The following is a 71,568-nucleotide window of genomic DNA, read 5'->3' on the forward strand; positions in this document are numbered from 1 at the left end:
AGTAGGATGTAGAGTGGGTCATGGGGGCTCTGTGTGCCACGTTTGGTCTTGATCAGTCATTTGGATGAGTATCACAGCAGTCTCGGGAAGTGAGAGGAGGTACTTCAAGTCCCATCATCCGTGGTCCACCCTCCTCCAAACTGCACCAGGATGTAAAGTGCGCAATGGGGGCGCTGTGTGCCAAGTTTGGTCTTTATCGGTCTTTATTGGGGGCCACAGGGTCGGAAAGAACTACAAATCCCATCATCCATTGTTCCCCAAACCTCACCAGGACATAAAGGGGGTCATGGCGGTAATTCATTTAAGATTTCTCCTGATCCACTTCTATTTATCACAGGATGCTGTCACTGCACATGTGTAATGATATAAGTCTGTATCAGGTTACGTGCCAATTTACAACTTTAGAAATAACTGTCTTAATTTTACAAGTGCTGAAGTGGTGTGAGATTTGATAACAGACCCAGTGAAAAACAGCAGTCATCAAATTCCATTACTTGAAAGGCCGCACACCAAAGACGTTGGATGAGATAAAAGGGGTTTGCGATGAGGATTCCCCATCATATGATATAGTCAAGAATTGGCATCGTCAATTCAAATGTGATCGAACTTCGGTGGAAACAGCTCCAATTCCAGGGTGACCCCACTCTACTACTGATGAACACACCATCCAGCAAGTGGAGGTTGCCGTTTTGGAAAATCACTCTGTAACCATTAGCCATCTAGCCCAAAATGTCAAGATTAGTTGGGGTCTGTGGGAAAAGTAATCCCAGACCATCTTCACATGCATAAGGTATCTGCTCGCTGGGTACCTCGACTGCTCACCTTTCCAGAAACAGGAAAGAGTTGAATGCTCCCAGGCTCAATGATGTGCCATGGAAAACAGGAGGACTTTTTCAACAGACTGATCACACAGGATGAAAGCTGGGTCTATCACTATGATCCTGAGAGTAAAGTCCAGTTGATGCAATGGAAGCATCATGACTCACCATCTCCAAAGAAGGCACATGCCCAACTCTCGGCAGGCAAGGTCATCCTCACAGTATTTTGGGACTAGCACGGATTAGTATGGATGGCTTTTTTAGGAAAGGGGACCATGATCACTGGGGCAGACTAGGCTTCACTGCTGTGGAAATTGCGGGAAGCCATCAAAACCAAGAGACAATGTGGCATGCTCCCAAAAGGTGTCTGCCTTCTGCAAGACAGTGCACCAGTTAACTCACCTGTTGCCCAAATGGAAGCATGTTCCTGTGGCTTTGAAATTTGACTGCATCCCCCTTATTCACCCGACCTCGAACCATTGGACTTCCACCTCTTTCCAATAATGAAGTTATTTTTAAAGGGCAAGCATTTTTCAGATGATGAGACTCTGGTTTCTGAGGTCACAACGTGGCTTTTGGAGCAACCTGTCGACTTCTACAAGCAAGGTGTTGACAGTTGCTTTAAAAGATGGGAGCACTGTGTGTCCCTAGGTGGCACCAATGGAGAGAAGGACTCATAACTGTACCAAGTTTCATTGTTTCAAGTTTCCCAGTCCACAGCAAGTGGGTCAGGGGAAATCTTTAATGAACACCCCTTGTAACTTTACGAATAGCAACATTTTTAGACTTCATTACACACAGATTTATAGGTGACAGTAGGTGTGTTAGTTGTGCAAGAAAACCCTAAATACACACCATGGTAACAGCTTCATTAGCCCCCAAAGTTGCAAAATTCATCATGCTAGCTTTCAAGGCCTACTGGCTTTGTATCAAAAGCTAACACCTTTTGATGGGGTTGAGAAAGATTTAATAGTCACAACGGATGATTTGGATTTTATTGCCCCTTGATTTGCAATATAAAAATGTTAGTATTTTGAGAAATGGAAGAAAATCCCTACTGCATGCACAATTCTTCCCACGTGCGTACCAACTCCATTTATTTATTAACAGAACTCACAACAAATTCTCCTTTCTCCAGCTATCTTTAAACCATAGCCAAGTGCGATAAGATAAATCTCCTTTGGCCAATAGGTTCCCAAACTGCACAGTGAATCAGAACTGGAAACAATACAGAAGTAAAGTACATGTCATTGTATTCCAACTCACATCAACCCCAGCCAGCATGGTCAATGCTCAAGGATGATGGGAGTTGTAGTCATGCAACAATTGGAGGACTGCACTTTTACCAAACCTGAGGTAAAGTCTTGCATATGTTTGCAAAAAACATATACCCAAACTTATGCTTTCATTATTTAAATGAACACTTCTGTGTAGCAGCTGGACTATTTGTGTCTCGGCTCATGTTTTCCCTCCCCGTCACCTTTCTACCCCCATTTCAGGCACTACGAGTTCTTCTCGTCATGCAGATGCCACTGTCAATTTTTCTAGGAAGTCCATTCTTTTGTTTTCCAGCGCTTCCAAAAAACCCTGGACTCTCTCTTCCCGGTTGGCCCTTAATTCCTGCAAGAGTGTCCTCCGTCTCTGAGCGTCTGCACAGGATGCAGACCCTTCCTCCTTCAGCTTCTCCAAGATGCAGGCCTTGTCGGTCTCCATCTGCTGCCACTTCCTCTCCTCCAGGTATAAATCCCTGGCTTTCTGAAAAGTGGAAAAAATAATAATGATACACTAGTTTTTAGAATTACCTTAAAGTATAAAATCTGTTCTCAACCACAGATTTTAATGGGCCAAACTCTATTTTTTTGGCTAGATTCCACAAGAATTATGTTTCTAAATCTCATGAATTGCCTATGAAAAAGGGTGGTGAATACCCATGATTATGTACAGATGAATTTGAAACAATGTCTAATTGATTTCCAGTGAGAATTCCTTCCAAGTATACCTCAAAGGTAAATTATCATAATATCACAATCAAAAAGGTAAAGAGTCAGTATGTCATTATGTTTTTCAATTCTGTTTATTCCAAATTCAGACCTGTAAAATTATGCCATTCTTCCACATTTGCAGGTAATATAGATATACTAAATCAGGCATGAGCAAACTTTGGCTTGTCCAGGTGTTTTGGACTTCAACTCCCACAATTCCTAACAGTCTACCACTGCTAGGAATTGTGGGAGTTGAAGTCCAAAACACCTGGACGGCCAAAATTTAGGCCATGCCTGTACTAAATGATGTAATCATCCACCAAACATAGGAAGCCCTTTATTTATTTATTTACAGCATTTATATTCTGCCCTTCTCACCCCAAAGGGGACTCAGGGTGGATCACAGAACACATACATGGCAAACTTTCAATGCTGTTAGACATACAGGACAGGCTGATAGAGGCATTTTTCCAACCTCGGCATACTGGAGGCTATGTTTGACTCTGGTCACGGGGGGTGCTGTCGCTCTATCATCTATGATGACGAGACTTTTTTTGATCACAGACTTTCCTCCTGTTCTTTGATCACTGGTTTTTTTATGGTGCCGTAAAATACCTCCCAGCTTAAGTGGTGCCTAATTTTTCTACTCACAGCTACAGCTGTTTTCAAACTGGTTAGGTGGACAGTAAGCTGGGCTAAAGGTCGGATGCTCACCCTGACCCGGGCTCAACCTCCCAACCTTTTGGTTGGGAAAGATCTATTGCTGCTGGTGATTAACCAGCTGCGCTAAAGTCCAGCCCTTTACTCTAACAGCTATGCAACAGTAGGATGGGTTGTTTCAGTGAATGGAGACCTACAAACAATTGGATGGCCATCTCAAAGGATTGCTTTAGCTGTGCCCCGTAAATCAGTAAATTGGACTAGATGGCCCTTATGCTTCCTTACAATCTTATGATGTAACATGTGTGTCTAAAATATTCTTGATTTTATATATACGTATTAATTATTCCTGTATTTTCCTCTTATTCCCTCCTGGATTTTATTAATTAAAGTGCAGAATTTAAAATAACTTAGCAATAAAAGTACATGAATATTCTTGCATTGCAATATTTTTTTTGCACAAATTTGCAGTGAAGCTAGGATGTCCAAGGGATTGAGCAGCAAGCTTCTGGGGGAAAAAACTCATTTGAAATTTTTTAGTAGATTTTAGTAAATTTTTAGTTTAGTAGTGGAAAAACCCAGTCAAATCTTGACACATAAACCTTTCCAGTGAAATTGTACAGCTGCCAAGATTGGACATAGGCAATACGGGTTTCCTAAATCTTCCACCAGGCAGATTTCTGTAGATAATTTAAAGTTTGCCCATCTGCCCCACCCTCTAACTTGCTATCCTACCTGCAAAGCACTGTAATTCATCTGGAACTGAAGGATAGCTTCCCATAAATTCCAGAAAGAGTATTCTGGCCACAACACAGGCTGGAACACCAGGCAAGAATGGGATGTCTGAGGAAAGAAAGACAAGGATGTAATTAGATGGTCCATGAAAGAAGAAAAGGGGATGAATTATTATTATTATTATTATTATTATTATTATTATTATTATTATCTGTATTTATATCCTACCTTTCTCCCCAAGGAGACTCAAGGCAGCTGGAATACCTGGAACAATTTTCCAACTATTTTGCCTTGGTTCAAAACTAGAGCTTCCGTTCATGCTGTGCTAGGTCCATCAATATCTTGGGTTGTGCATTATAACATTGTCTACTAGAGGACCCAAATTATTAATGTATTTCTTGAAATGGGGCCTAGCAAAGTAGATCCTGCTGGTCAACATAAGTAAAGGTAAAGGTTTCTCCTGACATTAAGTCTAGTCGTGTCGGACTCGGGGTGGTGTGGCTCATCTCCATTTCTAAGCCGAAGAGCCAGGGTTTTCTGTAGACGCCTCCAAGGTCATGTGGCCAGCATGACTGCAGAAGTGGTACCTATTGATCTACTCACATTTGCATGTTTTCAAACTGCTAGGTTGGCAGAAACTGAGGCCAACAGCGGGAACTCACCCCACTCCCCGGATTTGAACTGCCGATCTTTCGGTCAGCAAGTTCAGCAGCTCAGCGGTCTAACCCACTGTGCCACTGGGGGCTCCTTAGTGGTACAGTACAATATAGTAATATATATTACTAATACTGTGCTATGCTAATAACACAATACGTTCTCTGACCACAAGAAGCACTGCCTGAATATCAAGCAAAAAGTGGGTGCTAGAAACAATATCATACAAAAGCTGACTGGCACAACCTGGGGATCACAACCAGACACAGTGAAGACATCTACCCTTGCGCTATGCTACTCTGCTGCTGAATATGCATGCCTAGCGTGGAACACATCTCACCACGCTAAAACAGTGGATATGGCTCTTAATGAGACATGCCGCATTATCACGGGGTGTCTGCACCCTAGACCACTGGAGAATGGAGCCCCTGGTGGTGCAGTGGGTTAAACCCCTGTGCCGGCAGGACCGAAGACCGACAGGTCGCAGGTTCGAATCCGGGGAGAGGTGGATGAGCTCCCTCTATCAGCTCCAGCTCCTCATGCGGGGACGTGAGAGAAGCTTCCCACAAGGATGACAAAAACATCAAATCATCCAGGCGTCCCTTGGGCAACGTCCTTACAGACAGCCAATTCTCTCACACCAGAAGCAACTTGCAGTTTCCAAGTCACTCCTGACACAACAATAACAACAAAAAAAAAACCACTGGAGAAATTACACTGTCCAGCCGGTATTGGACCACCTGACATCCGCCGGGAAGTAGCAGCCAATAGTGAAAGGACCAAGGCAGTGACATCTCCAGATCATCCCTTGTTTGGGTATCAGCCAGCACATCAACAACTTAAATCATAAAATAGTTTTCTAAGATCTACAGAGACATTCACTGGAACACCCCAGCAAGCAAGAGTCCAAAAGTGGCAGGCTCAAACCTAGAACCTCAATCAATGGCTGATACCAAATGAGAGACTCCCCCCTGGGCACACTGAAAACTGGGCGACTTGGAAGGTGCTGAACAGACTGCGCTCTGGCACCACGAGATGCAGAGCCAACCTTAAGAAATGGGGCTACAAAGTGGAATCCACAACATGCGAGTGTGGAGAAGAGCAAACCACAGACCACCTGCTGCAATGCAACCTGAGCCCTGCTACATGCACAATGGAGGACCTTCTTGCGGCGACACCAGAGACACTCCAAGTGGCCAGATACTGGTCAAAGGACATTTAATCAACTACCAGCTTGCAAACTTTGTGTTTTGTCTGTCTGTTTTGTTAAAAATGTAATACAACTGTCTGGTTGCTCCTGACACGATAAATAAATAATACAATATATTGTATGTATATATAATATTGATCATAATATTATAATGTAATGCAATATAATACTAATAATAACACAATACAATATAATAATTATCTATTTATATTACATGCAATATTACTAATAATATTGCATTATGGTGGTATAGTACAATACAGTAAAATATAATACCTTTCAGTTAGCAAGTTCAGCAGCTCAGCGGTTTAACCAGCTGCACCACCAGTGGGTCCTTGGTCAACATAGGAGACAATGTAATTAAGGTTTACCTGCCAGAGCATGAAATCACTAAGCCGGACTTCTCCGGAGGTTCTGATCAGGATGTCTGGGTGAGGCGATTTGGAGCTGTACAGGCATTTGTCGATTAGCGATTCTGACACATCACTAAGAGAAAGAGACACAAGAACTCAAGTTACAATTGGCATTCTCATGTATAACCAACATGCCCATTGCTAAGAAAAGCAGGTCATAAAAGCAGTTCTGCTCACTCAGGTATCTCATATCACAAGTAGCAACAAACCAGATGCCTCCTAAGAGTCAATGCAAAGTTAAAAAGCATCACCACAACTTGCAGCAGTGAGTTCCACAAGTTAGCTAAGGACTATGGCACACAAGATTTTGGAAAAATATATTTGGGGGCTGTAACTTATAGAAGTCTTATGTTAGTTAAAAGTAACTTATCCAAGATTCCACCGAAATCAAGCCCAAAGTAATTGAATAGGGAGGCAGATATATGCTTCAGGTTAAACAACAAGGTGCCTCTGAGTGCATGAATTTGTGGTCAAGATAAGAACGTAGTTCATAGCTCCTTTCATAACCACAAAACTCCTGGTTTTAACTGAAGGGTAAGATACCAATTTTTCTGAACAATTGTGTTCTTCTATATTAACGTATCCAGGAACTGCTTTCTACCTCTCATTCCAAGTTGAAGTAGCAATTTGGAATCATCTGATTCCCTCATGCTGTTTGGGAATAATGGTTTCAGTGTACATGGAAGGTGTCAGAAAAGTAATGCAACTGGTGAGCACTGATGGGTATTTGGTTGTGGTTTTTTGTAGTTTTGCAAAACCAATAACCAGTAGAAGTTAGACTAACAACTGGAGAGCTGAAGAAAGGCCAGGTTTGTTTATTTATTTAACTTCTATACCGCTATTCTCAGCCCGGAGGCGACTCACAGCGGTTCAAATTCTCCTTCCCATGTTTCATATTTCTTTTGCTGGTATTTTCAAGAGCTGTGTATATTGATTTTCCTAAGGTGTCTGCTTGGATATTTTGGTAAGCAAAACTAGTTTGTGATCTAATGGTAGATATCTGGATCACTTCGAAGTAGGATGTTATGAAGTTAGAAATTATTACTGTTTGGCACTTTTGATTATTTATTTATTTAAAAACTTTATATTCCACCCTTCTCACCCCAAAGGGGAGTCAGGGCGGAGCCCAACATATACTGGATATGGCAAGCATTCGATGCTGGAACATAAAATAAACTATAAATATACATAAATACTAAAATCAATTATCTCCACTTTAAAATCAATTGTTTAAAACCATCTCGGATCAGCAGGGTAAAGTTTCCTATTGTTGCCTTACTGCACTGTCCCAAAGGCTTGGTTCTACAGCCAAGTTTTTACCATCTTTCTGAAGGACAGGAGGGAAGGGACTGATCTAATCTTGTCAGGGAGGAAGTTCCATAGCCAGGGGGGAATCACTGAGAAGGCCCTCTCTCCTGTCCCCACTAGTCGCGCCTGTGACAATGGCAGGACTGAGAGCAGGGCCTCCCCGGAAGAATTTAATCTCCGCTGTGGTTCATAGAGGGAGATGCGTTTGGACAGGTAAACTGGGTTGGGGCCATTTAGGGCTTTATAGGCCAAAGCCAGCACTTTGAATTATCCTCAGTAGCTAAGTGGCAAATAGTGGAGCTGACATAACATTGGAATTGTGTGCTCCCTTTATGCCGCCCCAGTTATTAACCTGGCTGCCTCTCGTTGGACTATTTGAAGCTTCCAAACATTCTTCAAATGCAACCACATGTAGAGTGCATTGCAGTAGTCTATCTTAGATGTATCAAGAGTGGACCATCGTGGCCAAGTCTGATTTCAGAAGGTACAAGTGCAACGGGCGCACAAGTTTTAATTGTGTGTAAGCCCTCCCTAGCCACTGCCGCAGCCTGAGGTTCCAGGCTCAGTGATGAGTTTAGGACAGTGGTTCTCAACCTGGGGTCCCCAAATGTTTTTGGCCTTCAACTCCCAGAAATTCTAACAGCTGGTAAACTGGCTGGGATTTCTGGAAGTTGTAGGCCAAAAACATCTGGGGACCCCAGGTTGAGAACCACTGGTCTAGGAGGACTCCCAATCTGTGAACCTGCACCTTCATGGAGAGGGTAACCCCATCCAGTACAGGCTATAACGCTATACTCTGTTTGGCCTTGCGACTGACTAGGAGGACCTGTCTTGTCTGGATTCAGCTTCAATTTGTTCGCCCTTGTCCAGACCGTCACCGTGACCAGGCACTGGTTCACTGCTTAAATAACGCACTCACTCATATATATATGAAATGAAGATGGCCTGGGCTAACAAGAACTGCCCAAGCCTTGGGATGAAAAATCATGAGCTCATTTCAGTTGTTGTACCCAAAACCCATTTCCATGCTGAGAGGCATCATTTCTGCAATTCTACATGTCCATGTTTTGCACTTGACTCCAGTTAATGGAGCTCTGGGTTTTGGTGAGACACAAATGTATATCTTACAAGAATGAAGCATGCCCTGCTATGCTTCGGAAGTTTAAACACACATACTTTTTAAATCTTTGGAAAATTATCTACCAAAGGAAGGGCACTGATTCCTTGCTGGCACAAGGACCAGTCTATCAAGAGCATGAGCACAGTGGCATTTGGGAGGGTTGACAAGGACTAGCCAGTCAACATTGTGTGAATCTGGTGACTGCCACAAGAACAAGTTTCATCCCCGAGAAGGAGGTAGGAATGAAAAAAGCACATAGTCCTAAGCCTCAAATGTGTAAAACTGGTCTCGCATCTGAAATCATATGGGCTATTATTTATTTATTCACTGCATTTATATATCATTCCTCTCTGCCCGCAGACAACTAGGGACGGTTTACAGTTGGTACCAAGACCATAAAATACAATTTCAATATAATAAAACAATTGAATAATAAAACCATAACAGAATCAATAAAATCAATAAAAACATGTATCATGCATATATACAGATTTACCTGGGTTGAAGCAGCCCTTCCTCGACACCCCAAGCCAGCTCTTTAACCGCATTGCTGATTTCTTCTCTCGATGTATACGCAAAGGCAATATTCAAGAAACACCTTTTAAGAAAAATACAAGAGAGCATGGGTTGTGTGGACAAAAGACCAGCTTTTTAAAGGTTTTTAGTGAACCTCTGGGAGCTCATCAAACCGAAGTTCATGTTTTATGGTTGAAATAATTCGTTTTTATTGTTAGATACAACTTAAGAGAGTAACTACTTGTGCAATTTTAGATTTTATTTAATAATTGGTTGTTTGATGTTTGTTGCTTTGGAATCGGGTGGGTTGCAAATGAATTTATGTTTACACTTTTGGTGATGCACTGAATGTTTGTCTCTATGTTTTTTTGTTTTGTTTTGTTTTTTTGAATTCGCCCTGAATTCCCTTGGGGAGATAGGGCAGAATATACATAAATAATAATAATAATATCAGAGAATAAAGACAACTGAGCTGTCATTTTGAATTTTATTTGCGAGAATCAGAGGACAAGGCAGGAAAGTGTTTTTGTGCAAATGAGAAGAAGTTCAAAGAAGCACAAGAGGACTCACGTATTGTACTGTTTTGTTGCCAGCACAACCTTGGCAATCAGCTCCTGGATATCTCGTGGCAGCAGAGGTAGGTCTCCAAGGATTCGGACACACACCCCATGCTTTTCTAAGTTTTCTCTACAAAGCGTGAAAAGATAAGTGAAGTCAAACAAAGACAAGTCACACCTTTTCAATGCCAATAAATGCCTGAGATTCCTAAGGGCAGTTTAGTTGACCTTTGGTCATCTAGAGAGGTTTCCAAAAGAAGTTGTTTGCACCTTGAAAACAGGAGTGAAGAATCAAGTATCAGAGGCTAACAACTTGTATTTGGCATGAGCTTTTATAGACTAGGTGCATTTCTCTAGATGCATTGGGCTGCAGTTCATCTATATAAATAAAAATGTAATGTTCGCTTGTAGGATTAACATAACTCAAAAACCATTGGACGAATTGCTGCCAAATTTGAACACAAGACACCTACTAACCCAAGGAGTGACCATCACTCAAAAAATTATGATTTTTTCATTTGGGAGTTGGAGTTGCTGGGATTTATAGCTTACCTACAATCAAAGAGTATTCCACCAATGATAGAATTGAACCAAACATGGCACAAAGGACTCCCATGACCAACAGAAAACTCTAGAAGGGTTTGGTGGGCATTGACCTTGAGTTTGGGAGTTGTAGTTCATCTACATCCAGAGAGCACTGTGGCCTCAAACAATGATGGATTTGAAACAAACTTGGCACGAATCTTCTATATGCCCAAATATGAACACAGATGGAGTTTGGGGGAAATGGACCTTGATATTTTGGAGTTGTAGTTACTGGGATTTATAGTTCATCTACAATCAAAGAGCATTTGGAACCCCACCAACGAGAGAATTTGGGCAAACTTCCCACACAGAACCCCCATGACCAACAGAAAATACTTAAGGCCATCCAATCCAACTCCCTTCACAAGAGCAAGAAAATGTAATCAAAGCCCTCCTGACAAAGCCATCCAGCCATAGATATATATAGATATGATTCACACACAGAGAGATATAGTATCATAGATTTGAAAGGGATCCCTAAAGAAGGACAATGATATGTTGGATGTTCCAGAGTAGGCAAATCAGACAATCTCCACATCAACACTGACAAAGAAACCACAAGAAATACTGTTTATCCACAAGTATAAAGACATTTTATATATGAGAAACCAACACTTTCTCATTAATTTATTTTCCAGATCACTAGGGTGGGCCACAGCAACGCGTGGCAGGGGACGGCTAGTAACACAATATGCCAATTGTTGGTTTAGATGTGTCATAAAGATCTCTATTTTTTTTTGCTGCAACAGATAAATTCAGCTACCATCTTGAACAGGCCTGTAGCCAGGATTTTGATTTGGGGGGGGGGGGGGCTGAGGATCTACCCTAGCAAACCTTTGTATCGTTATCCCAATACCCTCATGCATATGGGATATATTGAGCATGGTGATCATGATATGAATAAACATATCTGTTTAAATAATGTATCAGTAAGGCCTTCTTGCGGACCACCCTGAGAATTTGGGGGGGGGGGGCTGAAGCCCCTCAAGCCCTCCCCTCCTCCCGGCTACATGCCTGATCTTGAAGATAGTAAAATAGGAGATATTTGGAATGGTTGAACATAATACATCACAATGATTTCCTTAGAAAATGAGCCAGGAGAAAGGAAACAAGGTGGCAACAGATTTGGCGTCTTCTTGCCAAAATATTTAAACTCCATATACCTTATAAATATATGTAAGATACACATAATGTGGGAGCCACAACTTAAGGTTAGTCTGAGTTGAAAATGCATTACTGAATTGATTGCATGTGAATGCAGTTAGGCTACTTGGGCTATACCTCTATACATACTGATCTGAGAATAAGCCCCACTGAGTTCAATGATTGTGATCTCGAGGTAGACAAAATGCTCCAAAAACATCTCTTTGGGGTGTAGAAGGCGTTCCAACATGTTTGGAGGCCTCTTGGACTTCTTTCTTGGTCCTTTTTAAACCTTTAAATGTCTCAAAATGTCTACTAGGGGACCCAGAATGTCTACCAGGTGACCCCCAAACATGCTCTCAAGATTAACAAAGGATATTTGGGTGCAAAAATTTGTGGGGTTTGTGGGAGCAGGTGAAATTCTCCATTCAAGCAAATATTATAGCCCTGTGCAAATTTCATCCAAAGATGGAAATGACAGAAATTTTCATCATGGTTTCCTAATTGTAATGCATACAGAAAAGGTCACATTCCTTAGAAAGGTATCCATAAAGGTTTACAGTTGCAAGCAGTAGAGAAGGGTCTTACTGTTCTTCTAGAAGACGAGTGAACTTTTCTCTTGCCAATTGCATCAGGCCATCCACTTCTTCTCGGGGTCGCTTGAAATTTTCAATACTAAAGGCATAAACTGTGACTTCACGAACGCCCAGACTCAGGCACCACTGCAATGTCTGTAAGACAGGGCAAAAGAGGGCACTTAACACCAGTTGAACCATGAATTAGTTAATGGAAAAGGGTGAGACCTGGCTCTAGTACAAAGTTGTGCAACTAGGAGATTGCTAAAGGCCTTTGTGGTTGTTGTTTGCCTTTAAATTGTTTCCAGCTGTTGTTTATGCTGATAATAACATAGTCTGTGCACATGAAGAAAACCTACAAGCCACTCTAAACACCTTTGCAGAAGCATATTAGAAGCTCGGCCTCTCACTGAACATGAAGAAAACCAACATGCTCTTCCAGCCGTCACCAGAAAATGCCTCTCCAATGCCAAAAATACAGCTTAATGATATAACATTAGAAAATGTTGACCATTTCTGTTCCCTTGGCAGCCCCCTCTCCACAAAAGTCAACATTGCCATTGAAATACAACATTGCCTGAGCTTTGCGAGTGCAGCATTTTTCTGAATGTAGAGGAGAGTGTTTGAGGATCGGAACATCCGTAAGGAGACCAAGGTGCTTGTTTTTAAAGCTATTGTCCTCTTCTATACACCTGCAAACGTGGACTGTCTACAGACACCACACTCAACTCCTGGGATGATTCCATCAGGACTGCCTCAGAAAAATCCTGCAAATCTCTTGGGAAGTCAGACGGACAATTGTCAGTGTGCTGGAAGAAGCAAAGACCACCAGCACTGAAGTGATGCCCCTATGCCATCAACTCTGCTGGACTGGCCATGTTGTCCGAATGCCTGATCACCATCTCTCAAAGCAGTTACTATACTCCCAACTCAAGATCGGAAAACTTAATGCTGGTGGACAAGAAAAGAGTTTTTAAAATGGGCTTAAACCTAACCTTAAAAATTGTGATATAGACACTGAGAACTGGGAAGCCCTGGCCCTTCAGCATCCTAACTGGAGGTCATCTGTGACCAGAAGTGCTGCGGAACTGGAAGACGCACAAATGGAGGGTGAAAAGGAGAAACTACCAAGAGGAAGAAGGCACATCAAGCCAACCCTGACCGGAACCACCTTCTACCTGAAAACTGATGCCCTCACTGTGGAAGAACATGCAAGTTAACAATAGGTCTCCACAGCCACCTACTTAGGTGATCCCTCGTTGTTCAAGTATGATGGCCTTCCAAGTGTAATGTCTTGGCAGTGGATCCACTGCCAAGACATTACACTTGGAAGGCCATCATACTTGAACAACGAGGGATCACCTAAGTAAGTAAGTAAATTGTTTACAACTTCTGGCAACTCTAAGCTGAACCTATCATGGGGTTTTTGGGACTATGTTGTTCACCAAAGGTAGAAAGAATTTCAGCCCTACGGATGTGAGAGCTGGACCTTAGAGAAGGCTGAGCGAAGGAAGATAGATGCTTTTGAACTGTGGTGTTGGAGGAAAGTTCTGAGAGTGCCTTGGACTGCGAGAAGATCCAACCAGTCCATCCTCCAGGAAATAAAGCCCGACTGCTCATTGGAGGGAAGGATACTAGAGACAAAGTTGAAGTACTTTGGCCACATCATGAGGAGACAACAAAGCCTAGAGAAGACAATTATGCTGGGGAAAGTAGAAGGTAAAAGGAAGAGGGGTCCGACCAAGGGCAAGATGGATGGATGGCATCCTTGAAGTGACTGGACTGACCTTGAAGGAGCTGGGGGTGGTGACGGCCAACAGGGAGCTCTGGCGTGGGCTGGTTCATGAGGTCACGAAGAGTCGGAGACGACTGAACGAATGAACAACAACACAGAATTTGCTTTTCATGTGGAGGAAGTCTTCTCAATCCTCACAATCTGTAGTATAGGCCCAAGAAATCATCCTTAACAAAATACTGAAGTTATTAACTTGTGTATATGAATTTGTGTCCCGGCATTGAATGTTTGCTGTATATGCTGTGCTCCGCCTTGAGTTCCCTTTTAAATAAATAACTGGTAAGTGGTGTCATTGCTAATGACATTGCCACCTCCAAAACCATCCCTCCTCAAGGGATGATATTGAGCAATTCCAACATGAACACATCCCAAACAAGTTTGTGTTCTGCAACCTTGTGGGAGAAAGCAAACAACTTCCTTTCACACGGCATCCAATTTAAGGATCAGTAAAGAAATATTAACAAGACATTTCTGTTCATAGGTATTGAAACATTTCCTAATCCAAACTGATCTACACTTCAAATAAAGAATCTACAGTTAAGAATCATAGCGTTTACGTGGGAAAAATGACTTGATGATCTGTTTAATCTAAACGTTATCTGTGCTTCAGAGGGCTAGAGGTCTTACAGAAATGCTCTTCCTCAACATTTTCTTCTCAAAGCAACATAATGGGTTGGTCCAATCCTTTTTAGAATTCATGGATTTTGCAAGGAGATTCCACGGGTGGAGCTACACACATCAGAGAATTAATTCAGGATGTGCAAGGGGAGCCAATACAATAATTGCATATACTTTAACATAATATGCAAATGAGCTATTAACTCCTACATAAAACAAAGGTTAGGAATATTCAACTGCTCATTAGGTCAATAGTAGTGAAAGGCTTATTTCTTACTGAGATTGTCTGAACTCTCCTCCCTTTCTTCACAGCACCTAGCTAGAAGAAGTGTCTTCATAGCTGTGGTCTCCACTTGGAATTCCCTTCCTGATTATTTTCATAGAATCACTGAGTTGGAAGAGCCCTCGTGGGCCATCCAGTCCAACCCCGCAGGAAAATCACATTCAAAGCACTCCCAACAGATGGCCATCCAGCCTCTGCTTAAAAGCCTCCAAAGAAGGAGCCTCCACCACACTCCAGGGCAGACAGTTCCAATGCTGAACAGCTCTCACAGTCAGGAAGTTCTTCCTCATGTTCAAGTGGAATCTCCTTTCCTGTAGTGTGAGGCCATTGTTCCTCGTCTTAGTCTCCAGGGTAGCAGAAAGGAAACTTGCTCCCTACTCCTATGACTTCCCCTCACATCTTGATACATGGCCCTCATCATGTCTCCTCTCAGCCTTCTCTTCCGCAGGCTAAACATGTCCAGCTTTTTAAGTCGCTCCTCATAGGGCTTGTTCTCCAGACCCTTGATCCTTTAAGCCCTCCTCTGGACACATTCCAACTTAGAGTCAACATCTTCCTTCAACTGCGGTGGCCAGAATTGGAAACAGTGTGATTCCAGGTAACGTGGTCTGACCAAGGAAAAATAGAATAGAGGGGGAGCATGACTTTCCTGGATCTAGACACTAGACTCCTATTTATGCAGGCCAAAATCCCATTGGCTTTTTAAGCCGTCACATGACATTGTTGGCTCATGTTCCCCTTCCTGTCCACGAGGACTCCAAGATCTTTTCCACATGACCTGCTGTCAAGCCAGGCATCTTCCCCATTCTGTATCTTTGCATTTCATTTTTTTCTGCCTAAGTGGAGTATCTTGCATTTGTCCCTGTCGAACTTCATTTTGTTAGTTTTGGCCAATTATCTCTCTAATCTGTGAAGATCGTTTTGAGCACCAACTGCTGCTCTGGCCAGAGTGAAGAGGGGGGGGGGGGCGGGGGCAGAAGACAGTTCCATCTTGCCTCCTGTGCTTTACTAACATAATATAATATATTGTATATGCATAGAATATTTATAATAATATAATGTAATACAATATAATACTACTAATAATAACAATACTATAATTATATATTTTATATTACATGTAATATTACTAATAATATTACAATATAATGGTATAGTACAATATAGTAATATATAATACTGATATTATACTATGCTAATAATATAATATATTGTATGTATCTATATATCTTGTAAGCCATTCTGAGTCCTCTCTGAGGTGAGAAGGGCGGCATATAAATGTTGTAAATAAATAAATAAATAGATTCTGCTCCTGTCTTCTGGAATATTAGCTATCCATCCCTATTTGGTGTCCTCTGCAAACCTTATCATGCCTTCTAACCCTTCATCTAAGTCATTAATGAAGATCATGAACAGGACCAGGCCCAGGACGGAACACTCCTGATGGCACTCCACTCGTCACTTTTTTCCAGGGTGAAGAGGAAGCATTGGGGAGAAGTACCCTCTGGGTTCATTTCATCAACCAATTACAGAACCATCAAACCGTAGTTTTGCCTAGCCCATATTAGACTAGTTTGTCAGAAGGTCATGGGGGACCTTGTCGAGGGTTTGAGGGATGCTATCTCCTCAATGGGATTTCATTAAGATTTCATAACTTGTTCAGGTGACATGTGGATGATGTGGAGCTTTTAATACCTATTCTAAACTGCGGCACCTCTTCCATTCTATTCGTTTTTATAGGGGCTTGTTTAGCGGGTTAATTGCTTTGAATGTCTCTACAGTTTTGAACAAACTTGATCGTTTACTAGTCTGCGAGCCTTCATACAATATTGCATGGTTGGGAATCTCCTTGTCCCTCCCTCCAATATTGTTTAGCTACAACTACATATCAGCTCTAGGACCAGAACCAATACTGGTAAAGCCTGATGGGAGTTCCAGTCTAGCAACTCCTGGAGGGTCATTTGTCTCCCACTCCTAACACACTATATCAGTCTCTCTGTCTTATATCAAACCAGTTGTGTTTATCCCAAACCTCTGAATTCAAGCACAAGTATCCAAGAGAAAATCCCCTGGGTGTTTACCTGATGAAAAAGGAAAACATGTAACAGAAGGAAAGATGAATCTTTTTTGTTCTGTTAGCAGCGCCATGCTGGCATTGGAGAGGGATCTAAGTCGGATTTGGACACAGACATCCCATTTTGCCTCTCTCCATGCCTTGTATCATGGGCTTGTGGGGCAAATAAAATCTCCATGGCCAGTGATCATCTTCTAAGAGGGTTGGGGTGTGTCTGCAGGTTGCCACTCCTGCCTGAATGAGTGATGAAGGTTGACCTACCTCCGCTGATTATGAGACACTGTAACCTGGTTGTCTGGTTATGCCTCCCACTCTCAACTCTCAGGCAATAGGTCACAGCAACCTAAAAAACCTGTGTCTAACTTGTCTCCTTTTGCTGTTTACATATAGCATCTTACAGTTCGAAGGGTTCAAAAAGGTCATCTAGTTTAGCCCTTGCCAAGCAGGAATACGCATCTAAAGCACTCCCTAAAGGTGCCTGCCCAACTCAGTTTAAAGGCCTCCAAAGATAGAGAGTCTGCCACCTTTCAAGGCAATTTATTCCACTGCCATATTACCTTTATTGTATTTTGTCACCTTTGGTTTCATGTGTCCGCCATTTTTTATTTAACGACAGGCATATAAAGGAGGCCCCAATGGTGCAAGCAGGTTAAACCACTGAGCTGCTAAACTTGCTGACCGAAAGGGGAGCGGGGTGAGCTCCTGTTGTTAGCTTTAGTAAAAGGTAAAAGTTGTCCCCTGACATTAAGTCCAGTCATGTCTGACTCTGGGGTGTGATGCTCACCTCCATTTCTAAGCCGAAGAGCCGGCGTTGTCCATAGACACCTCCAAGGTCATGTGGCTGGCATGACTGCATGGAGCGCTGTTATCTTCCCGCCAGAGCGGTACCTATTTATCTACTCACATTTGCATGTTTTCGAACTGCTAGGTTGGCAGAAGCTAGGGCTGGCAGTGGAAGCTTATGCCGCTCCCCGGAGTCGAACCTCAGAAAAAGAACACAGGATGACTCACCTGTGCAAGTTTTGCAAATCCCTGTGAATGCCCTTCCAGTTTCTTCACCTTATGTTTCTGGGCATAACGGCGATTGCCATCCATGATGAATGCAATGTGTTTAGGCATTGGCCCTGCCTGAATGTGGAAAGCAAATAGAGGAGAGGTAGAATGAAAAGCAATTTGATTTTACATTGAACATCTAACAACCCTTTGCCGTCTGGAGCCCATGACATATTGGACTGCAACACCCCTCATTCCTAATAATCATGCCTGAGGATGATAGGAGTTGCAGTCCAACAGACCCATAGTGCTGGCCTGGAAATGAGAGAGAAGGCAGACATAAAGGGTCAAGGATTACAACAGAACTAAGAAATACCGGTTGTAGAAACACCGGGACTCATATGTGTTTCCAAAATGAACAATTAAAAACCTCCCACGTCCTCCCTTTGAATATTAGTTGTACAACCTGGAGAACATTCAGAAAACTGGAGCCACTGTGTAAAGAAAGCCACTATGGAACACTTAACAATTTAGTAGAAGAAAATGATAGACTTGGAACAAGGTCAACTCCCATGACTGCAAATGGGAAAAAGTGCCTCTGATGTGCAGTTCAGAGTGGCCACTCCCAGGCTCTGAACATAGTGCTGAGGGAGTATTTTCCTTCTTTTTTGGTCCCTGCGGGGGCCGCAATACAAGGGTTATTCGGAAAGTAAGAAGATTTTTTTAATACAAAAAATGAATATATTTTAATAATATATTATTATTATTATTAAAATATATTTTAATAATAATAATTTAATAATTACATGGATTATAGCATAGGGATTACATTGTTTTTCCACATAAGTACCATTCCATTAAATACATTGTGTCATCTGTGCAACAAGTTTTTTTTATGCCTGTGTCATAGAAGTTTCCTGTCGCCTTTTTCAGCCAGTTCATCTTTTCTATTTTCACCTCGTCATTGTCAAAAAAGTGTTTTCCACCCAGGTGTTCATTCAATTTAGTGAACAGATGAGAGTCACTGGGTGCGGGACTGGGGCTATGAGAGGGGTGACTTCAAACATCCCAACCAAATGAAGTCAACAACTCTTGTGTTGCATGCATGGTGTGCGGACACGCATTGTCATGAAGGAGACAGACTCCTGCCATCAGCATCCCACCACATTTGTTTTGGATGGCTCTGCAAAGTTTCTTCATGGTTTCACAATATATTCCGTACCCATTTTGTCACATGCTGTCTTGACATGACGCCCTCTCCATAAATTGAAGCGATTTTGCGATGAATCGCATTAGTGTTCATGCCCTTAGCCTTTAGGTAGTGTATTACAGCACAAACTTCACACTTGGAGGGAAATGGAACGAGGACACTCATCTCTAACCTTCACTCCTACACGACTGGAGAAATTACACTGCTTAGCCGGTATTGCACCACCTGACATCCGCCGGGAAGTAGCAGCCAATAGTGAAAGGACCAAGGCGGAGACATCTCCAGCTCATCCCGTTTGGGTATCAGCCAGCACGTCAAAGACTTAAATCTAGAAATAGTTTTCCAAGATCTACAGAGACACTCACTGGAACACCTCAGCAAGCGAGACTCTAAAAGTGGCAGGCTCAAACCCAGAACCTCAACCAATGGCTGATACCAAATGAGAGACTCCCCCCTGGGCACACAGAAAACTGGGTGACTTGGAAGGCGCTGAACAGATTGTGCTCTAGCACCACGAGATGCAGAGCCAACCTCAAGAAATGGGACAACAAAGTGGAATCCACGACATGCGAGTGTGGAGAAGAGCAAACCACTGACCACCTGCTGCAATGCACCCTAAGCTCTGCCACATGCACAATGGAGGACCTTCTTGCAGCAACACCAGAAGCACTCCAAGCGGCCAGCTACTGGTCAAAGGACATTTAATCAACTACCAAACTCGCAAATTTTGTATTTTGTCTGTTTGTGTTGTTTTGTTAGAAATGTAATACAATTGACTGGTTGCCCTGACACGACAAATAAAACCCCAACGCCAGTTGATGAACTACTGACAACTGGCACTGCTCGTTCGCTTCTGCTGGCTTCCCGCTATACGGGAGTGATACCAACTTCTCCCCAAGAAAATTCCACGCAAGAGCTACGTGCCTTGTAACATTACTTTCCGGATAACTCTTGTACTTCTTTTTAGACAGGCAGGGCTTTGAGATACATATTGGTCTGACACTAAAAGTTATGTGTACATCCAACTATACTAGGGTGCGTCTACACCACAGAATTAACGCAGTTGATACCTCTTTAATTACCATGGCTCAATGGTAAGAAATTCCAAGAGATTTTGCAAGATCTTTAGCCTTCCCTGCCAAATACTGCTGGTACTCCACCAAACTATAAATCCAAGGATTCCATAGCATTGAGGTATGGCAGTTAAAGTGGTGTCAAACTGCATTAATTCAACAGCATAGTTGCACCTATGTCTTTTACTATTGTGTCTTTAACTGTGGCAAACAGGTGTGTTGTCTGATTAAGTTTCAACTGTTTTAATTTTACTGGCAGGTTACTTACACTTTTAACTTCTGTATGACGTGACTTTATTTACAATTAACTTTTGTAAGGTGTGTTGAGTCCCAAACTGGAGAAATAGTGGACTAGTAATGATGCAGCAGCAGTAGCAACTACTGTTCCAACAACATGGCTAATCAGAGATTCTGGAAAATAAAATCCAAAACACTCCTCCAAAGTCACCCAATTTCCCATAAATGTGCCCCCAAGTCTCTAATCAACAGAGAAATTCTGCTTCCATACCAGGTGGTTACGTTTAGCCATCACGGTTAGCTGCTGTTGACAGAGCCATTCTCTCTAAAAGAAATCCTACAACATGGATCATCAAACTTTTCGGATTTCCCATCCCATCATTCCTGATCACAAGTCACACTGGTTGAGACTGACTGGAGTTACAGGTTCAAAAAAAAATCTGGAGGGATCCAGGTAGGAAAAGACTGCTCTAGATGTCTTCCTGCTTAGATATACACACCTTTCACATCTGTCTTCACATTCATGTGCAAACGCTGAACTTGAATGTTTCTAAATATGCATCACTTTAACACTTACCTTGATGATACTGGCACAGAATCTCTCCAAGAGGGACAGTTCTCCCTCTCGTATCCACGACATTCTCCTTTCTGTTCAGGATGCACACCTTGAAATGAAAACAAAGTTTGAATTTATACAAACTGAAGAGGAAATTGTACCAGGGAGCGGGGCTATATATGAATTCTGAGACACAATCGTACCAGGTGGTTCCATATGGACAGCTTGTTGAACTGCTACTATCAGTATGGTCTGCTGTAACAGGATTAAAAAACCTGTTTACTCCAGACTGGTGCACACTGTATTCACCTTCACCAAAAGGCTGTCTTTGCCATCATATTGTTCTGGTTATATAGTTAAATTCATTTTCTTCTATATTTAAGGAGTTTTAATCTATTTTTTGTTCCAAAATTAGTTTTAAACATTTAATAAATACCTATCAGTAGAAAGGAGCCCCTGGTGGTGCAGCAGGTTAAACCGCTGAGCTCATGAACTTGCTGACCAAAAGGTTGCCGGTTTGAATCCAGGGAGTGGGGTGAGCTCCCGCTGTAAGCCCCAGCTTCTGCCAACTTAGCCTCAGCTTCTGCCAACTTAGATGTTCGAAAACATGCAAATGAAAGTAGATTGATAGGTACCGCTTCTGCGGGAAGGTAACGGCACTCCATGTAGTCATGCTGGCCACATGACCTTGCAGCGGATTAAACTGCTGAGCTGTTGAACTTGCTGACCAAAAGATCTGCAGTTCGAATCTGGGGAGCGGGGGGAGTTCCCGCTGTTAGCCCCAGCTTCTGCCAACCTAGCAGTTTGAAAACATGCAAATGAGAGTAGATTGATAGGTACCGCTTCTGCGGGAAGGTAACGGCACTCCATGTAGTTATGCTGGCCACATGACCTTGGAGGTGTCTACAGACAACACCGGCTCTTCTGCTTAGAAATGGAGATGAGCACCACCCTCCAGAGTCAGACATGACTGGACTTAATGTCAGGGGAATCCTTTGCCTTAAGGCACCAACACTATTTGGTAGAGAAGGCTAAAAACCTGGAAAAACTCCAAAAAAACTTCAATGATTCCATAGCATTGAGATGTGGCAGTTAAAATGGCGTCAAACTACATTCATTCCATGGTGTAGATGCTCCCTTACTTGGAAGCAAGTCCCATGGACTACAACATAGTTTATTTCTCACAAGACATGTATAATTCCCATAATGAACTACTTTCTGAAAAGATATAAGGAAGGGCCTGTGATATTCCTGCCAAATAAGGCCTTAGCTTTTTAGTAAGTTGTGTGTAATTTATTTAAAAGGAGGAAACACAAATGATTAAAAAAATAGTCTCCTTAGGGGATTTTGTTTCTTGTCTCTGTATGTCACAGATGCAAACCACACACATCTGTTAACTAGGAAAGGACCTGTGGGTAGACTTTCTGAGGAGGTAGAACCAGTCTGAGAAGGAAGGATTTAATTTCACTCTCCTCATTTAATTGGACCATGAAAATTAGTATGTGTTATTGGTTTGCTTTGAAATGTCATTCCTCTTCTCTTTCTGTGCAAGAGGGGTGGAAATACTTAAAAGCACAGTTGTGGTCATTTCTTTCCCTGCATTGCCATTTTGCTCATTTGGATGATGCCAACATTTCCTAGATTTACAAGACAAGGAGACACTAGAATTAGCATCCTCAAATAGTTTTCTAAGATCTACAGAGACACTCACCGGAACACCTCAGCAAGTGAGAGTCCAAAAGTGGCAGGCTCAAACCCTAAACCTCAACCAATGGCTGATACCAAATGAGAGACTCCCCCCTGGGCACACAGAGGACTGGGCGACTTGGAAGGCGCTGAACAGACTGCGCTCTGGAGCCACGAGATGCAGAGCCAACCTTCAGAAATGGGGCTACAAAGTGGAATCCTCGACATGCGAGTGTGGAGAAGAGCAAACCACTGACCACCTGCTGCAATGCAACCTGAGCCCTGCCACATGCACCATGGAGGACCTTCTTGCAGCAATACCAGAAGCACTCCAAGTGGCCAGATACTGGTCAAAGGACATTTAATCAACTACCAAACTCACCATTTTTGTATTTTGTATTTATTTTTTTTGCTTTGTTCTGTTAGAAATGTAATATAACCAACTGGTTGCACTGACACGATAAATAAATAAATAAATAAATAAAGCATCCTCAAGCACAGTTTATCCTCTGATCTGAAATGCTTGGGACCATTTTCATAATTGGTATTTGTATTTTGGAATACCTATATCTCCACATACATACATAATAAGATAATTTTAAAATAGGACACAAGTCTAAACAGGAAATTCATGTATCTTTCATAAACACATTGCACACATAACGTGAAGGTAATTTGGTACACAATAATTTTATGCATGAAACCAGGTTGTATATCGAAACATCAACAAGCAAAGGTGTCATTATTTCAGCCACCCAGGCGGCCAATTTTGGTTTTACAATTCCAGATAAGGGATGCTCAATCTGTACCACTTTGGTCTTTCTCACGTTAGCACTATACTATGTTGAGTTAGCACAGTTGTCACATTCCCTAGAACTTTCCCTTGGTCCTGTTCAAGGCTGCAAAGATGCCCAAGCTGGCAAGTGTGTTTAGCTCTCACTAAGGAGAGAACCTTTGAGTTGAGCTATGTCATCAGGCGTGGGGCTGAATACTTTATTTGAAACAAAGCTTCAGAAATCCTGTATGTAGAAAACTATGGATTGCCATAGTATTGAAGATTAGGCTGGGAAGCCTACACTTGATAACTTTTTATGTATAAGGATTTTTTTAATGTTAATGTTTCTCAACCTTCCTAATGCCACAACCCCTTAATACAGTTCCTCAGGTTGTGGTGAACCCCAACCATAAGATTATTTTTGTTGCTGCTTCGTGACTCTCATTTTGCTAGTGTTATGAAATCGTCATGTCAATATCTGATATGCATTTTCATTCACTGGACCAAATTTGGCACAAATACCCCATACTCCCACATTTAGATACTGGTGGGGTTGGGGGGAGGGTATTGATTTTGTCATTTGGGGGTTGTAGTTGTTGGGATTGATAGTTCACCTACAATCAAAGAGCATTCTGAATTCCACCAATGATGGAATTGAGCCAAACTTGGCACACAGAACTCCCATGACCAACAGAAAATACTGGAAGGGTTTGGTGGGCACTGACCTTGAGTTTTGGAACTTGTGGTTAGGTGAACTACAACTCCAAAACTCAAGGTCAATGCCCACCAAACCCTGCACTGTGGACTCAAATAATGATGGATCTGGACCAAACTTGTCACAAATACTCAATATGCCCATGGGTCAAAGATCCTCCTTCAACTGAATGCCTCTGTCAACTGAGAAGTATACTGAGTTCAATAGGAGTTATTCCCAAACACATGTTTATGCTATGACAACCCTGCAAACACCTGTGAAAAGCTATAGAGACTAGAAAGATTTATGACTGTGAAGTTGATGCCAAGCTAACCATGTGAAATCAGTATCCAAGGCTTCCATAGCCCCCCCCCCCCCCCCCCCCCCAGGGAACCTATCCAGACTATCAAACTTCTCCAAACCTGAAAGAGGCCAGAAGTTGACATCTGAGTTAGAAAAAGTGGCAATTTAAAATACATCAAACAAGGTAGCCTAGCCTCATGACATATTTGAAAGGTGAACCCTCACTTCTGGACACAAGAAACAATTTACTACTTTGGCCAGTAAAAGGATAATAGAATCATAGAGTTGGAAGAGACAATATAGGCCATCTAGTCCGACCCCCTGCAATGCAGGAAAAGAACAATCAAAGTACCACTGACAGATGACCATCCAGCTTCTGTTTAAAAGCCTTCAAGGAAGGAGCCTCCATCACACTCTGTGGCAGAGAGTCCCACTGTTGAACAGCTCTTACAGTCAGGAAGTTCTTCCTGATGTTTAGCTGGAATCTCCTTTCCTGTAATTTGAACCCATGGCTCCTAGTCCAGAATGGTTTAAAGGAGGGTTTCCTAAACTTTTTCCACTCACAACCCCTTTCTGCTTGAGGAATGTTTGCATGGCACTGAGTATACAGTTATATAAAATAGGTATATGAAGTAAATATTTATTGATAACAAAATCAGCATTTGCAAGGCTTATTAAACAGGCTGATGTTCGTTTTTATGAAGTATAGCTGAAGCATCTTCTGCAGAAAGGACTGTAAACATCCCACTTCACCACACTAGAGAATAAATCCACTTTAAATCTGCTTTCTGACTCCTGCAGAATTCTGGGGTTTGTAGTTTAGTGAGGTTGTTAAAGGCTCCTCCCTAAACTACAAACCCCAGATTTCTGCAGGAGGCAGAAGCCAGATTTAAAGTGGATTCATTTTCTAGTGGGATGAGTCCCTAAAATAGCTACTATGTCATAGAATCCTAGAGCTGGAAGAGACCTCGTGGGCCATCCAGTCCAACCCCCTGCCAAGGAGCAGGAAAACTGCATTCAAAGCACCCCAATAGATGGCATTCCAGCCTCTGTTTAAAAGCCTCCAAAGACAGTGTTTCCACCACACTCTGTGGCAGAGAGTTCCACTGCCTAATGTTCAGGTGGAATCTCCTCTCCTGTAGTGTGAAACCATTGTTCCACATCCTAATCTCCAGAGCAGCAGAAAACAAGCTTGCTCCCTTCTCCCTATGACTTCCCTTCACATATTTATACATGGCCATCATAACTCCTTCCAGCTCTTTAAGGTGCTCCTCATAGGGCTTATTCTCCAGACCCTTGATGTTTTTAGTCATCCTCCTCTGGACACCTTCCAGCTTCTCAACATCTCCCTTCAATTGCAGTGCCCAGAATTAGACACAGTGTGATTTCAGGTGTGGTCTGACCAAGGCAGAAGAGAGGGGGAGCATGACTTCCCTGGATATAAGCACTTGACTCCTATTTATGAAGGCCAAAATCCCATTGGCTTTTTATGCCACCGCATGACATTGTTAGTTCATGTTTAACTTGTTGTCCACTATCCTTCATCTAAGTCATTAATGAAGGTGTTGAACAGGACCAGGCCCAGGAAGAAGCCCTGCGGCACTCCACTTGTCACTTCTTCCCGGCAGGCTGTTAAGGAATTGTGGGAGCTGAAGTCCAAACCGACGAGGATGAACCGACGAGGATGTTAAGATCGTCCGGGGAGGCCCTGCTCTCGGTCCCGCCTGCGTTGCAGGCGCGGCTGGCGGGGACGAGAGACAGGGCCTTCTCGGTGGTGGCCCCTCGGCTATGGAATGCCCTACCCGTAGACATCAGGCAGGCCCCTTCGTTGCTGGAGTTCCGGAGGAGGGTCAAGACGTGGCTCTATGAACAGGCGTTCGGTCAACAAGGCAACTGAACTCATGAAGACGGTATAAATGAACAAAGGAATGGTAGAAGGATTATGAGAACGGAATCTGATTTTACTGAGGCGTTGATGACCACGTTGTTTGTCTTGTATTGTCTGTCGTGTATGTCGTGTTTTAATCTGTCATTGTTATATAAATTGCACTGTAAACCGCATTGAGTCGCCGATTGAGGCTGAAAAATGCGGTATAAAAATGAAGCAAATAAATAAATAAATAAATAATAAGTCCAAAACACCCCTAGGACCCAAGTTTGCCCATGCCTGTTGGTATCAGAGCCTACAGTTTAAGAAGCAGGGTTTTTTTTTTTTTTGGATGTTCAGCACTCCCGCTCCCAGGAGCTTCAGCCAGCTTGACAACCAGCCAGGATTTCTGGGAGCTGAAGTCCAAAACACTTGGAGGACCAATGGCTGGGAGCCACTGGGAAAGGGGGAATGGGTCAACCAAAAGTCCCATAAAGCTCTTCTCAGCCCCCAGGTTCCCCACAAGAGGTACAGACTGTCATCCAAGACTACTGTTTTGGGTCCTTCCTTTTTGGGATGTCAGTTTTTGGGATGTCAACAAAGGCTCACAAGGCTGGCTCTGCTTACCTAGAAGTGAATCCCTTTGATTTTAACGAGGTGGGCGTGCAGGAGGTGGCATATATAAGGCTCCACTGTAAACAAGAGAGAAAGACAGAGTTGGAAAAAGAGGACAAACACATACTAAAGTCATGTCACACAGAAGGGAGAGAGGCGGAGGCAGCCCCCTAGTCCAGGCATGGGAAAGGTGTTTTGGACTTCAACTCCCACAATTCCTAACAGCCGGTTACTTTATTTAGGCGATCCCTTGTTGTCCGAGTAGGTCTTCCAAGATTGGTGTACTGGCGGTGGGTCTGTAGGTGACTGTGGAGCCCTATTCTTGATTTGCATGTTCTCCTGCAGTGAGAGCATTGGTTTCCAGGTGGAAGGTGGTCCTGGTCGGGGTTGGCTTGATGCGCCTTCTTCTTGGCATGTTTCTCTCTTTCGTCCTCCATTCGTGCCTCTTCAAATTCTGCAGCACTGCTGGTCACAACTGACCTCTAGCTGGAGCGCTCCAGGGCCAGAGCTTGAGCACTCCAGTTCTCAGTGTCTATGTCAGAGTTTTTAAGGTTGGCTTTAAGGCCATCTTTAAATGTCTTTTCCTGCCCACCAACATTCCATTTTCCATTCTTGAGTTCAGAGTAGAGCAACTATTATTATTTATTATTATTATTAACTTTACTTGCACCCCGCTAGCATCTCCCGAAGGACTCAATGCAGCTTACAAAGGCCAAAGCCTCAAAAACATAGCATAACAAATTGACAACTTAAAGCAAATCAAAACAATTAAACTACTATGAGAGACAGTGGTCAGACATCCGGACAACACGGCCGGTCCAGCGGAGTTGATGGTGGAGGACCATCGCTTCGATGCTGGTGGTCTTTGCTTCTTCCAGCACGCTGACATTTGTCCGCTTGTCTTCCCAAGAGATTTGCAGAATTTTTTGGAGGCAATTTCGATGGAATCATTCTAGGAGCTGCATGTGATGTCTGTAGAGTCCACGTCTCGCAGGCGTATAGCAGGGTGGGAGAACAATAGCTGTATAAACAAGCACCTTGGTCTCCCTACGGATGTCCCAGTCCTCAAACCCTCTGCGCTTCATTCGGAAAAATGCTGCACTTGCAAAGCTTAGGCGGTGTTGTATTTCAGTGTCAATGCTGACTTTTGTGGAGAGGTGGCTGCCAAAGTAGCGGAAATGGGAGGCTGTTAGGAATTGTGGGAGCTGAAGTCCAAAACACCTGGAGGGCTGAAGTTTGCCCATGCCTGCCCTATTCTGTCTTCCCTTCCTCCCTTTTCTATCTAAGGGAGTCAAAGTAAAAAGAAAGAGAAACAAGGCGACACTTCATAACCTCAGGCCTAGCACAGAGGGAAAGATCCCCCTCTACTACTCCCAGTTACTCACCTTCCTGCGTGGAAGCAACACAGCCTCCACCTCCTTCTCCTCTGGCTACTGCTACTGCTCTGCCAGCAGGTATGACGTGCTCTTCCGCATATGTTACTAAGACCCGCCCACCACGTTGCGTCACCTCGGGGGATGCGCGCGCATCCAGGGAAGTGAGCCAAGTAGCTGTCCCGCTTGGGTTGAGCGGAAGTACATAGAGCGGTTTGGAGAGAGATATAGCAAGTAGATCGGGCCTGACCTTTGGAAGGAGGTCTGTTCTTGTCATATGACTTGTAATCATGACTGTCTTCCTACAACCAACCAAATTTCTTCAGAGAGAGCCTGCCTTTAAGGCTGAGTGAGAGTGTGACCTGCCTCAAGGTGCACCCACACTGGAGAACTAACGCAGTTTGACACCTTTGGCTCCATGCGATTTATTTATTTGTCGTCGTGTCAGGGCAACCAGTCAATTATATTACATTTCTAACAGAACAAAGCAAACAAACAGACAAAATACAAAATTTGTGAGTTTGGTAGTTGATTAAATGTCTAGGTTCTTGTGGGTTTTTCGGGCTATAGGTCCATGTTCTAGAGGCATTTCTCCTGACGTTTCGCCTGCATCTATGGCAAGCATCCTCAGAGGTAGTGAGGTCTGTTGGAATTAGGACAATGGGTTTATATATCTGTGGAATGGCTGGGGTGGGGCAAGGAGCTCTTCTCTGCTGGAGCTAGGTGTGAATGTTTCAACTGATCACCTTCATTAGCATTTGAAGGCCTGCCTGAGCCTGGGAAACTCTCTTGTTGGGAGGTGTTAATATGTGCCTGGTTGTTTCCTCTCTGTTGTTTTGCTGTTGTAATTTTAGAGTTTTTTAATACTGGTAGCCAGATTTTGTTCATTTTCATGGTCTCTTCCTTTCTGTTGAAATTGTCCACATGCTTGTGGATTTCAATGGCTTCTCTGTGTAGTCTGACATGGTGGTTGTTGGTGTGGTCCAGCATTTCTGTGTTCTCAAATAATATGCTGTGTCCAGGCTGGTTCATCAGGTGCTCTGCTATGGCTGACTTCTCTGGTTGAAGTAGTCTGCAGTGCTTTTCATGTTCCTTGATTCGTGTTTGGGCAATGCTGCGTTTGGTGGTCCCTATGTAGACTTGTCCACAGCTGCATGGTATACGGTAGACTCCTGCAGAGGTGAGAGGATCCCTCTTGTCCTTTGCTGAACGTAGCATTTGTTGGATTTTCTTGGTGGGTCTGTAGATAGTTTGTATGTTGTGTTTCCACATCAGCTTCCCTATGTAGTCAGTGGTTCCCTTGATGTATGGCAGGAACACTTTTCCCCTGGGTGGATCTTCATCTTTACTCTCGTGGCTTGTTCTTGGTCTTGCAGCTCTTCTGATGTCTGAGGTGGAGTCTCCATTGGCCTGGAGAGCCCAGTTGAGGTGGTTCAGTTCATCTTGGAGGAGGTGGGGTTCGCAGATTCTTTTTGCACGGTCTGCCAAGGCTTTAATGGTGCTTCTTTTTTAACTTGGGTGATGGTTGGAGTTTTTATGTACATATCTATCTGTGTGTGTGGGTTTTCTGTAGACGGTGTGACCCAATTGTTGATCTGGTTTGCGGATGACTAGGACATCTAGAAAAGGCAGTCTTCCTTCATTTTCTTTTTCCATAGTGAACTGGATTTTTGGGTGGATGCTGTTAAGATGGTCCAGGAACCTGCTGAGTTCTTCTTCTCCATGGCTCCAAATGGTGAAGGTGTCATCCACATATCTGAACCATATCGTGGGCTTTTTGGTTGCTGTCTCCAGAGCTTGTTTTTCAAAGTGTTCCATGTAGAAGTTAGCTATGATCGGGCTGAGAGGGCTCCCCATAGCTACTCCATCTTTCTGTTCATAGAATTCATTGTCCCAAGGGATGAGCTGGAGATGTCTCTGCCTTGGTCCTTTCACTATTGGCTGCTACTTCCCGGCGGATGTCAGGTTGTGCAATACCGGCTAAGCAGTGTAATTTCTCTGGTTGCTTCTGGATTGAGAGAATCAGCCGTCTACGAAGACGTTGCCCAGGGGACGCCCAGATGTCTTGCAATCCTGCGAGGAGGCTTCTCTCATGTCTCCACTGGAGAAATCACACTGCTTAGCCGGTATTGCACTACCTGACATCCGCCGGGAAGTAGCAGCCAATAGTGAAAGGACCAAGGCAGAGACATCTCCAGCTCATCCCGTGTTTGGGTATCAGCCAGCACGTCAACGACTTAAATCAAGTCATAGTTTTCTTAGATTTACAGAGACACCCGCTGGAACACCCCAGCAAGCAAGAGTCCAAAAGTGGCAGGCCCAAACCCAGCATCTCAATCCATGGGTGATACCAGATGAGAGACTCCCCCCTGGGCACACAGAAGACTGGGCGACTTGGAAGGCGCTGAACAGACTGCATTCTGGCACCACGAGATGCAGAGCCAATCTTAAGAAATGGGGCTACAGGGTGGAATCCACGGCATGCGAGTGCGGAGAAGAACAAACCACTGACCACCTGCTGCAATGCACCCTGAGCCCTGCCACATGCACAATGGAGGACCTTCTTGCAGCAACACCAGAGGCACTCCAAGTGGCCAGCTACTGGTCAAAGGACATTTAATCAACTACCAAGTTTGCAAAATCTGTGTGTTTTTTTTCCTTCTTTTTAATCTGTGTGTTTGTTTTGTCCTGTTAGAATTGTAATACAATGGTATGGTTGCTGATGACACGATAAATAAATAGTGTAATTTCTCCAGTGGTGTAGGGCGCAGACACCCCATGATAATGCGGCATGTCTCATTAAGAGCCACATCCACTGTTTTAGTGTGGTGAGATGTGTTCCATGCTGGGCATGCATACTCAGCAGCAGAGTAGCACAGCACAAGGGCAGATGTCTTCACTGTATCTGGCTGTGATCCCCAGATTGTGCCAGTCAGCTTTCGTATGATATTGTTTCTAGCACCCACTTTTTGCTTGATGTTCAGGCAGTGCTTCTTGTAGGTCAGAGCACGGTCCAGAGTGACTCCCAGGTATTTGGGTGTTCTGCAATGCTCCAGTGGGATTCCTTCCCAGGTAATCCTCAGAGCTCGGGATGCTTGTCTGTTCTTAAGGTGAAAGGTACATGTCTGTGTTTTAGATGAGTTAGGGATCAGCTGGTTTTCCCTGTAGTAGGCGGTAAGAGCACCTAGAGCTTCGGAGAGCTTCTGTTCTACCATCTCAAAGTTCCCTGCTTGAGCGGTGATGGCACGATCATCAGCATAGATGAAACTCTCTGACCCTTTTGGCAGTGGCTGGTCATTTGTGTAGATGTTGAACATGGATGGAGCAAGCACGCTCCCCTGAGGCAGGCCATTTTCCATGCGATGGAATACTGGGACACAAATGGGCAGAGGAGGCTGAAGACTGCAAATATCCACAATATCCATTTTGAACTGGATTATGTGGCAGTGAATCATAGAATCATAGAAGCAAAGAGTTGGAAGAGACCTCATGAGCCATCCAGTCCAACCCCCTGCCAAGAAGCAGGAATATTGCATTCAAACCACCCCTGTCAGATGGCCATCCAACCTCTGTTTAAAAGCTTCCAAAGAAGGAGCCTCCACCACACTCCGGGGCAGAGAGTTCCACTGCTGAACGGCTCTCACAGTCAGGAAGTTCTTCCTCATGTTCAGATGGAATCTCCTTTCTGGTAGTTTGAAGCCATTGTTTCGCGTCCTAGTCTCCAGGGAAGCAGAAAACAAGCCTGCTCCCTCCTCCCTGTGGCTTCCTCTCACATATTTATACGTGGCTATCATATCTCTTCTCAGCCTTCTCTTCTTCAGGCTAAACATGCCCAGCTCCTTAAGCCGCTCCCCATAGGGCTTGTTCTCTAGACCGTTGATCATTTTAGTCGCCCTCCTCTGGACACATTCCAGCTTGTCAATATCTCTCTTGAACTGTGGTGCCCAGAATTGGACACAATATTCCAGGTGTGGTCTAATCAAAGCAGAATAGAGGAGTAGCATGACTTCCCTAGATCTAGACACTATGCTCCTATTGATGCAGGCCAAAATCCCATTGGCTTTTTTTGCCGCTACATCACATTGTTGGCTCATGTTGGCTGAGTGTAGACTCAGGGCCCTTCCAAACAGCCCTATATCCAAGAACATCAAGGCAGGAAATCCCACATTATTTGAGTGTGGCCTCAGATAACAGGGGGCCCTTCCACACAGCCATATATCCCAGAATATCAAGGCAGAAAATCCCACATTATCTGCTTTGAACAGGAATATATGGCACTGTGGACTCAGCTAACCCCATTCAAAGAGCCCCCGGTGGCGCAGTGGGTTAAACCCCTGTGCCGGCAGGACTGAAGACCGACAGGTCGCAGGTTCGAATCCGGGGAGAGGCGGATGAGCTCCCTCTATCAGCTCCAGCGCGTGGGTTTGTACACAGAGATGCGGTCACGCAGGTAGGCGGGCCCCAAACCGTTCAGGGCTTTGTAGGTCAGAACCTGCACGTTGAATTTGGATCGGAAAATGAACGGCAACCAATGGAGCTCCTTAAACGGGGGTTGACCGCTCCCTGTAAGTCGCCCCAGTAAGTAGCCTGGCTGCCGCCCGTTGAACCAATTGAAAATTCCGAGCCCCCACTTTCCATGTAATCACACTATATTTCAATAATAATTATTTAAACCAAAATTCCGAACCGTCTTCAAGGGCAGCCCCACGTAGAGTGCATTACAGTGATCCAGTAATCCAATCTGGAGGTGACTAAGGCGTGGACCACCCTGGCCAGATCCGACTTCACGAGGTACGGTTGCAGCTGGCGCACGAGTCTTAATTGTGCAAAGGTCCTCCTAGCCACCACTGACGCCTGAGCTTCAAGCATTAGCAATGAGTCTAGGAGGACACCCAAGCTGCAGACCTGAGCCTTCTAACTATATTATTAAATATAGTTTCATTCAGAGATCAAAATTTCTCGGAATGTAGTATGGCACTAAGTTAAAAGTGAGTGGATGACATTTCAAAGAGTAACAAAAAAGGTGTTTTCTCTTAATATCTTATACATTCTTATGAGAATTTGCCCTTGTCTTAGTATCTTGGTTTGGCAAGGAGAACCCCAGCGAATCCTCTGCCATCCAACTTTCCCATCTGCTTTTAAAATTTCCCAGTTTCTTTCTCTTCCTTCCATCATTTTGGCTTGCATATGTCATTTGCTGCAAAGTGAGTTCAAAGTGCAGAAGCATTATTATATGTATACTAGCGGTCCCCTGCCATGCGTTGCTGTGGCCCAGTCTGGTGATCTGGAAAATAAAGTAATGAGAAAGGGTTGGTTTCTAATATATGTAATGTCTTGATGCTTGTGGGTAAACAGTATTTCTTGTTCTTTCTTTGTCAGTGTTGATGTGGAGATTGTCTGGTTTGGCTACTCTGGAACATGCAACATAGAATTGTCCTTTAGGGGTCCCTTTCAAATCTTTGATACTGCATCTGTCATATACATGTGTGTGTGTGTGTGTGTGTGTGTGTGTGTGTGTGTGAATGGCTGGATGGCCCTTTGTCAAGAGGGCTTTGATTATGTTTTCTTGCCCTGGTGAAGGGAGTTGGACTGGATGGCCTTAAGGCAGCATTTCTGAACCTGGAAAGTCAAGACCGGGGGGGGGGGGGGGGTGTCACCAGGGGGGTGTCAGAAGGGTCACCCAAGACAACCAGAAAACACAGTATTTTCTGTTGGTCATGGGGGTTCTGTGTGGGATGTTTGGCCCAATTCCATCATTGGTGGGGCTCGGAATGCTCTTTGATTGTAGGTGAACTATACATCCTAGTTACTACAACTCCCAAATGTCAAGGTCTATTTCCCCCAAACTCCATCTGTGTTCACATTTGGGCATATTGTGTATTCCTATCAAGTTCGGTCCAGATCCATCATTGTTTGAGTCCACAGTGTTTCTGGATGGAGGTGAACTACAATTCCAAAATTCGAGGTCAATGTCCACCAAACCCTTCCAGTATTTTCTGTTGGTCATGGGAGTTCTGTGTGCCAAGTTTGGTTCAATTCCATTGTTGGTGGAGTTCAGAATGCTCTTTGATTATAGGTCAACCATAAATCCCAGCAACTACAACTCCCAAATGACAAAATCATAATTCTTTGAGTGATGGTCACTCCTTGTGTTGTGAGACATTTTGTTGCCAAATTTGGTGTGATTTCGTTCATTGGTTCTTTTGTTCTTAAGGTACTCATTATGCACAGAGCATTTATGTATATATAGATGTGTATTTGTATCCCACTTCTTCGCTCCCAAAGGGGACTAAAAGCAGCTTAACACTAAACATGATAACAATGTCCAAAATAAAATCTAAATCATATAAATATTAAATTCTATTAAAATATTTTGTACACTTAGGAGGGAGGGAGAAGAGATAAGGAGGGAGAATCTTGCCTTTTGTAGATGCAGTACATAAGTTTTAGGGTTTTCTGCTTACAATAGTTTTATGTGTTATTCCACAATAAGGACTTTTGTCTGACCTAACTCTTTTGACCAAAATCTGATGTAGTTTCTCTACTCCTGCCCTAGTTTTCATTTGCAAAGTTATGCAAATAAATACACTGAAACAGTGCTAACAGCAGTGGAGTTTAAAGAGGGTCACTGTGAGACACAAGAGGGAGATGTCAGCATGCTCAAGAGATGCTCAAGGTTTCCAAAAGTGAAAAATATCTTAATAAAACAAACATATTTTCTCCTACAGAAGCAGCCCAGAGAGGACCGACTGAGCAGTCAGTATTTCCTGAATATTCCTCATGCAGCGAGGTTTGGTTATGGAGCAACTAATACATGTAATAATAGTAATAATAAGTAATTACAGATATGCTAGTAGTGTTACAGATTCATGCTAATAAATTATATGTTATTTTGACAATTGGTAACATCTTAATGAATGTTATTAAGTAGCTACAATAATTTGTTATCTGCCATCAAAAGTAACTTTGTAGTTGAATGATGTTTCGGGTTGATGTAATGTGCTACGAAGCCGATACCAATTGCAACGTGTTAAAGAGTAGAGCAAGAGAAGTGAACCATAGCTTTTCTATTGCCTCTTACTTGACTCTCCCTAATAGTCGCTTAACCTAAAACCTAAAACAGAACAGACAAGCATCCCGAGCTCTGAAGATCACCTGGGAAGGAATCCCACTGGAGCATTGCAGCGCACCCAAGTACCTGGGAGTCACTCTGGACCGTGCTCTTACCTACAAGAAGCACTGTCTGAACATCAAGCAAAAAGTGGGTGCTAGAAACAATATCATACGAAAGCTGACTGGCACAACCTGGGGATCACAACCAGATACAGTTAAGACATCTGCCCTTGCGCTGTGCTATTCTGCTGCTGAGTATGCATGCCCAGTGTGGAACACATCTCACCACAATAAAACAGTGGATGTGGCTCTTAATGAGACATGCCGAATTATCACGGGGTGCCTGCGCCCTACACCACTGGAGAAATTACACTGGTTAGCCGGTATTGCACCACCTGATATCCGCTGGGAAGTAGCAGCCAATAGTGAAAGGACCAAGGTAGAGACATTTCCAGCTCATCCCTGTTTGGGTATCAGCCAGCACGTCAACGACTTAAATCTAGAAATAGTTTTCTAAGATCTACAGAGACACTCGCCGGAACACCTCAGCAAGCGAGAGTCCAAAAGTGGCAGGCTCAAACCCAGAACCTCAACCAATGGCTGATACCAAATGAGAGACTCCGCGCTGGGCACACAGAGGACTGGGCGACTTGGAAGGCGCTGAACAGACTGCAGTCTGGCACCATGAGATGCAGAGCCAACCTTGAGAAATGGGGCTACAAAGTGGAATCCACGACATGTGAGTGTAGAGAAGAGCAAACCACTGACCACCTGCTGCAATGCAACCTGAGCCCTGCCACATGCACCATGGAGGACCTTCTTGCAGCAACACCAGAAGCACTCCAAGTGGCCAGATACTGGTCAAAGGACATTTAATCAACTACCAAACTCACAATTTTCATATTTTGTCTGTTTTTTTTTTTTTTGCTTTGTTCTGTTAGAAATGTAATATAATCTACTGGTTGCACTGACACGATAAATATAAATAACCTAAAATATTCCTCCATGTTGCCTAAATTGCGTGAAAACAGTTGTAACGATATTAACCGATGTCTGAACTTCTTTCCTTTCCACCTCCCATTTCCTTCTTGATTTTTTAGATTATAAACTTGAGGGAAGGGTCTATTTTATGATTTAGGACAGGCATGGGCAAACTTTCTAACTTGGAGGCCGCATGCTAGCACTCCTCGCTAGCAGGAGGACTGGCTGCCTGGTCATGGAAAGAAGGAATGGAAGGAGGAAGGAAAGAGAGAAAGAAAGAAGGAAGGACGAAAAGCAGAAAGGGAAGGATGGAAGGAGAAAGAGGGGGAGAGGAAAGGAGAGAGGAAAGAGGAAAAGGAAGACAAAAGGGAAGGAAGGATGACATGGTGGAAGGGAAGGAAGGATAAAAGAAAGAGAGAAGGAAAGACAAAAGGAAGGAAGGGAAGGATGGAAGGAGAAAGAGGGAGTGAGGGAAAGGGAGGAAAGAGGGAAGGAAGGAAGGAAGGAAAAAAGGGTGTAAAGGGAAGATGGAAGGAATGAAGGGAAGGAGGAAAGAAAAAGAGAAGCAAGGAAAGATGAAAGGGAGGAAGAGAAGGATGGAAGGCAAGAAGGGAAGGATAAAGCAAGGAGAATGAAGGAAAGACAAAAGGGAAGAAAGGAAGGAGAAAGAGGGAGAGAGGGAGGAAAGAAGGAAGAAAGGACAAAAGGATGGAAGGGAAGGAAGGAGGGAGGGGAAAGAGGAGGTAAGGAAGAAGGAGAGAAAGAGAGGAAGGAAGGATGAAAGGGTGGAAGGGAAATATGGGCAGAATGAAGGGAAGGAGGAAGGAAAAAGAGAAGGAAGGAAGGACGAAAGGGAGGAAGAGAAGGATGGAAGGAAGGAAGGGAAGGATAAAGGAAAGAGAATGAAAGAAAGACAAAGGGGAAGGAAGGAAGGACGAAAGGGTGGAAGGGAAGGAGAAAGAGGGAAGGAAGAAGGAAGGATGGTGTGAGAGAGAAGGGCCTGAGAAAAGAGCCCAAGGGGCCACATTCAGCCCGCAGGCCTCAGTTTACTCATACTTGCTTTAGTAGATGTACCTGGTTGTGCCTGGATTTATTTATTATTTATTTAGTGTATTTATATACTGTCTTTCTCACCCCTGGGGGGGACTCAAACATATTAATGGCAAGAATTCAATGCCAACATACGTATAATAAAATAAAATCACAATAACTAAACACTGGCATGTAACTATAAATTAAAATCATTAAAACTATTAACCATAGGTATATACTACATGTAAACACTAAGACAAAGCATTAAATACATCCTGATATAAATATTAAAATCACATGACCCAAAAATTGTGCACCGTGGCCATTCCGATTGTCATAACACATATTTCCTGATTATTCTTTGCATTGCATTACTGGCCAAAGGTTCCACAACCATGTCTTTGTTTTCTTTCTGAAGACCAGGAGGGAGGGTGCAGATCTAATCTCACTAGGGAGAGAGTTCCAGAGCCAAGAAGCCACCACTGAGAAGACCCTGTCTCTTGCCGCCACCAACTGCACTTGTGATGGAGGCAGGACCGAGAGCAGGGCCTCCCCAGAACATCTTAACTTTCGAGATGGTTCATAAAGGGAAATATGTTCGGACAGGTAAGCTGGGCCAGAGCCATCTAGGGCTTTATAGGCTAAAGCCAACACTTTGAATTGTTCTCAGTAGCAAACTGGCAGCCAATGGAGCTGATGTAGCAGGGGAGATGAGTGCTCCCTGTACACCGCCCCAGTTAACAATCTGGCTGCCACTCATTGGACCATTTGAAGCTTCTGAACAGTCTTCAAAGGCAACCCCACATAGAATGTGTTGCAGTAATCTATTCTCGATGTAACAAGAGTGTGGACACCATGGCCAAGTCTGGCTTCCCAAGGTACGGTGCAACTGGCGCATAAGTTTTGATTGTGCGAAAGCTCCCATGGCCACAGCTGAAACCTGAGGTTCTGGGCTCAGGAATGAGTACAGGATCACACCCAAGCTGTGAACCTGTGTCTTCAGGGGGAGTGTAACCCCATCCAACATAGGCCATAACCCTATACCCTGTATGGTCTTTGGACTGACCAGGAGTACCTCTATCTTGTCTGGATTCAATTTCAATGTGATGAGGATTAATGAGGTTTTCTCTGATTTGAACAAAGCATAAGCTAGACTGCTATCACCAACTATAATCCTTAACGTATGCTTTTTACCAGGTCCAGTGCTTTAGTTTTTGAGACTCTGGGACCTTTGTGGATTGGTGCAGCATAAGATAGACAAACTTCTATCGCATGGAAAACGGATGATTTTGAGATTCTAAGTGTCAGCTGGACAGGGATCTTAAGGAGCTATGCAGCATCATTGTCTCCTATGTCCCATTGTAGGGAGAGGTAACATGCTCCTAACCACTCCTCTGCATTGTCTGTGCCCTCCCTCTGCAGGCACACCACACCCTGCATCACAAATTACATTTTGGTAGCTAATCACAGTTTGTGGTGTGGTTCTTAATATATAATGGTCTGTCATTTAAGTGATTGTCATCCTTTATAGAGCAACACAGAGTTGAGCAGGTGATTGTTTTGACCTTCTTGCCCAGGCTTGCATAGATTTGCATTTCATCTGGGTTAGAGAAGTTGGCTAGTCAGCTCATCTTTTTTCTTTTAAAACAGTGACTCCCAGCCTGTGGTCCATGGACCACCAGTGGTCCATAAGAAGGAAAATATGGTCCACGGCCTCACCATTACTACACTGTTGCCTCGAAACCACGTAGCAATGAGAGTGATTGGTCTTGCGAAACCCTCTTCTGGTACCAAGGCAACAGGTATGTTGGGAGGGGAGAAGCTGACTACCTAGGAAAGATTACTACTACCACATCAGCTCTCGATTATTAAATATGGTTTTCTGTGTGTGAGCAGATGGGGACTACTGAATGGCCTATGTTCTGGATCGGAAACTAGAGCCGATGTGGTCTGTCCAATGCAATTTTCTGAATCTGCACCCCAAATAACCAAACTGAATCTAAAGTTGACAAAAAACTGATTTGTAACCTTTTTGGTACTAATGTTGGAGAATGGTCCCTGGTCAAAGTGGTCTCTGGTCAAAGTGGTCCCTGGTTAAAAAAAAAAGGTTGTGAACCACTGTTTTAAAACTTCTTATTCCCCATCAGAGCTAAAGAGCCGCATTGTCCAATTCTGGAGGATAAGTGGTTATGGTTAAGCGGGGCATTTCCCCCCCCACAATACGTACTAGAATTAGGATCAACCAAATGGAGATTCAGAATAAGCAAAACAGGAGGTTTCAGAAAAAAAAAGAGCAAGAAGGTAGCTAGTATGTTGTTGAAGGCTTTCATGACTAGAATCACTGGGTTGCTGTGGGTTTTCTGGGTTGTCTGGCCATGTTCCAGAAGCATTCTTTCCTGATGTTTCACTCACATCTATGGCAGGCATCCTCAGAGGTTGTGAGGTCTGTTGGAAACTAGGCAAGTGGGGTTTATATATCTGTGGAATGATGTTCAGGGTGGGAGAACGAACTCTTGTCTGTTGGAGGAAAGTTCTTTCTCCCACCCTGGACATTCCTCAGATATATAAACCCAATTTTTCTAGTGTCCAACAGACTTCACAACCTCTGAAAATGCCTACCATAGATGCAGGCGAAATGTCAGGAGATAATGCTTCTGGAACACGGCCATACAGCCCGGAAAACTCACAACAACCCAGTGATTCCGGCCATGAAACCCTTTGACAAGACATCATCTCTTTTCAGTTCTTGGAGACACACAGCAACAACATGTTCCATGCTATCAAGACAGAGGTACTCCTGGTCAGTCATAAGGCCGAACAGGGCATAGGGTTACAGCCTGTGCTTGATGGGGTTACACTCCCCCTGAAGGCACAGGTTCGCAACTTGGGAGTGATCCTGGACTCATCGCTGAGCCTGGAACCCCAGGTCTCGGTGGTGGCCGGGAGAGCTTTTGCACAATTGCTTGTGCCCGTACCTTGGGAAGTCTGATTTGGCCACGGTGGTCCACGCTGTGGTTACATCCCATATTGACTACTGCAACACTCTCTACGTGGGGTTGCCTCTGAAGATTGCCCGGAAGCTGCAATTAATCCAACATTCGGCAGACAGATTACTAATGGGAGCGGAGTACAGGGAGCACACAACTCCCATGTTGCGCCAGCTCCACTGGCTGCCAATTAGCTTCCGAGCACAATTCAAAGTGCTGGTCTTAACCTACAAAACCCTATACGGTTCCGGCCCGGTTTACCTGTCCGAACGTATTCTCCCCTATGAACCATCAAGACAATTAAGATATTCGGGGAGCCCTGCTCTCGGTCCCGCCACTTTCGCAATCGCGTCTGGTGGGGGACGAGAGACAGGGCCTTTTCTGTGGTGGTCCCTCAACTATGGTACTCTCTCCCGATTGAGATCAGATCCGCCCCTCCCTCCTGTCCTTCAGGAGGCTGGTGAAATCCTGGCTATGGAAGGAAGCATTCCCAGAGTAATGGTTGAGACCGGCTACAGAGCAAAGTTATCGATCACACACATGGACTGAGTTGGACATGATTTTATCTTGGCGATTTGGCATATTTGTAAATCTAATCTATATGTATTTTTAATTTGTTGTTATTGTATGCTGTTTTTATATTGTATTGTTATTATTGAATTCTGTTGTGAGCCGGTCTGAGTCCCTCTACAGAGGTTAAAGAAGATCGGCATATAAAAGTTTTAAATAAATAAATATCACCATTTTCAGAGGGAGGGTAGAGGAAAACATAAGTATTTGGGTTTGCTGAGAGGAAGGAGGTCTGGGGGAAAATGGATCCCCAACCTTCATACAGTTGCCAACCTGTGTTGGATATGAATGGTCCATCTTACCTCCAGTTCTTACACGTTTTTCTTATTCAAGTATGACCGATCAATCATTAATCGTTCACAATTGGTCTTCAGTTTGATCTCTGAACTATTGTGAGTCAAAGCCCATTCCATCAGAGGCATGAAACAGTACCTCCAATGGCAGCACCAAGAAAAGTTAATTTTTGGGGCTATAGCTTTCAGAATGCTCAAGCCAACATATGGAAGGTTCTGGGAGTTCAAAAGCCGGTTTTCCAAGCCTTGCGGAACACACACATACACATATATGTATGCATGTAAAAGCGGTAGAGGCAGGAATCCGTTTTGTTCAGCAAAACCAAAAGGCTAAGCAATACAAGAGGGGTGTGTGCTGCATTACAACACAGGACACTCATAAAATTCAAAGTTGCTCAGATGAGTCAAAGATTTAATCAGAATGGGTGTGACCCACCCCCAAATGGGGATCAATTGGGAAAGGAGTGGGAAACACAAGCAGAAGGACAATCAGTTTCTGTGGTGAGCTAAATCACTAGACCAGAGCCTACCGAGTCAAAATCAGATTGTTTTTAGTGTAGGTGGGTGATGACATAGGTTGAGCCAAGGATCGAGACATACTTGCCTTAATGTACAGTTGAGTAATACGTGCTTCATTGTGTGGCTGGATTACACCTCCCATTTGTCCTGACTGGCAGGGAATGGTGGGAATGATAGTAAGTGGTGCCAAGACACAACTGAATATGGAAATGTCTGGAAGCTTTCATTCTTCGGTGAGGATTATTGGGGAGAAATCTGTATGGTGTTTTGGAATTTGTAGTGTGGTCATTGAGAATCAGGTTAGGTGAGAATGCATAAATGTGTTTATCTTCTGCATTCTCTCCTATAGATAGCAGCATTTACTCACATTACATGTGGGTTTTTTTTGTTCATTCGTTCAGTCGTCTCCGACTCTTCGTGACCTCATGGACCAGCCCACGCCAGAGCTCCCTGTCGGCCGTCACCATCCCCAGCTCCTTCAAGGTCAGTCCAGTCACTTCAAAGATGCCATCCATCCATCTTGCCCTTGGTCGGCCCCTCTTCCTTTTACCTTCCACTTTCCCCAGCATAATTGTCTTCTCTAGGCTTTGCTGTCTCCTTATGATGTGGCCAAAGTACTTCAACTTTGTCTCTAGTATCCTTCCCTCCAATGAGCAGTCGGGCTTTATTTCCTGGAGGATGGACTGGTTGGATCTTCTCGCAGTCCAAGGCACTCTCAGAACTTTCCTCCAACACCACAGTTCAAAAGCATCGATCTTCCTTCGCTCAGCCTTCCCTAAGGTCCAGCTCTCACATCCGTAGGTTACTACAGGGAATACCATGGCTTTGACTAAGCGGATCTTTGTTGCCAGTGTGATGTCTCTACTCTTTACTACACACAATACATTACATTACATGAGGGCTATGAATACGGCACTCAAAGTGCTGGAATGCAGCTCCCAGAAACCCTAGCCAACAAAACCAGTAGTGAATGCTGGGAGTGGCGGTTCAACAACATCTGAAGGGCAGTCTGACATTACCTGTGGTCATATGCAAAAGAGAGAACAGGGGACATACCGTATGTACTTGAGTATAAGCCGACCCCAATATAAGCTGAGACACGTAATTTTACCACAAAAAAACTGGGAAAACGTATTGACTCGAGTATAAGCCGAGGGTGGGAAATGCAGCAGCTACTGGTAAATTTCAAAATAAAAATAGATACTAATAAAATTATATTAATGGAGGCATCAGTAGATTAAATGTTTTTGAATATCCTGAAACATTTGCAAATCCTCTCCCCGCCTCTCTCTATGTGCATTTCCTTCCTGCAATATTTGCAAGCCCTATATATCCGTGTTTCTATCTATCTATCTATCTATCTATCTATCTATCTATCTATCTATCTAGATATCTATCTAGATATCTATCTAGATATCTCTCTGTATATAGATAATTATATCTATATAAGATCTGCAAAGACTTGCAAACATGTGAAGTGAAAATTAATATATAAAATTATTTATAGTGATACACATATACATACATACCCTGATATATAAATATATAGGTACTTCCATATATTTGTTGATATCTATCTATATCGGATTTACAGAGACTTGCAAACATGTGAAGGGAGTATATACGGTAATAGCTGCATCTTGCTTTCTTGAACAAAGTTCAAACAAGTTATTATTCACAAAGTAGAGGAAGATGTTTGGCAGTGAGTATCTCAGCAACTAAATGCCCATTTTAATACTGTGAAAGAGAGAAAGCTCATCTCATACAATATGTGTCACAATCCTTTATTACAAACTCTGTCCCTTGCAAGGAATCAAACTTTCAAAACATTGGAGAAGGAAGTGTGATTAGCAGTTGATAATTAGCTGGGTGAGGTGACAGTGAAATCCATCTTTAGAGGGGTTAAGTAACATTTGTGCCATTCATTTCCTCATATTTATTAGATACCACTTTTTTTTTTTTGGTCGTGTCAGGAGCGACTTGAGAAACTGCAAGTTGCTTCTGGTGTGAGAGAATTGGCCTTCTGCAAGGATATTGCCCAGGGGATGCCCAGATGATTTGATGTTTTATCCTTGTGGGAGGCATCTCTCATGTCCCCGCATGAGGAGCTGGGGCTGATAGAGGGAGCTCATCCGCCTCTCCCCAGATTCAAACCTGCAACCTGTCGGTCTTCAGTCCTGCCGGCACAAGGGTTTAACCCACTCCACCACCGGGGGCTCTACTAGATACCACTAAGTTCTACACTTAAAATTTGGAAAGCCACTGTTCCCATCACATTAGCTACTTCATCACATTGAAGCAGGGAAGTGTTTGGCAGAGTAGAGCTCCGTTTTGAAATGAAAGGAATGATTTCCCTACCTTCATCACACTGTTAAATGTATCCATGTTGCTCTGCATTCTTTGAGTTTATTTGCCATCACACTTTAAAGATTTGGCCCTGCCCGCCACCCCTCCCCATGTTCTTTGCTGAAAAAAACACCTTTCTGTCTTCTCCAGTGAAGACATGACATAATAATAATAATAATAATAACAACAACAACAACAACAACAACAACAACAACAACTGTGTGAAAATATATCACAGTCCTAGACGCTTGGGAAGTGTTCGACTTGTGATTTTGTGATACGAAATCCAGCACATAGATCTCGTTTGCTGTGACATACTGTGTTTTTGTGTCATTAAAATAATAATAATAATAATAATAATAATAATAATAATAATGGCATTTAAAATGTGTCCCAATTGAATTTATTCTTCAGTGCAGATGCGGACCTTGGGAAACTATAATTCCCAGGACTGGATAGTATGGAGCAGGGGTCCTCAAACTAAGGCCCAGGGGCCGGATGCGGCCCCCCAAGGTCATTTACCCGGCCCTTGCTCAGGATCAACCTAAGCCTGAAATGACTTGAAAGCACAACAACAACAACAATCTCATCAGCCAAAAGCAGGCCCACACTTCCCATTGAAATACTAATAAGTTTATATTTATTAAAGTTGTTCTTCATTTTAATTATTGTATTGTTTTTAAGTGTTTTTGCACTACAAATAAAATATGTGCAGTGTGCATAGGAATTAATTCATTTTTTTTTCAAATTATAATCCGGCCCTCCAACAGTTTGAGGGACTGTGACCTGGCCCTCTGTTTAAAAAGTTTGAGGACCCCTGGAGCTTTAAAGTGGGTCCCAACTCCATTTATTCTCCAGTGCAGAGGCACCCGAGGAAGGTGTGGGCCTTGGCAAACTATAGCTCCCAGCACTGCTTAGAATGGAGCTATGTTATTTAAAGTGGGTCCCAACTGTTTTATCGTCCAGTGAGGATGCACCCAGAGAGGGGCTTGACTCCTCCCACAATTTCCTCTCCCACAAATTGGGGAAATGTTTCATTTTAAACCTGGGAGCAATGAATGCCATCACATTACAGAATTGGCCAAATATCCGGATCGTTACCAAAAATCCACTTCCCCGCCACGTCTTGAAACGTTTGAAAAGAATGCTGGCCCCCACACTTACCACTTCATCTCACTAGAGCAGTGTTTCTCAACCTGGGGGTCGGGACCCCTGGGGGTGTCGCGGGGGGGGGGGTGTATCGGAGGGGTCATCAAAGACCATCAGGATACACAGTATTTTCTGTTGGTCATGGGGGTTCTGTGTGGGAAGTATGGCCCAATTCTATCGGGGTTCAGAATGCTCTCTGCTTGTAGGTGACCTATAAATCCCAGCATCTGCAACTCCCAAATGTCAAGGTCTATTTTCCCCAAACTCCATCAGTGTTCACATTTGGGCATATTGAGTATTCGTGCCAAGTTTAGTCTAGATCTATCATTGTTTGAGTGCACAGCGCTTTCTGGAGATAGGTGAACTACAACTCCCAAGCTCAAGGCCAATGCTCAACTAACCCTTTCATTATTTTTTGCTGGTCAAAGGCATTCTGTGTGCCAAGTTTGGATCAATTTCATCTCTGGTGGAGTTCAGAATGCTCTTTGATTGTAGGTGAACTATAAATCCCAGCAACTACAACTCGGTCCAGAGAATGAAAATACATCCTGCCTATCAGATATTCACATGATGATTCATAACAGTAGCAAAATTCCAGTTATGAAGTAGCAACAAAAATAATTTTAGGGTTGGGGGTCACCACAACATGAGGAACTGTATTAAGGGGTCACAGCTTTAGGAAGGTTGAGAATTACTGCACTAGAGAAAAAATATACAAAGAATGCTGTGTCCTACACCTGAATCCAACCTAATGTGATGAGAATAGTGGCTTTCCACATTTTAAGTGTAGCACTCAATGGTATTTAGTAATGAAGTGGCAAGTTCCATATAATAAATGATTTTGTATCTGTGTACAAAATCAGAGGTAGAAGATATCACACATGACCTTTTTGGTTGTAACTTGTACAAAGAATACAGAAACCAATTCCTCGAGCTATACATTATACAAAAAACACACTGGGATCCTTATATTAAAAATACATTTTATTGGCCAGCCAGAATGCTAAAATAACATACAAAAGGGCACTTTTTCTATTTAAAGCAACACAGCTGAGAACTGCAGATTTGGAGTTGATTGGGGTAAACTGGAGAGGTGATGCAGATATTTGATCTAGATCGGGAATTTGTTAACAGCTTGTTTATTTTAACTTTTGTTGTATTGCGGGTTGTATGCTGTATGTATTAAATGTGTTTGTTAAATGTTTTGATACAGCGAATGGGCTAATCAATAAAACATGCTGCTACTGCTGCACAGTGGCAGATAGGAAGCCACTCCAAAGGGCCACCACTTCTGCACAGTGACTCATCCCACTTCCCACTTTGGAAGAACTTTATAATTCCTGTTGCCTTAAGAAAGCTCAGAGCATTCTTGGGGATCCATCTCAACCGGATATCCTTTTTTTTCTTTTCTTTTCTGATTTATTGGCATCTGGCAGATGGTACAGGGTGACAAAGACAAGGACAAAGAGACTGAAGGATCGTTTTTATCCTAGAGCTGTGGCTATGTTGAATTCCGTCATTTTGCATTGATGTGGCATTGGAGGTTGTGTGGTGGTGGGGTGTGTGTGCAGGCATGTAGCCGGGGGGGGGGGGGGCTTGAGGGGCTTCAGCCCCCCCCCCCCGAAATTCTCATGGTGGTTCGCGAAAAGGCCTTACTGGTGCATTATTTAAACTGTTATGTTTATTCATATCATGATCTGATCACCATACTCAATATATCCCATATGCATGGGGGTATTGGGGTAATGATACAAAAGGTTTGCTAGGGTAGACCCTCTTTCACTCAGACTCAGCCCCCCCAAAACTCAGCGCCCCCCAAACCCCCCTCCCTGAAAAAAATTCAGCCCCCCCCCCAAAACGAAATCCTGGCTACGGGCCTGTGTGTGTGTGTGTGGAGGGATGGGTGTGTTGTTTTGTGGTGTGTGCAGGGGAAGGCATGCAATTTCGTTGTGACATAGCGCAATGACAAATAAAGCTATTCTATTCTAGTCTATTCTACAAAAGGGCATGCTCAAGACAGGGTGGCACAGAAAAAAAATGGACCCGTTTCCTGTTATTATTATGTACTTTTGTTCATATATCAAATGGACAATCTGTTGGGAATCCCACATCAGAACAACATTTTTTTATGTCTAGCCAAGACCCAAAATATCATATAAAACAGCTCTGTTTTTAAGCAAAGCAATACATCTGAGAACCACGTACGTGGGGCTGATTGGGGTAAATTGTACATGATACAGAAACATGTATATATTCAGTTTTATCATGTTTATTTACTGCACTTAACTTACTATATAGAGTTTAATCAAATTTTATCAAGCCTTCTTGTTTGGTGTGGTATTGTGATATGGCCTAAGGGCTAATCAATACAATTTACTACTACTACTGTTATTATTAGAAAGGTGGGGTGAAGAGGGAGCAGGATTGCAAAAACCTTCTTTTTCACTTCTACCCATAAATTCTCCAAAACAAAACATATTCAAAGGGCAGCAGTCTTTCCCACTAATGAACATTAGTTAGGTTATGTTCTCAAAGCTCCTTCAGAAAAAAAAGGCAGAGACCAGTCTGACAAGACTGTCTGCAGAAACTTGCTGTGAAGAAGGTTTTGTCCTGGCCTCCCATTTCCTCTCCAGCTCATCCCCTGTTTGGGTATCAGCCAGCACGTCAATGACTTAAATCAAGAAAGAGTTTTCTAAGATCTACAGACACTCGCTGGAACACCTCAGCAAGCGAGAATCCAAAAGTGGCAGGCTCAAACCCAAAACCTCAACCAATGACAGATACCAAATGAGAGACTCCCCCCTGGGCACACCCCCCTGGAAGGTGCTGAACAGACTGCGCTCTGGCACCACGAGATGCAGAGCCAACCTTAAAAAATGGGGCTACAAAGTGGAATCCACGACATGCAAGTGTGGAGAAGAGCAAACTACAGACCATCTGCTGTGATGCAACTTGAATCCTGCTACATGCACAATGGAGGACCTTCTTATAGTAACACCGGAGGCACTCCAAGTGGCCAGGTACTGGTCAAAGGACATTTAATTAACTACCAAGCTTGCAAACTTTGTGTTTTGTTTGTTTGTTAAAAATGCAATACAACTGTTTGGCTTGCTCCTGACATGATAAATAAATAAATTTCCTTCCAAATGATGGTTTTCAGCAGCAAAGCATCATTTGGAAGGAAATTTATTTATTTATTTATCGTGTCAGGAGCAAGCCAAACAGTTGTATTGAATTTTTAACAAACAAAGAAACAAACAAAACACAAAGTTTGCAAGCTTGGTAGTTGGCAGGATCAGGTTCATCTTCTTCCAGGTGGTCGGCATCCAGAGCGAGGTCAAAGTGATCAATCACATTGCTGAAGTGACAAAGCTAGGCAGGGGAGCAGTTGGTGAATGGGGCAAGTGGGCAGTATCCCTTGCGGTGCACCTCCAAGCTCACCGGGTGGAAGTAGCTCTTGAGGCAGATGGGGCACTGGTGCTGGGCCCGGCGTTCGTGCCAAGGTCGATGTAGCTGGAGGTGGGCACGGCGGGTGAAACAGCTGTGGCACAGGCAACAAACGGAGGGCTTCACCCTCCACTTGTGAAGGCGCAGGTGAGTTTTGAGGTTGCTGGAGCTGCTGAAGTGTTTGCCGCAGACCTGGAAATGATGGAGAGACAGGTTCTTGCAAATAGCAGTTGTACATGAGAGAAAGACAAAGTTTGAAGAGAGCCAGTAGAGTTGGAGCGTTGGACAAAGGGTGTGTCCACACTGTAGAATTGATGCACCGTGGCTCAGTTCTATGGAATCCTGAGATTTGTGTAGATCAGGTATGGCTCTCCAGGTTTTTTTAATTCCTAACAGCCGGTAGGCCAGCATTTCTCAATTTGGGGGTCGGGAACCCTGGGAGGGAGGTCGTGAGGGGGCATCAGAGGGGTTGCCAAAAACCATCAGAAAACACAGTATTTTCTGTTGGTCATGGGGCTTCTGTGTGGAAAGTTTGGCCCAATTCTATCATTGGTGGGGTTCAGAATGCTCTTTGATTGTAGGTGAACTATAAATCCCAGCAACTACAAATCCCAAATGTCAAGGTCTATTTTCCCCAAACTCCAACACTGTTCACATTTGGGCATTTTGAGTATTCATGCCAAGTTTGGTCCAGATCCATCATTGTTTGAGTCCACATTTATCTCTGGATATAGGTGAATTACAACTCCAAAACTCAAGGTCAATGCCCACCAAACCCTTCTAGTATTTTCTGTTGGCCATGGGAGTTCTGTGTGCCAAGTTTGGTTCAAATCCATCATTGGTGGAGCTGAAAATGCTCTTTGATGGTAGGTCAACTATAAATCCCAGCAACTACAAATCCCAAATGTCAAGGTCTTTTTTCCCCAAACTCCACCAGTGTTCACATTTGGGTATATTGAGTATTCGTGCCAAGTTTGATCCAGATCCATCATTGTCTATAGTGCTATCCAGATGTAGGTGAACTACAACTCCAAAACTCAATTTCAATGCCCACCAAACCCTTTCAGTATTTTCTGTTGGTCATGGGAGTTCTGTGTGCCAATTTTGGTTCAGTTTCATCGTTAGTAGACTTCAGAATGCAATTTGGTTGTAGGTGATCTATAAATCCCAGAAACTACCACTCCCAAATGACAAAATTATTCCCCACCAACCCCAACAGTATTCAAACTTGGGCGTATCAGGTGTTTCTGCCCAATTTGGTCCAGTGAATGAAAAATACTTCCTGCATATAAAAAAGGAGCAACGAAAATAAATTTATAGTTGGGGGTCACATTGGTTTTTAAATGCTTGTATGTCACTGTTGATTGTTTATTGCTTATTTTGTTTTTGTGATTTATATGAATTGTATTGTATTGATTGTTTTATTTGATGTTTTGTTTATTGATGTGTTGTGGGCTTGGCCTCACGTAAGCTGCACTGAGTCCCTTGGAGAGATGGTAGCGGGGTACAAATAAAGATTATTATTATTATTATTATTATTATTATTATTATTATTATTATTGTGGGGTTGCATCATTTGGAAGGCTGAGAAGCATTGGTCTATCGGGGATAAGGCATTTTCTCAAAGAAAACCTAAGTCCATCGTGTCTCCCAATGATAGTACCACCAACCCCCCAACAGTATTCAAATTTGGGCGTATTGGGTATTTGTGCCAAATGTGGTCCAGTGAATGAAAATCCATCCTGCATATCAGATATTTACATTACGATTCACAACATTAGCAAAATTACAGTTATGAAGTAGCAACGAAAATAATGTTATGGTTGGGGGTCACCACAAAATGAGGAATTGCATTAAAGGGGTCATGGTATTAGGACGGTTGAGAACCACTGCGGTAGGCTGTTAGGAATTGTGGGAGTTGAAGTCCAAAACTTCTGGAGAGCCAAAGTTTGCCCATGCTCGGTGTAGATAAATCCTATGACTTTATGCCTAGTGCTTCGATTGCATTCCAGGTGGAAAATTCTAACCATCAACCAGAATTTTTAGAAGGCAAATGAAAACATAAATGACCCTGAAGTGTAATTGGCCAGTGACCATTGCATCTGCTTTAACTGTCAAAGGTTGGTGAATGATGGATGAAAATTCATATCAAGCAGTGAGGTCAGGAAGAACTTCAATTTACTGTGTGGAGGAGGGAGACAAAAGCAATGCCCCTTCAAGACTAAGACCTTTGCAGCCTGGTCCTAAACATACTATACATATCTATGTGTCTTCATGTTGCCTGACAACGTGACTGTATGGGAAACAGAAATCCAGAGACAGGAACTTTTCCCAGCATGCAGATTCAAGGACAGGAGAAGCTTTGTATACTGAATTTCCATTTTTCATGCAGCTGTTAAAAATATAGAAAGCAAAGTGAGGGCTCCTCCAGATGGGCCAGGAAGTCCCAGGCTATCCTGTTTCTGGATTTCATGCTTTCTAACAGTTGTTTCCACAACCACATTGGGTCATGCCCTAAATATACCAAGGTTCATTCATTCATTCTTTATATTCCCTTACTGCTATGTGGTGATGTAATTTATTTTGTGCTGGAAGGGTTGGCGGGTCAGAGGAAACAAACCACTGTGGCTTAGACACAGTTTGGACAATTGTTAGCCTCCAAAAGCCTCACTTAAGGGTCCCAAGGGTTGCATGTGGTTCACAGGCTAGACTTTGCCTGCCCGTGCTTTAAAAGGAAGATGGGGATTGAATCTGATAACTGGATATGTCATGGGAGGAAAACGTCTGGCAAAAGTCATACCTTCAATAAACATAGTATCAGGCTGGATTTACACTGCCATATAATCAGGGGCAGCTTGTCCATTACGCGAAGTAAGCAGTCGCAGAACACTTTTTTTTGCCAGGGGCGCAGAGGCGCCTCTGTAAATGCCCCTTGACTGCCCCTTGAGGAGCGCCCCCTCAGCTCACAACAGCCCTAGCAGTCCGGGGGGAGCCTCGGCTTTCTTGCCTCGCTGCCGGGTGATCCTCTTCCCAAAGGGGCCGGGCCCTTGAGCCTCGCTTAGCCCCTCTTGTTCCTGCTCCACCGGGCCACCGGGTGCGCAAGCAGAGCCGGCGCTCAATCGTTCTCCGCGTTAGATCCCTTTCCCATGACCGGCTCCCTTTCCCGATCCCCCAGCGCTCCACCCGCCTCCTCTCCTCTCCCCAATCCGCGGGTGGGCCAAGGGGCGGAGCCGCCGCACCTGGCCCGCTTCGGGTCCGGAGGCGTGTCTGAAGACCCCAGCGTGCACACCAAAAGTCGCCTCTTCTCCTGACTTTCTCTTCAGCCATTGGGACCAAGAGAGAGAGAGAGAGAGCCCCTCCAGCTGGAGATATCTCCCACCTCCACTCCCTCCTTTGTTTTTGTGCCTACCTTCAGGAAAGGTGGGCATCTCCACCTCTGTCTCTCTCTCTCTCTCTCTTGGTCCCAATGGCTGAGGAGAAAGTCAGGAGAAGAGGTGACTTTTGGTGCACACGCCGGGGTCTTCAGGCACGCCTCCAGACCCAAAGCGGGCCAGGCAAGGGAGCAAATGCGGCAAGTGTAGTTACTGGGATGTATAGTTCACCTATAATCAAAGAGCATTCTGAACTCCACCAATGATGGAATTGAACCAAATATGGCACACAGAACTCCCACAACAAACAGAAAATATATATCAATGCTTGTTTTGTTTTTGTTTTTTGGGGGGGGGGCGCGCCAAAATACTGTTTGCTTACCATGGAAAATTACCTAGGGCCGCCTCTGCATATAATCCAGACTCATATAATCCAAAACTGGATTGTATGAGTCTACACTGCTCCCGGTGGCACAGTGGGTTAAACCTCTGAGCTGCTGAACTTGCTGACTGAAAGGTCGCAGGTTCAAATCTGGGGAGCGGGGTGAACTCCCGAAGTTAGCCCCAGCTTCTGCCAACCTAGCAGTTCAAAAACATGTAAATGTGAGTAGATCAATAGGTATTACTCTGATAGGAAGGTAATGGCGCTCCATGCAGTCATGCCGGCCACATGACCTTGGAGGTATCTATGGACAATGCTCTTTGGCTTAGCTTTAAGCTCTTTGGCTTAGAAATGGAGATGAGAACCAACTCCCAGAGTCAGACATGACTGGACTTAATCTCAGGGGAAAACCTTTACATTACTTGTATCCAGTGCTGTAACCATGGGGCACTGGACAAAATAACTTGTTTTTTTCAGAGGCATGGTGTCATTTGACTGGACATAATGTCAGTAGGAAACCTTTACTTTTACCTACACTGTCATATAATCCAATTCAACACAGATAATTTGGATTTTATATGGCAGTGTAGATGAGACCTCAGTTGGGTTGTTAAAAGGACAGGAAGAACCAAAACAGGGGATACAGATATGGGAATTTATCCCTGCTTGTATTTAAAAGTCCAGGGATGGAGGCTAGAACACCCCCTGCCCTGTCTTTAAAAAAAACATAACTCCCAGAAATTCATTAAAAACAGACTAGGGCAAGGTTTAAATACCCTAAAGCAGTGGTTCTCAACCTTCCTAATGCCGCGACCCCTTAATACAGTTCCTCATGTTGTGATGACCCCAATCATAAAATTATTTTCATTGCTATTTCATAACTGGAATTTTGCTACTGTCTTGAATCATAATGTAAATATCTCATATACCGGATGTATTTTCATTCACTGGACCAAATTTGGCCTGAATACCCGATATGTCCAAATTTAAATACTGGTAGGGTTGGGAGGGAGATTGCTTTTGTCATTTGGGAGTTGTAGTTGCTGGGATTTATAGTTAACCTCCAATCAAAGAGCATTCTTAACTCCACCAACGATGGAATTGAACCAAACTTGGCACACAGAACCCATGACCAACAGAAAATACTGGAAGGGTTTGGTGGGCGTTCCTCGAGTTTTGGAGTTGTAGTTCACCTACATCCAGGAAGCAGAAGAAGTGCTTTTGGTAGGAGGATTCGCCATCTTTTTCCAAAATGAAAGAGAAGGACAGGCGGAGATATCTTCAACCTTCTCTGCCAAAGGGGTTCCTAAGACCATCAGAAATATGTGTTTCCTGATGGTCTTTGGTGACCCCTCTGAAACCCTCTCATGACCCCCCAGGAGTCCCGACCCCCAGGTTGAGAAACACTGCCCTAAAGGCATCTTATGAGCCCTGGTTAGTACTGTGACGAGAGATCACCAATGAGAGATCACATGGTGCTGTAGGCTGTGTTTCAGGAGCAGGAACTGGGAAAAGTATCTCTGAATATTCACAGGGTCACTAAAAGTTGACAAGTGAGGTGAAGACACACACATACAGGAGGTGCATCATGTCTATGGATATTTTTTTAAAATCCCATTCAGTTCAGGCACAACTCCAGACAAATCCCAAGGCTTTTAGGTAGTCTAGAGTAGCCTTAAATTGACAGCCTAGGTTGCAAAAAACCTTCCCCACCTGATATTTTTACAGCACCCTAAAGCCTTGGGAGGTCTTCTCCCATCTTCTCTGTTCTCTTCCTCCTCCTTCCTATGATATAGCCCCACATTCCAGAAGATCTCCATTCCAGAAGGTCTCCTTTTACGAAATCTCTGGAGAAGTAAACAAAAGGGTGACCTACCAGGCACTTGTGGGGCTTTTCACCCGTATGCACCAGAAGGTGTTTCTGCAGGTGAGCCCGCTGAGTGAAGCGTTTTTGACACATCTCGCACTGAAAAGGCCTCTCTCCGCTGTGTATTCTCAGATGGACCTGCAAGCCAAGGTACAGTGTGAGTCTGGAAAAGATGGAACTGTAGGAACAAAGTCAAAACCGAAAAGCATCTTCTGTCTTGAAGCCATATTGAAAGGTACAAGAGCCCCCCTATAGATGGGAAAAGAGTAAAAAAGATGGAGTTTTGCTAAGGAAGAGACACAAAATGCAAAAAAAACAAAAACAAGGAAGGCATAGAGAAAAGCTAAGAGAGATTCTTAAGGTAATGATTTCTGCCTTCTGTTTTTATCTGTTCTAATGAACATGAGTGCAGGTGGTAAACTGAAACAGGATTGCCAGATTGAAAAGTGCAGAAAGTTCCTGTATATTTAGTGGAAAGTGGAATTTCAGCAGATGTTGGTTTTCATGCAACAGATAAATTTGGAGAGACTTTCAACTTGGAAATGCTTTAGTTGTCAAGGTCAAAACATACCTTGATATTGAATCTGAGTGGTTGGAAGGATTTAAGATTGCCAATGACTTATAAGACTTAAACAATTAAATTGAAAAGAGCTAATCCATTTTCTCCCTAAGGGAATTACATCACAATGTAAATTACTCTGTTGTTGCTGGATTGCTATTATGTGTTCAATGCAATATTACATTTCAACAGAATGCAAATGCTGGAAATGTTCCACAGTTGGCCAAACCTTTTTCTTTCTCTATTTATGATCTTATCGTGTCTACAATAGATTGGTTTATTTGATTTTTGATAAATCTGACAATTGGAGGTTATGGCTAATAGAATTGTGTGTGGAATTCGTTTCTTCCGTTTCCTTCGGTACTTTGGGAGCACATTACGGGAAGGCCCCTCCTGATACGAAAATCAGCTTGACACGAAAGCAAATGGGAGCAGGTCTTGCCTCCTGGCCTGCTTTTCGGCATCACAGTTTAATGTATTTTATTAATCTCCTAGCAAACAAAAAGTAAATCTTCATTCCCTGAAAACTACCTGGAAGTGGGATGCCTCCTTAAAATGCCTTGGACAGTGCGTGGCTGGCTGTTGTGGTGTAGCCTGGGAGAGAATGCGCTTGTGCCTGCAGCTGAGCGCCTCCCAGAACTTGCCTCTTTGCCTTGGAAAGAGAGTGCACGTGTGGCGTGCAGGCCCAGAAAGCACGCCTGCCAGTGCTTGCAGCCGAGCACCTCTTCTAGAGTAAGAAACAGAACTTGCCTCCTGGCCTTGGAAGGGGAGTGCGTGTGTGGTGTGCAGGCCCAGAAAGCGCACGCCTGTCAGTGCCTACAGCCGAGACGAGTAGAAACAGCAGGAAAGCCTCACTTGGCCACAGTAGTCCATACTCTGGTTACATCCCGTATAGACTACTGCAACGCGCTCTACGTGGGGTTGCCTTTGAAGACTGTCCAGAAGCTTCAAATGATCCAATGGACAAGCAGCCAGATTGTTAACAGGAGCGGAGCTCAAGGAGCATACAACTCCTCTGCTGCATCAGCTCCACTGGCTTTTTTTTTTTTTGTCGTGTCAGGTGCGACCTGAGAAACTGCAAGTCGCTCCTGTTGTGAGAGAATTGGCCGTCTGCAAGGACGTTGCCCAGGGGACGCCCGGACGATTTGATGTTTTTATCATCTTTGTGTGAGGCTTCTCTCATGTCCCCGCATGAGGAGCTGGAGCTGATAGAGGGAGCTCATCCGCCTCTCCCCGGATTCAAACCTGTGACCTGTCGGTCTTCAGTCCTGCCGGCACAGGGCTTTAACCCACTGCACCACCGGGGGCTCCAGCTCCACTGGCTGCCAGTTTGCACAATTAAAAGTGCTCGCTTTAGCCTATAAAGCCCTAAACAGTTCTGGCCCAATTTACCTGTCCGAATGCATCTCCCCTTATGAACCATCTAGGACTTTAAGATCATTCGGGGAGGCCCTGCTCTTGATCCCGCCCTTATCACAAGTATGTTTGGCAGGGACGAGAGACAGGGCCTTCTCTGTGGTGGCCCCTTGGCAATGGAACGCCCTCCCTAAGGAGATTAGATGTTTCAGAGACAAGTTAAGACATGGTTATATCAGCAAGCGTTTACAAATGCAGAGTACCTGACATAGGAAAGGGAATCACTCGACAATGGAACTTGGACAACGTTATTTAACTAGGAGACACTGATGATAATGATGTTGGTTTTTATTGTTTTTATTGCTTCTATTGTGGTTTTATACTGTTTTAATGTTTAATTTGTATTTTGTTGTTATGTGTACTGACTTGTTGTAAACCGCCTTGAGTCGTTGATAAGGCTGAGAAAGGTGGTATACAAATATAGTAAATAAATAAATAAGAAGAAGCCTCCTTAAAGTGCGTGCCAGGAAGGGGAGCCTGGGTGGGACTCCCCCCCCCCCCCCATAGTGGTCCAATAGGAAATGGATCTTTAGGTACCGTAGAGCAGGGGTCCTCAAACTTTTTAAACAGAGGGCCAGGTCACAGTCCCTCAAACTGTTGGAGGACCAGATTATAATTTGAAAAAAACATGAATTAATTCCTATGCACATTGCATATATCTTATTTGTAGTGCAAAAACACTTAAAAACAATACAATAATTAAAATGAAGAACAATTTTAACAAATATAAACTTATTAGTATTTCAATGGGAAGTGTGGGCCTGCTTTTGGCTGATGAGATAGGATTGTTGTTGTTGTTGTGTGCTTTCAAGTCATTTTAGACTTAGGATGACCCTGAGCGAGGGCCGGGTAAATGACCTTGGAGGGCCGTATCCGGGCCCCGGGCCTTAGTTTGAGACCCCTGCCCTAGAGCAAAAAATGGATCCAGGCTCCCACCAAAAGCTGGGTCACAAAATGGGTCAAAGTTTACCTCGAACGCACAACCCTAATGGCTAATGGCTGCTAACTTGCTCTCATACATAGAAGTCAGTTTTGAGGGCACCTGTCATGCAGGTTAATTTCTGCATTTGCTGGCTTTCGTCTTCATGGGTGGTTTTGTTAAGAGAATAACATTACGTTTTCTCTTTTTACCTTACCTGATGAGGAAACATTACTCTTGTTGGGTTGTTGTAGGTTTTTTCGGGCTATATGGCCATGGTCTAGAGGCATTCTCTCCTGACGTTTCGCCTGCATCTATGGCAAGCATCCTCAGAGGTGGTGAGGTCTGTCGGAACTAGGAAAAAGGGTTTATATATCTGTGGAATGACCAGGGTGAGACAGAGGACTCTTGTCTGCTGGAGCTAGGTGTGAATGTTTCAACTGACCACCTTGATTAGCATATAATGGCCTAACAGTGCCTAGAGCAAACTTATGTTGAGAGGTGATTAGATGTCCTTGTTTGTTTCCTCTCTGTTGTTGTGCTGTTGTAATCTTAGAGTTTTTTTTTAATACTGGTGGCCAGATTTTGTTTCAATACTATTAGCCAGCAGACAAGAGTCCTTTGTCTCACCCTGGTAATTCCATAGATATATAAACCCTTTTTCCTAGTTCCAACAGACCTCACTACATTATTGTTACTTAAATCGAAAACCTCAACAACACAGAGGAATTTGTTATTTTTGGTGCATAAGTGTTGTGCAAGCATCCTACTCAAAGGTTTAGTACATAGACACATGCCTGTATAGAAGAATATATTATTCCTGATGACGAGGAAAGAGGGTTTGACAAACTCTTTCATTCTCATTTGTATCCTGAGTTTTCAGGCCATACCTTCAAGTTGGAGAGCTGCCCAAAGCTCTTGGCACAGATGTTGCACTCATATTTGATTTTGCCATTCTTCGTCTTCAGAGGGTATGAGATGGATGAACTGCTTTCCTGGGATGCTGGTGGGCTGATCTTTGACACACTGAGGCAGTCGGTCTCATCCTGGTGGAGAAATGGGAAAGCTGTCCTCTCCTGCTGAATGACAGAGTCACACAAAAGATGTCCACTGGTGGACCCTGCAAATGACAAGGTTCTGGTATGAAGGAAAGAAAGAGGATTATGTAGTCTAGTGGCATCTTGTGACAAGGTGGGTGGGTAAACAGCTCGGCATATCTCAGGGTATGGACATCTTTGTTTCTCCAAGATGTTCTGGGTGGATAAATGTAGAGGTATAATGTGTCTAGGAGTGGTCAATGGGAGTCCCGATTGAAAGGAGAAGGTTTGAAGGGGTACTGCAAGCCCAGGGTAGTAGTTGCAAGCATAATGATAACCTTGGGGCAAGTAGCCCATTGGTGGGAACCCTGAGAAGGAGGAATAGAGATTGCTCAAATGGAGTTGATGGTTCTTCCATTGTGAAGTAGTTGGGCTGTATACATAGTATTTGGGATCATGCTGTTTTTCTAAAGCCATGTCTCTTTGGTTTGGAAACCCAGGCATCTCAGGTCCAGCTTCCCCCTTAGATGCACTGTGAGAGGAATTATTAAGCACTATGTGATGCTCTTTGGTTGTGTCCTTAAACGGGGCCCGCATCTTTGACTCCATATTTTGATTTCCTGCTTTTCTCATTCGTGGAATGTCTTGTTCGAGTTCTTGTTCAAGTCCTTCAACATGAGTGCTCTCTTTCCTTTTGTCAGTTTGGCCTTTCTTTGTGGAGAATGATGTGCATTTCTGGTCCTCTTTGGAGCCATTTTCTGTTAGTCTGTGATTCTGGTGGTCTAACTGGAAATCTCTTGAGCCTAGACATTCCATAAAGAAAGAAACGTTTTTACGGTCTGTCCATGTATTTCAAACTTCTTACATATAGAAATTAAATGCCATGATTTTATATATAATCCCATGATACAAAGATATATTTTACAGAAACACAAGGACTAAAACATGTGGCAAGAAAGACGAATATCTATCTCTGTCTTAGATGTCATATTGTATGAAGCAAGCTAGCTCTGATTCATCTTTCTCCCTTACTAAACAACCATATGAGATGAGGTAATATCTAACAAAGATGGGAGAAATATTAATTTCTTCACATGACTTCTCCATAAAACTCTTCTTTTTTTCTCTTAACCAACTGTTTGAATTCTAACTCAAGATGACCACACAGAAGTTTGGAGGCCAGAAGATTACAGTGTACCATGGATACGGATCGGGAATATGCGGTCTGCATAGAACCAATAATTTAAGGATACAATCTCATTCTCAGACCACACATTAAGGGAAAAATCAGATAACATGTGTAATCTTTAGCTTATTATCAAGAAAGGTTTTTTTTCTATCCATCCACAGAACACTCTAGAGGGGAAAAAACGTGTTTTACAGAGATAATACTTCTGAATCATTTCCTGTTGTGAAAAAGTCTTCTACTGGGCCCAGAATGGTCTTGTGGACCAGAAACATGGGGAAAGGATATTTGAAGCCAAAACATTGATTTTTTTTAATTGATGTGGTCTTGGAAGATCTTTTGAGGGGCTAATATGGCCACCTAGCTTCTGCCAGTTGTCCATCCCTGCTATATAGCAAGAAAAATTCAAATTGCTGGTCTTGGGCTATAATAAAGCACTATATGGCTCCAGCCCAGTTTACTTGTCTCCCTCTACCTTCCGCCTTGTAGTTTAAGATTCACCGGGGAGGCTCTGCTCTCGGTCCCACTGGCCTCGCAAACACGTCTGGTGGGGATGAGGGACAGGGCCTTCTCGGTGGTGACCCTCCACTTGTGGAATTCGCTTCCCAGTGAGATTAGATCAGTGTCCTCCCTCCTTTGTTTTAGGAAAAAGTGAAATCGTGGTTTTGGAACCAGGCTTTTGGTTAGCAGGCACAACGGCACATTAGAAACTGAACTGGGTCATATGAGTGTTATGATAAGGAAAACGACTGTATAATTAATTTTATTGTTTTTAATCTATTGTGTATTTATGGTTTTATATTGTGTTATATTTTGGTATTGCGGCATCGAATTCTTGCCAATGTTAGCCGCTCTGAGTCCCCCCTCGGGGGTTGAGAAGGGCGGGGTAGAAATGTTTTAAATAATAAATAAATAAATAAATAAATAAATAAATCCAGAATGAATTTCTATCATTTTCCACAGTCAGATAATGTGGAGTGCTGTGTGGAGATAGATGGCTTCCTGTTGGCAGTTTGGGATAAGAGGTTCCTAGTCTGATTTCCTGCTATCTAAGATATTGGATTATGATGGCCATGGCATCAGTAGCACTCTCACCTGGTTGAGATATCAGATTCCCTGGCTGCAAAGATGGGATGTGTTTGGAGATGTCACGAGCGTCCCAGACCAGAAGTTCCTCTCCATCCAAGATCGGTGTCACAGTGTAGAAATAGATCTCCAGGTTGTATTGGATGGCCATTAGGTTCTGGTTTGAATGGGCTTCAGCTGAGTTCACGTAACACATCCAGTTGCAGCAATCTGGATCGTTCACAGCCAATATATGGTGAAGCTCTCCTTCTGAGGAAAAAACCTGAGCAGACAAGACACAAGACAGTGGGGATGAATGATGTACTCCATGGGTGAGGAACATATAGCCCATAGACTTCTTGTGTCTCTCCACTTATTTTCAGGTGCTCTTTATCCATAGCTTGGAAATGCTACTTTTCCAACTACTAGCTCCCAGAATTTCCTAGACAGCTTGAACATGCATGATGGTGGACTCTGGGACTTGTAGTCCAAAAAATAGCTTCCTAAGATCTTCTCTTGGTCCCCTTAAATCTACATCCATAGTTACGATGTTTGCAGCCATCCTGTTGAATTTTGGTGTCTGTGGCAAAAAGAAATCCCTTTGAAACAAGGTACATGGGAAGCATGCACCTAGTTTTTGAAGAAACTTCCACGATTCTTGGATTTGTTTTGTTTTTGCTGCCATTCGTAGGCCACTGATATGCCATGGCAGCAAATTCACCAATGCAATTCAGTGAGTTTAGAGCCCTCCACTCTCGCAAGCTTCCCACTCCAGAAGTTGCATAGCAATCTATTCAGTTACTGAGGAAACCCATCTTTGAATAGATGATTTTTCTATGGGTACACAGAGGAAGGGGTTTGTCAACTTCCTGTTTCTAGAAATCAAATTCATGTAGTCCAGTGCCAGGCAAATTAGTGCTCTCCTGGCTTATTGTATGTATCTATTTGTTTTATATTTTCCCTTTCTTCCAAAACATCTCCAGAGGTGTGTGGTGAGTGAGTGTTACCTTCCAGAAGTGCTTCGGATCCATACTCCTTGACATTTTCAGTCCAGTGCAGATCTTTCCAACTAGTGGTCCAAAACATGTTCCTTGTGGGATATACTCTCTGCTAACCACGGTTTTCACCTGAAGAAGAATCAAAATGGTGTCACTACCTGTATCCTGGTGGCGTAGTGGATTAAACTGCTGAGCTGCTGAACTTGCTTACCGAAAGGTTACCGGGGAGGTTTGAATCCGGGGAGCGGGGTGAGCTCCCACTGTTAGCCCCAGCTTCTACCAACCTAGCAGTTTGAAAACGTGCAAATGTCAGTAGATCAATAGGTACTGCTCTTCAAAATTTTAATGAAAGAAATGGATCTGGGGCATCAGTTCATCACGGCAATTGAAGAGATTTATAAGAGTCAAAAGGCAAAAGTACAAATAAACGGCCAAATTTCCGACGAATTTGGGATCGGGAAAGGCTCTAGGCAAGGTTTATTTTATTTATTTATTATTTTTTGCACTTATTGACCGCCCCTCTCAGCCCGAGGGCGACTCGGGGCGGTGAACAGCAACAAGAACAGTGTACAAAAGGTCCAGACAATACAGACTCGACAATACAAACATAACATATACTTATCCTAAAAATCCGCTTCGTCAAGTCCTGGGGTCATGGCCAATTTCGTATTCCTAGTCCATTCCAGTGTCGTTCACGATAGTTTCAGTTAAAGGCCTGCTCGAAGAGCCATGTTTTTAGGGCTCTACGAAAGGCCAGCAGAGAGGGCGCCTGTCTGACTTCAACAGGGAGGGTGTTCCACAGCCGGGGGGCCACCACCGAGAAAGCCCGCTCTCTCGTTCCCGCCAGGCGTGCCTGTGAGGCAGGCGGGACCGAGAGAAGGGCCCCCCCGGATGATCTCAAGGCCCTCGTGGGCTCATAGGCCGAGATGCGGTCTGCAAGGTATTTTGGGCCGGAACCGTTTAGGGCTTTGTAGGATAATACCAGCACCTTAAATTGGGCCCGGTAGCGAATCGGCAGCCAGTGGAGCTGGGACAGCAGGGGCGTTGTATGCTCTCTGCGTCCTGCTCCCGTTAACACCATGGCAGCCGCACGTTGGACTAGCTGTAGCTTCCGGGCCGTCTTCAAGGGCAGCCCCACGTAGAGAGCGTTGCAGTAGTCGAGGCGGGATGTGACCAAAGCGTGTACCACCGTGGCCAAGTCAGACTTCCCAAGATACGGGCGCAGCTGGCGCACGAGCCGGAGCTGTGCAAATGCTCCCCTGGTCACCGCTGAAACCTGAGGCTCCAGGCTCAGCGATGAGTCCAGGGTCACACCCAAGCTGCGAACCTGTGCCTTCAAGGGGAGTGCGACCCCGTCCAGCACAGGCTGTAACCCTATACCCTGTTCGGCCTTGCGACTGACCAGGAGTACCTCTGTCTTGTCTGGATTTAATTTCAGTTTGTTCGCCCTCATCCAGACCATTACAGCGGCCAGGCACCGGTTCAGGACTTCGACGGCCTCCTTAGTAGCAGGTGGGAAGGAGTGACAGAGTTGGACATCATCTGCGTACAGGTGACACCGCACCCCGAAACTCCGGATGATCTCACCCAGCGGCTTCATGTAGATGTTAAACAGCAAGGGGGACAAGATGGAACCCTGAGGAACGCCACAAGTCAACGGCTGTGGCGCTGAACAGGAGTCCCCCAGCAACACCTTCTGAGTACGACCCTCCAGGAATGACTGGAGCCACTGCAGAGCAGTGCCCCCAAGACCCATCCCTGCAAGGCGCCCCAGAAGAATACCGTGGTCGACGGTATCGAAGGCCGCTGAGAGGTCCAGGAGCACCAACAGGGACACACTCCCCCTGATCAGCTCCCGGCGCAGATCATCCACTAAGGCGACCAAGACCGTCTCAGTACCATGTCCCGGTCTGAAACCAGACTGTGCCGGATCCAGAATATCCGTGTCTCTCAAGAATACCTGGAGTTGTGAGGCCACCACGCTTTCCATGACTTTGCCCAAGAAGGGAAGATTGGAAACAGGCCGAAAGTTGTCCAATTTAGTGGGGTCGAGTGATGGTTTCTTCAACAGCGGCTTTACAATAGCCTGTTTTAGGCTCGCTGGAATCTTGCCTTCCCGAAGGGAGGCATTAACCACCACCGTAACCCACTCGGCCAATCCCCCTCTGGCCTCTTTCAGAAGCCAGGATGGGCAGGGGTCTAGGATGGACGTGGTGGGTCTCATTCCTCCAAGTATCTTGTCCACATCCTCGGGTTTCACAAACTGAAAGGAATCCAACAAAATCGGACAAGCAGGTGCTTGTGTCACATTCACAGAGACTGCATCTAATGTGGCGTCCAGCCCAGCGCGGATCAAAGCGACTTTGTCTGCAAAGAACCGAGCAAATGCTTCACAGCGTGCTGCCGAGTTGTCAGGGCTCCCACCTGAAGTTGGGGGAGTTAAAAGACCTCTGACAACCCGAAACAACTCCGCCGGACGGTTTTTTGCAGACGCAATAGTGGCCGCAAAGAAAGTTTTCTTTGCGGCTTTTATTGCCGCGGCATATGCCCTTAAAAAGGACACAAACCGTGTTCGGTTTGACTCGCTTGGGTCTGAGCGCCACACGCTCTCTAGAACCCTCTTCTTTCGCTTCATCGCTGCCAGCTCCTCAGTAAACCAAGGGGCTGGTTTAGCTCGGTTACTCGAGAGGGGACGTTCCGGAGCGATCTTGTCAATAGCCCTGGTCATCTCCCCATTCCAGAGAGCGACCAAGGCCTCGACATGATCACCTACCGCGGCGGCGGGAAACTCCCCAAGAGCCATCAGGAATCCATTTGGATCCATTAGTCTCCTGGGGCGGACCATCCTAATGGGTCCTCCACCCTTGCGGAGGTTAGGGGGCGCAGTGAGTCTAAATCTAATCAGGAAGTGGTCGGACCATGGCAACGGAGAGCTAGACAACTCCTCCACCCCGCCACCTTGCTCCCATCCCTGACAGAAAACCAAGTCCAATGTGTGTCCAGCACAGTGGGTGGGGCCAGTTATTCGTTGGGACAGCCCCATGGTTGCCATGGCAGACATGAAGTCCTGAGCCGCACCTGTGAGGGTTGCCTCGGCGTGGATGTTGAAGTCCCCCAGCACAAGAAGCCGTTGGGACTCCACCGCCAGGCTCGAGACCACCCCCGCTAGCTCAGGTAGGGAGACTGTAGTGCAGCGAGGTGGACGGTACACTAGCAGAATCCCTATTCTGTCCCGGTCACCCACCCTCAGGTGGACGCATTCAAAGTTTGTGGTCTGCGGGATGGGGGTCCTGGTTAGATGGATGGAATCTCTATAGACCACTGCGACCCCGCCTCCCCGTCCTCCGGCTCTTGGTTGGTGTTGCACGGAGAAACCTGGAGGACAAAGCTGGGAGAGGTTTACGCCCCCCGCTTCATCCAACCAGGTCTCCGTGATGCACGCCAGATCTGCCCGCTCCTCCAGGATTAAATCCTGGATCCAAGATGTCTTTCCGTTGACAGACCTGGCGTTCAACAACACCACCTTCAAGCCAGAGGGCCCGCTCACCTGGTTACACCAATTTACCTTCGGAGACCGATTGGGAATAGTTAATTTGGATAAGCGGTCCGAATTAAGCCGAATTCGAGGTCTCCGTCTCCCGCATCTCCTCCTTCCCACCACGACCTCTATGGGGGCCCCACGGCTAGTGGAACGCCTCCCCCCCTCCATGCCGCAGTTTCGAGCCAAACGATCCCGTTCTTCTACACTTGTTGTTGGGCTTAAAGGTTCTTGCCAGCATCCCCTCTCTCCCTCCTCCCCCCTCCCCACCACATCTTCACTCATAGGCTCCAGCACACCACCTCTTCTGCCCCCTCCGTTACAAAAAAGCAACAAGAACAGTACACAAATGGGGGCAGGGGACCGCATGGGTAGCAGCAATACAGACGGTAATTGATGGTAATTGATGATCCGACTGCTACAATGGGACAGTTCATAAAGTGCTTAAAATTGAGAGCAGTTCGTCAGTTAACGTAATGATTATAATTAGCTAGCAACAGCACACATTCATTAATAAAGTGCATGGTCTAAAGGCGCATTAATAAAGTGCAGATCTCAGCAAGGTGCTAGGACTAAAGTGCTCTGCTAATGATAATAAAGTGCGGCATAGAGGGTCGGGGGAAGGGGCGTAAGTGCTGGTGCAATTTGGCAATCGCGGCGGGCGCCTAAACGCTCTATCCTATTACAGATGACAAAGACACTAATGGTTGTTCGGAATGGACTAGTTGGGAGTTATACAATTCCTATTATAGATGGTAGTGATGGTAATTAATTGAAATATTGCCAAGACCCCAGAGTATTTAGACGGGTTGTAAGCCAGCGGATGGGCTTCCGGAGTTGGTCACTCGGGGGTGGGCAGCACAGATGGACAAATCAGCAAGAAAACCGGTCTACGCCCGGGTGGTACTGTACAATAATCAGGCCCCTGTGGGAGTCTTAAGGCCTGTCAGCAAAGAGGCCAGGTCACATGTTGTTCTCTACCTGGGCGGTTCCCAGGGGCTCGGTCTCCGTGACTCCGTGCCCGCAGGGCAAATTCGCTCAAGAATGGCAAACGATGACCTCACCAAGGCAGGAGGGTGGGCTCGCCAGATGGTGGAGACCAGCCTCCGGACCCAGCTGCGGCTCGGCGCCTACACTGTCTAGCCAGTGGCGGTTGTGGAGGCCGGGGAGCGCCCGGTCTCCGCACCCAGCGACCGGCGGTGTGTCAATGCAGCGGTCCGGTGGCGGCGGTCATTCAAGGATGGCGGCCCTGCGTTCAACTTCTCCCTGCAGCAATCAGCGCCAGGTCTCTTCTCCCCGCCGCTTGCAGAGGTGGTGGTTCGGCAACGGCGGCGGCGTGATCCGGCTGCACCCGGCTAAACTCAGCCGGATGCAATGGCCGCGGCCAAACAGCAGATGGGCCTCTCCAGCAGCGCCCAGCAACTAGACGAAGCGGGCCCCCACGGCCCGAAAAAGGCGACGGCAGTGGAGACGGGTCTCCACAACGACGACTCACCCCAGGCGGCGGCAGTCCCCGGCGGCAAAGGCCGCGGCCCGACGATGGAGGCGGGCTCCGCGGCGACGGCCCGGCGAAACAGCGACGGCTCCCGCACGGCCCGGCCGAGCGGGCGGAGCAGCGCGGCGGCGGCCCGACGGCGGCGGCGGCTCCCCAGCGGCTCCTATCCGCTGCAGCGGCTCTCTCTGGAGGCAGCCCCGCAACCCCGCCGCCTCGCCCCGATGGAGGGGGGCAAGCTGGCCGCTCAGATAGTCTCGCCGCGTTGGCGGTGGCGGCCCTGGCGGTGGTTCGGCCTCTGCGGCGGCGGCGGCAGCGGCGGTCCTGGCCCCCGGCGGCAGCCCCGGTGGTAGCCCGGCCTCCGCGTTGGCGGCGGTGGCGGCCCTGGCGGCGGCAGCAGCCCTGGCGGTGGTTCGGCCAGTGGTTCGGGCCAGTGGTTGGCGGCGGTGATTCGGCCTCCGCGCTGGCGACGGCCCTGGCTCCGGATTGAAGCCAGTCGGCAGTAGGTAGGGCGGCCGCGATAAAATGGCGGCGGGCGTCCCTCTTCTCCCTCTCCGCCTTCCCTCTGTCTCCTCCGTCTCCTCTGGGCCTTTCTCGGCTCTTCACCCCTCCATCGGGAGCCTGAGGTTTGGGGTTCTCTCTCCCTTAGTTTAGGGGTGGTAGACGAGAGGGGGGGGCTCAGGATTCCTCCAGATTAAAAAATTGCCTGAGGAGCGCAGCGTTCTTTGCTGCCAGCCACCCAACCGGAACCGGAAGCTGAGGTTGTCCGATTTCACCCTTGATCTTTATAATGGCACTAGAAATTTTGATGAAAAATCTAAAGGATGATCAGAATATCAAGGGGGTAAAAATTGGTAAACAAGAATTTAAGGCCAGAGCCTATGCCGACGACATAATAGGAATAATAGAAAACCCACGAGAAAACATTAAAAATTGGCTAAATATGATTGAAAAGTTCGGGAAATTGGCAGGTTTTAAATTAAACAAACAGAAGACTGTTATTCTAACAAAGAACATGTCAAAAGAAAAACAGAAAGAGTTAAAGGATATCTCGGGCCTCACAATAGTTACCAAAATGAAATACTTGGGCATCTGGATCACCTCAAAAAATGCTCAACTTCTTACGAATAACTATGAAAGACTTTGGAAAGAGATTCAGAAAAAATTAGAGAAATGGAAATATCTAAATCTTTCCCTTTTGGGAAGAATTTCACTGATTAAAATGTCAGTTCTCCCGAAGCTATTATACCTCTTCCAAAACATTCCAATAATCAGAAACTTGAAGAAATTCAAGGAGTGGAATAAGGACCTTATGAAATTTGTCTGGAAAGGTAAAAAACCAAGAATAAAATATCAAATTTTGACTGACAAAAAAATAAGAGGTGGGTTTGGACTACCCAATTTGAGCCTGTATCATGATGCAAATGCCCTAATTTGGTTAAAAGACTGGATTAAAAAGAGAGAATCTCCTCACATTAGAGGGTCATGACTTACGTGTAGGCTGGCATGCCTATCTTTGGTACGGAAGAGAACAGAAGGAAAAGAATTTTGGAAATCATTTTATCCGATCGTCACTAATTAGAATTTGGGATAAATACAAAAGATATTTTTATTCCAAGACGCCTCTATGGGTTTCTCCCATGGAAGCGAAACAACGAAGGTTACTGGGCTGGACAACCTGGCCTACATATAAAGAACTTTTAAAAAGTGGCACAGAGACGTTAAAATCTCAAGCGGAAATAAATCAGAGCTTCCCTAAAATTACATGGCTACATTACATGCAAATTAAAGAACATTACTTGCAAGATTTGAAACAAGGCTTCCAAGTGAAAGAAGTTTTTTGGGACAATTTTTTAAAAACTGATACGAAATGTATAACCAAATTATACGAAAAACTATTAGAATGGTCAACTGAGACAGAATTAATAAAAGGCTGTATGGTAAAATGGGCGGAAAATTTTAAAAGACCAATAGCAATGTGCGATTGGGAACTAATCTGGAAGAAAAAACTTAAGTACACCTATGCAATGGATTTAAAAGAAAATTGGATGAAAATGTTTCACAGGTGGTACCTGACACCAGTAAGTTTGAATTGCATGTATGAAAATGTACCAAAAGCCTGCTGGAAATGTAATGAACACGAGGGGACCTTTTTTCACCAATGGTGGAGCTGTAGAGAGTCTCAAAACTATTGGAAAAGTATCCATGAAGAAATGCAAAAATTATTTAAAAAGAAATTTCCAAGAAAGGCTGAATATTATTTATTGGGAATTGTGGATGGAGATATTGAACTGGACTCCAATGAAGACATCCTGTTTACATATTTGACAACGGCAGCCAGAATTGTTTATGCTAAAGTTTGGAAGCAGAAAGAAATACCAGAAAAATCCCACTGGATTAACAAGATAAATGAAATAAAGGACATGGATAAGTTAACATTTTTATTAAAAAAGAACACAGGCAATCCAATTAAAGAGACTAATTGGTCAGCAGTCGAAGATTACATGAAAACAACATAGAATATTATTATTTGAACTGAGGAATTTTTCTTTATTGGCCTATACAAACAGATATAGAAAAAGAAATTATTATGCGAGCTGAATCAGAAGGGAGTCGACATCCCTTTATTTATATATATATTTTCTTTTTTTTGGAACTTTTTTTTTTTGCTCTTTGTGGTTTTTTACTTCTATTTTTATTGCTATTTTTTTTTCTTTCTCCTTTTTCCCTCTCCCCTCTATTTTTTCCCTACTTTTCTATCTTCTTATATTATTCCCCCTCTTTCGTTGTAACTGTATAAAATTTAATAAAAAATTAATTAAAAAAAAATAGGTACTGCTCTGGCGGGAAGGATCACTCTGACCAAAAGGTCATGAGTTCGAAGCCAGCCCGGGTTGGAGTGGGTTTCCAACCAATTGTGTGTAGCCTGTTGTCGACCTTTGCAACCCGAAAGACAGTTGCATCTGTCAAGTAGGAAAATTAGGTACCACCTTAAAGTGTGGGGAGGCTAAATTAACTAATTTATGAGGCCATAAAGAAGACTCCAGCAGAGCATTCCAGCGGGGAAGCATGCGGGGAATGCGGAAGTACTTCATCAGCGTCGCAGATGGACAATGAAAGCGACTGCTCTCCAGAAAAAGTTAAATAGCCTCTGTGTATGTCTGTATATGTTTGTATGTCAAAAATTGGCATTGAATGTTTGCCATATATGTGCACACTGTAAGTCCCCTGCGGGGTAAGAAGGGCGGAATATAAAAGCTGTAAATAAATAAATAAATAAATGGCGCTCCATGCAGTCATGCCGGCCACATGACCTTGGAGGTGTCTATGGTCAATGCTGGATCTTCAGCTCAGATATGAAGATGAGTACCACCTCGCAGAGCCGGACATGACTAGACTTAATCTCAGGGGAAAACCTTTACCTTATCTGTATCCAGTGCTGTAACCATGGGGCATTGGACAAAATAACTTGTTTTTTTCAGAGGCATGATATCATTTGCCACCCCTCCAGGCCTCCTTGTTCCTAGCTTCAGTATAACTGGGGGTGCGTAGGTTTGATTTTCTCATCAATAATCCATTGCCATGAGTTTTTATTGTAATGAAAAGTGTGTATGTAACTATTCTGGCTGGGGAATATTAGGGCCCATACGTTTTCTAGGAGCCCCCGGTGGCACAATGGGTTAAAACCCTTGTGCTGGCAGGACTACTGACTGACAGGTCAGTGGTTCGAAATTGGGGAAAGCAGGTTGAGCTCCCTTTGTCAGATCCAGCTTCCCATGTGGAGACATGAGAGAAGCCTCCCACAAGGATGGTAAAACATCAAACATCCGGGCATCCCCTGGGCAATGTCCTTACAAATGGCCAATTCTTTCACACCAGAAGCGACTTGCTGTTTCTCAAGTCACTCCTGACATGAAAAAAAAAAATCCAACCATACCCTCTAAATCACGGGTCCTCAAACTTTTTAAACAGAGGGCCAGGTCACAGTCCCTCAAATTGTTGGAAGGCTGGATTATAATTTGAAAAAAGCATGAATGAATCCCTATGCACACTGCACATATCTTATTTGTAGTGCAAAAAGAAAAACAATACAATAATTAAAACGAGGAACAATTTTAACAAATATAAACTTATTAGTATTTCAGTGGGAAGTGTGGGCCTGCTTTTGGCTGATGAGATAGGATTGTTGTTGTTGTGTGCTTTCAAGTCGTTTCAGACTTAGGTTGACCCTGAGTGAGGGCTGGGTAAATGACCTTGGAGGGCCATATCCAGCCCTCGGGCCTTAGTTTGAGGACCCCTGCTCTACATTTTCACACATTAAAACTGGGTCACATGCAGCTGGGACAGATCACGGTGAGATCCAATAGGAATGTCAAGGCAACAAGCTGTGCTTTTCCTCAATACTAAATGAGGAAAAACACACATGAATATTACAAATTGAGTTTCCCTTAAAGCAGAAATCCAAAATGTTCCAAAATGCACATGGGTGGCTCTGACCATGACATGTTGCCTCTGACAGGTTGTGATCAAAATTATTAAAAGAGTGTATAAAATTACCTTTAATCTATATGTATAAAGTGTATTTGAATTGTTAATTTATCTTGCGTTTAGACTTAGGTCCCAATTCCCAAACAATTCAAAATCCAAAAGGCTTCTGTTCCTAAGCATTCCATCTGTATTTTCAGCTATGAAAATCTAGCAGTGTTTTCTTCCTTCCCAAAGTCTTTGAGCAAGGGACATACCTGATTGTTGCTGTCATATTGGAAGGCCAGGTTCCGGGGCAATGAAGCTTGTGCCCAGGGAAGGCTGGCCTTGGGCTCAGGTCGCTGGTCCATCAAAACGTAGGTGTATTGCTCCTCAAGAGCCCCTTTCT

The 71,568-nt window shown here is 44.3% G+C and overlaps 3 protein-coding genes across 3 annotated transcripts in view; all 3 read right to left on the reverse strand.

Annotated features, from left to right (window-relative positions):
• Positions 1-1,799: 1,799 nt before the first annotated feature.
• On the reverse strand, positions 1,800-28,546 carry DHDDS (dehydrodolichyl diphosphate synthase subunit). The gene is made up of 10 exons (XM_060784482.2): positions 28,441-28,546; positions 27,068-27,132; positions 21,137-21,224; positions 18,058-18,174; positions 12,290-12,432; positions 9,987-10,103; positions 9,397-9,498; positions 6,431-6,545; positions 4,196-4,303; positions 1,800-2,573 (listed from the first exon to the last, which is right to left on the reverse strand). Exons 3-10 carry the CDS (start codon positions 21,197-21,199, stop codon positions 2,337-2,339), a joined length of 1,002 nt encoding a protein of 333 aa, XP_060640465.2. The 5' UTR covers positions 21,200-21,224; positions 27,068-27,132; positions 28,441-28,546; the 3' UTR covers positions 1,800-2,336.
• Positions 28,547-48,771: 20,225 nt separating this feature from the next.
• ZNF683 (zinc finger protein 683) lies at positions 48,772-59,201 on the reverse strand. Its single transcript, XM_060785723.2, has 3 exons — positions 58,270-59,201; positions 54,495-54,623; positions 48,772-49,057 (listed from the first exon to the last, which is right to left on the reverse strand). The coding sequence occupies exons 1-3, from the start codon at positions 59,047-59,049 to the stop codon at positions 48,791-48,793; spliced, it is 1,176 nt and encodes a 391-aa protein (XP_060641706.2). The 5' UTR covers positions 59,050-59,201; the 3' UTR covers positions 48,772-48,790.
• A 551-nt stretch (positions 59,202-59,752) lies between these two features.
• The window catches only part of LOC132781446 (PR domain zinc finger protein 1-like), an 11,844-nt gene continuing 28 nt past the window's right edge, over positions 59,753-71,568 (reverse strand). The window contains exons 1-4 of the mRNA XM_060785722.2: positions 71,438-71,568; positions 61,675-61,794; positions 60,698-60,950; positions 59,753-59,772 (exon numbers count right to left, since the gene is read on the reverse strand). The exon at positions 71,438-71,568 is cut by the window's right edge and continues 28 nt beyond it. Of these exons, the coding sequence (XP_060641705.2) occupies positions 59,753-59,772; positions 60,698-60,950; positions 61,675-61,794; positions 71,438-71,568 (524 nt within the window). The remainder of the gene's footprint in view (positions 59,773-60,697; positions 60,951-61,674; positions 61,795-71,437) is intronic.

The sequence above is a fragment of the Anolis sagrei genome, chromosome X (genome assembly GCF_037176765.1).
Source record: "Anolis sagrei isolate rAnoSag1 chromosome X, rAnoSag1.mat, whole genome shotgun sequence".
NCBI classification, from domain to species: domain Eukaryota; kingdom Metazoa; phylum Chordata; class Lepidosauria; order Squamata; family Dactyloidae; genus Anolis; species Anolis sagrei.

Coding starts and splice junctions, on each gene's coding strand:
- DHDDS (XM_060784482.2), bottom strand. CDS start 21,199: ATGTCGTGGATACGAGAGGGAGAACTGTCCCTCTTGGAGAGATTCTGT. Junction 10,104..12,289: donor ACTCGTCTTCTAGAAGAACA/GTAAGACCCTTC, acceptor CACGCTTTGTAG/AGAAAACTTAGAAAAGCATG. Junction 9,499..9,986: donor GCAACAAAACAGTACAATAC/GTGAGTCCTCTT, acceptor TTTTCTTAAAAG/GTGTTTCTTGAATATTGCCT.
- ZNF683 (XM_060785723.2), bottom strand. CDS start 59,049: ATGAGAAAAGCAGGAAATCAAAATATGGAGTCAAAGATGCGGGCCCCG. Junction 54,624..58,269: donor GGCAGCTCTCCAACTTGAAG/GTATGGCCTGAA, acceptor CTTGGCTTGCAG/GTCCATCTGAGAATACACAG. Junction 49,058..54,494: donor AAAAGCCCCACAAGTGCCTG/GTAGGTCACCCT, acceptor CATCATTTCCAG/GTCTGCGGCAAACACTTCAG.